This window comes from Aythya fuligula, chromosome 3, assembly GCF_009819795.1.
Source record: "Aythya fuligula isolate bAytFul2 chromosome 3, bAytFul2.pri, whole genome shotgun sequence".
NCBI lineage: Eukaryota > Metazoa > Chordata > Aves > Anseriformes > Anatidae > Aythya > Aythya fuligula.
In genome coordinates this window covers 79762448-79834536 of record NC_045561.1, presented here as the reverse complement: position 1 = coordinate 79834536, position 72089 = coordinate 79762448, and the positions used below count along the sequence as shown (strand labels likewise).

At 37.9% G+C, this 72089-nt stretch overlaps 1 protein-coding gene and 1 long non-coding RNA gene across 3 annotated transcripts; one reads left to right on the top strand and one right to left on the bottom strand.

The window, feature by feature from the left end:
* Positions 1-108: 108 nt before the first annotated feature.
* On the top strand, positions 109-27739 carry LOC116487484 (vesicular inhibitory amino acid transporter-like). Its single transcript, XM_032184477.1, has 2 exons — positions 109-333; positions 26588-27739. The coding sequence occupies exons 1-2, from the start codon at positions 109-111 to the stop codon at positions 27737-27739; spliced, it is 1377 nt and encodes a 458-aa protein (XP_032040368.1).
* Positions 27740-45381: 17642 nt separating this feature from the next.
* LOC116488195 lies at positions 45382-64793 on the bottom strand. 2 transcript variants are annotated; one of them, XR_004253138.1, is made up of 5 exons: positions 64635-64793; positions 63784-63888; positions 54039-54134; positions 47241-47397; positions 45382-45400 (listed from the first exon to the last, which is right to left on the bottom strand). It is a non-coding gene; the product is annotated as an uncharacterized LOC116488195 (long non-coding RNA). The 2 variants fall into 2 exon arrangements; XR_004253137.1 differs by lacking the exon at positions 45382-45400 and having other exon boundaries at positions 46981-47397.
* Between the last annotated feature and the right edge of the window lie 7296 nt (positions 64794-72089).

Below are 72089 nucleotides of genomic sequence, written 5' to 3'. Positions count from 1 at the left end.
ACAAGTAAAGAAAGATTTTAATATTTGGTATTCAAGATGGCTCACCTGAAGCAGACTTTTTCATCTCTTTTCAACTGCTTTAGGGAAAAAACATATTTCTTTTGGGGAATGGTAAGATGGGACAGTTGCCTAGAAACTGAAGAGAATGTGAATTTTGCCAGAAGAGATGAACTGAACATTGAAGAGAGAGAGGAATCAGATGGACCCCTGAACTTTGAGCTTGATGTTTGCCACCAGGATCCAGAATATGAGTCCCCAACTCCCCTGTCACATGCCCAGGTCAGACTGATCACCAGCTGGGAAGCAGCATGGAATGTAACAAATGCCATTCAGGTAACCTCTTACTACCCCACTCATTATAACCATCATTTAAAAAACTGGTCATCACTTAGCCTGCTTTCTTTTACTTAACCATACCATCACTCTGCAATATTCTAAAAGGTTTCTATGAATGTATTACTAAAATATTTCAACCTTTCTGCATAAGATTAACACTCTGTAAAAATACAGTTAGAAAGAAAAAAAAAAAAAAAGAGAGAGAGAGAGATGTCAACTAAAGTTTCAGAATTATTTAAACTAGGTGAAGATGAAAAGGTGGCAATTACAACTGTTTTAGAAGTGCTGAAATTATCTTCAATAAGTATGTTTTAATTAAGTGACAGGGACATTTGATAGAAATGTAAGGTAAACATCTACTAAAAAGGGGACAGTAAGAGTCAGACTGACGTCAGACTCATTTAATGATATATAAATTACTGATATGTAAGTTACTAGATATGAATTGGAGCATGAAGCACAGCAAGTGTAATAATACTTTTTAATGTTAAAGAAAATATTTGAGTTGAAAAGACTGAAAGGATTTTATCTTGGCATTTCCTGTGGAATATAACTATCTTTCTGAGTCCTTAAATTTAGCTTTAAATGTTTCAGATTCTTTTTCTCACTTTTCATGATTCATTTTCTTACATAATTCTATCATTACAACTAACTTTGTGTCTGATAAGGTAAGAAGAAATCAGTACCCACAGACACATCTAGTCCCGGTAGCTGTTACTTAAACACTTTTTATGGTATTCTAATTATAGAAAAATAATCCTTCCCATGACACACAAGTCTGTGCAAATGCTGATGAACATTTGTTTATGTATCCAGTTTATCCCTCAGCTCTGCAAAGAAAAAGGACATATTTCTAACCCTGATGTATTTTCAAACATGAGCACCACCATATGAGAGCCAATGTCATAACATCTAGGGCACAGTAGCGTATCATACTCAGAAAATCTTCAGCTGTGAATAAAAGTCCTAAACTATTCAAACTGTATTCTAGTAACAATTTTTAACTTCAGTGTCCCTCAGTAGCATCTAGTCAGGGCAGGAGTCTGGGATGAGAGCCCATTATTTTCTCTGTGAGTTTTGCCTTTGATTACACCGAAGCCAAGATTTCATTCTGGAAGTCAGTTTTGTCAATATTTACTGTATGACCTTTTGGAGAGTCACATTCTCTCTCACCTATTGTTTTCCCTTCTGAAAAACAAAATTAATAATGCCTCTGTAATACATCAAAGTGCCTAAAAATTCTTGAATGTCTTTATGTAGACAATTACTATTAATCATTAATATTGTAGCTTCCAGTTCAAAGATAGACTTATATGATAGAGAAGCCTATTTAAAAACAAGATAAATTTGAGGTAGGTTATTTGGTCAGATCAGTAACTATGATCCTAGTTAAAACTTCCAGCATTTTGAGCTTTGCATACTGCTATTCAATCTCAGTTGGTCAAATATTTTAGAAATTGCCATTGAACAGTTGCCTGCTGCTATACTGAGCTCTCCTTCTAAGGCAGACTGAGGATGGCAAAGCCTTGGAACTGCAGTTAACTTGAAAGCACTGTCAAAATGTTCTAATGACACATTGTGGAGCTGTGTGCATATGCAAGCACATATGTGCACATGCATGCATTTTTCCTGTTTCCCAATACCTTGGCATTTGGCTTAGGAAAGAGGGTAGAGAGCAGAGAAAGGAAAGGGGAAAGGCAGGAGAGAGGGAAAGAATATTGAATGGGTATCTGTCAGTAAAAAATAACAGAAGAAATTTCTGTGAATAGCTTTGAAGAGAATGTCAGAGTTATCTGAATGATTAAAACAATCCAAACATTCTTGACTGGTGAAGTAAATCTATGCTAAAGTGACAGTTGTTTTTGCTCTACCCAGAGGAAAGGGCAGAAGTGTTTCGCATGGCAATTAGAGGTAAATATTTAAGCAGAATTCTGAAGGTTTGAACAGTTATTTCAGTGAATGCAATTAGTCTACAAGTGAAATTATTTCCAGATTTGTTATAAGAACAATTAAGTCTTTGGTCTCCAAAATTAAATATAAGGGTTTTCTCAGAGTGCTTAAAATGCAAATATTTTCATACAAACAGGTAGAGATTTTTGTTTGTTTGTTTTTAACTTCAACTGAAAAAGTGTGCAGCTTTGATGACAATATTGTGTATGTAAATGATTGCTTCAGACATTTAAAGTTTCCAGGGAAACATGCTTCATATTCCAACGTCGCACAAGCAAATGAAAATCTGTATCCAGTTAATCTGGGTAAGGACAGAGACTATAAAGCTGAGTTAATTCAAAAAGGAAAATGAACAGCATCATCTGTCAGAGTGATGCAAGTGGTATTTGTTTCTATAGAGCAGTAAAAGGCTGAAAAAATGTGCTAACTTGTATGGTAGTGCTGGATATATAAGCAAAACAACAGTAGCAAGAAGAAGGCAGTTAAATTCTAATGGTACAACATTTCTCAGCAGAACCAAAGTTCATACCATCATGTCTGTAATTCACACCATCGTGAGTCTATCTCGCCTTATTAGGTCTCAGGAGCACAAACAAGATTAACAGAGCAAAAAACTCAGCCACTTTACGAGGCAGCTCCAGAGTACTTTCAGTATCATGATGCTTCTACAGTCTTTAAAATACAATGTAATGCAAGTATATATTTGTACCTGCAATACAAGTACACAATTCTCCCCTGGACATTCAATGAATTATGATGTTTTATCAAATCATACCGAATCTGTCATTTCATTCAATGAATCCAATACCTAATAGAGAGAATTAATTTTATATTTTATATCTGGTTTTAATGTGTTTCTGGATTGTCAGTCTCACTCCCCTGTACCTTTTGCTTAGATCCTCAGGATGAAGCAATCTTTTTTCTTTCCCATCACTTACGGGCAACATACCATAATTATTCAAAGAAATGGCTGTGCAAGTTGCCATGAACCACTAGGTACAAGGATACTGCATTATCTTCATTCAAAACCCATGTTAGAGCTCTTTTTCTCTCGTTATGTTGTTTTAAAAAACTTGTTAACAGCTGTTGGCAGGCTGAAATAATGGACTTGTAAGCTGTACATCTTTGTCTCTTTACTTCTTTTTCACAAGTTCTGTCTGTAGCCATCTCTTGCAGAAATAGATTACAGAAACATTGGAAATACCTATGACAGAGGCCATTTTCTTGTTCCATGATCAGAATTACATGGCTGGATTCTTGTCTACTGTGTGGGCTTCTAAAATAACAATAATGTAATTAATATTATTTATAGTTATTTAAAGTTGTGATAATAAATTAATGATTAGAGTAGTGATCATAAATATGCTCATTATATTTATATTCTGTGGACTGTACATTACTTTAGAAAAGACTCAGCACTTCAATATTCACTGTTTTCATAAACAAAAGTATATCTGTATTTCCATTAAGGTGTGCCATTATAGATACATTTCCAAATTGGGTTCTAATTTGGTTCATCTTTTTTTATGGGACTTTATACGATTCAGTAGAGAATATCAAATTGGTTGTATTTATTTTTCTATGATGATTCCTCCCAGTTACCTGACTTCATCTCCCTAATATAGACTCAATCTTCAGAGTGCTTACTGTCATCAACTCCCATACATTTAAGTGGAAAACACAGTGACATTGAGAAGCAGGATTAACAGACCTGTCCCCAAAGATACACAGGCAAACATCCTTTAAATGTGCCTAAACACACTTCCCATTAAGCTTTAATGAGTATGTTTAAGTATTTTATATATATAAATATAAATGTGTACATCTTTATGTATTTAGAAAGCTAAGTGTTTTCACCATCAGGTCATTAGATGTACCACAATACAAATCTTCTCATCCTCAACCTTAAATAATTTAGTCACATTTAACTAAATAACCACTTAGATCTTAACTACAGTATTTGATCTTAAGTATTTATTTTCTAGACTTGGGAACAAGGGTCAATCCTGTTTAGTGCCCAGAGCAGTAGCTTCCTTGAATTATACATTGAAGCTAAAGTTATACTCTGAACTAAATTATAGATGTCTGATGGAAACAAACTGCTGTATTTCATATCAAGGGATGGTTCCAAAAAATTAGAGAGATGCCTGATGCTCATATCTAATCCAGGAATGGCAAGTAATTCAAGTTTCTAAATGGAGCTAGTCAAAAAGTGACAGCACAAAGCAAAAATTCAAGACTGTATGCCTATGTGTAGTACATAAAAATGGCAGTTTGTACAGTTTTAGCTAAAATGCACCTGCAGTACTGGACAATCTTATTTGTTTGTTTGTTTGTTTGTTTGTTTGTTTTTAATGTATGTGCAACCACAAACTCACATAGCTGTAACTGGAGAACCAAAAAATCTTAGAACCTGGTGAGAGCCATCTAAACTCAAATGTGTTTTTCCTTTGATAGACTGTCACCACCATAGAATGCAGTTGCTATAAGATGTGTTTAGGGAAGAAGATTCTAACTAATGTCCATGCACTGGTTTCCTCTTTGGATCTTTTTTTTTTTTTTTTTTGGGGGGGGGGGGGGGGGCGGGAAAGGGGAGAAGGAAAGAAGGCAGAATAAGATTGTGGACATATGTCGCTACTTCATATAACCTTTTATATTCAACCTTTTTTTCATATAACTTATTATATTCAAATTCAGCTCAGACTCTAGTGTAATTCTTTAGTTTTTTACATACATTCAGATAGCACAGAGAAGACTGCATACTGTATATATATTCTCTGTATTCCCAAACCTACTTTTTTTCCACAAAAGCTTTTTATCAACAATATGTTATACTTCAGCAATGAAATTATATCTACCTCACAGAAGTCTCCTTAGATGACATATAAGCACTGTACAGTGGACTGATTTTGACTTAACTAACTGTCACTCAGATAAATTTCATTAGAGAATGCGCTGTATCAGCCTTCTTTTCCCTTGGTCAGCTGGAAACTGTTATGTTGGAAAATGTTATGAAGCCAGGACTCCTAAACATATAGAGGTGGCTAATCTAAAACTTTTCCTTGTTCCAGGAAGAAATACTTGTATTGTTCTTATGGGATTTAAGTTGTGGTTTTGTAGGCTTTGCATTTTATGTTGTTCATCACATCTGGGCCATGAACAGATGGAGGGAGTGTTGAATGGATTTACAACAGCATATTCTACTGTAACTATTATGGAAATGTTAGGGGTGGCAAGCCAGTTTTCCATAGCCCCTTTGTGTCAGATTTGCCATCAAGTAGGAGCTGTGGTATAACATAACTACTCTACAAATTATTCCCTGGACATACAATCCCCAACATATGGAGCTTTGTTTCAGAAAGCACCATACTAGCTCTTAAAGCATCGCAGAAACATGGCTTACAGAAGTAATGAATCAAAGTATTGCAAATCCTGCAGTCTTCTAGATGTCAAAAAGACATATTAAAAATCTTTACCAGTTAAAGCAGTCCTTAGATCATGCTTGCCTGTACCACAGGCCCCAAATTTCCTTTCCTAATAGATGAGTAGCAAGAGAGTTAAAGGAGGTCTCCTTCTGTCTCTCTTTCACCCTTCCTCTGCCCCATTCATAAAAGACTCTAATAGCCTCGGTAGTTTGGCTATAACTAATCTGCAGTGATCTATAATTTATGACTTATGTTTTAAGTAAATTGGCATATATTTTAGACGAAAGGGAGACATTCTAAAGTATAGTACTCAACATACACTTGAAATTTAACATGCAAACTCAGCCTTAAGTGTGAATATCCTGATTTCACTGGGTATAAAACAGATGTATTTAAAAATGTTTGCTTTTAGTTGATACCTTTAATATCATTAGCTGATTTTCACCCAAGTTTTAGTGATATAACCAACATTACAAGCTTTTGGTAACAGTAGCCAGAAGCACTGTCAGGCTTAAAGAATTCTGAATTATTCTGTTCAAAACTTCAAATTATATATAAACACAAAAGATATTTATTTGACACCTGATATTTAGCAATGTCAAATGTCTATCATTTCCAACAACATTAGATGAGGCTCTTCTTGGCTACTATTTATGAAATCTATATGTTTCAGTGTCTGAATTTCAGAGCCACAGTATTGCAGGTAATCATTCTTAGAAGTAGTAGCTAAGTTAATACAATGCATAGTATACTTATCCTGGGTTTTACGTTCAGCTTGTTACAGTCTAGTCAAGAAAATCTTATGGAATTGACAAATGCATGTTTCTAGTAAGCAGAGACTAGTTGATTGTTCACATTTCACCTAAGTTTGAAAATATTTTTGCCTGCAAAATCTACTAGTAGTGATCTTTTGGAACAGTTATGTTACAGGTGTGAGGCTATAATTCTCCTACATAAGGGAGCTGGTAAGAGTTAAAATTGTGTTCACATGAAAGGACAAATGACCTAGCAAGTAAGCATAAAGCAGCATGTGTTAGCCTTGGCTAACAGCAAAACTCCCACCCGGCTCCTTGCTCACCTCCTTTCTCCTCAGCTGGGCAGCAGAGAGAAAAGAGAGCAGGAGTGAGAAAGTTCATGTCTCAAGGTAAAACCAGGGAAATCACTCTCCAGATACCATTGTGGGCAAAACAGAATCAACGTGGGGAAAATTAACTTTAATACGAATTAATATATAGATGTTTCATTCTTGCATCTTATACTCAGAAACAAAAAGACAAACATTAAAGAAACACTCTTCCTCCTCCCTTTTCCATGCTCACCTTAACTTGTTCACTCCAGACTCCTCTACGAACCCTCCTTCTTCCTCTCTATGGCCCTTTCTAAAATACACTTTCCAGAGATGCCTCACGTGCAGCCAATGGGCTTGGCCGTGCCCCACTGTGGGGCTGCTGGAGCTGGCTGTGTTCAGCACTGTCCTCCCAACAGAGGCCACGTGCTACCTACACCTGGACACAGAAACCCAATACAAGTAGAAAAGCACATTGGTCTTGCTGGTGCATTGATCTGACTGCTGCACGTCCTTACAGACATGCTTTCCAGGCAACAATAACACAAGGTTTTAATTGGAATTTGCTACTTGCTTTGGCATGCTGCCAAATTTAGCCTTCCAGCAGACGCCTTTAGCAGGGACATCACTATTTCTACTATTTTATATCTCAGTCAGCTTAAGTACAGTTACATGAATGAAATAAAATTCCACCTGAGGACTGTAAACCTTGACAGTCTTCAAAGGCCAACTACTAGCAATGATGTTGCTAGAGCTCAGCAGACAGCCTGCCAAGTGTCAGAGGTGTGATTTACATATACATTTACATGCATTTGCAAAAAAGTTGTGTTGGTGTGTATTTCTCCCATGACATATGTAGAATAAATGGTATGTGTGAGAAGCACTTCAGAAACCTGAACACTGTCTTCCCCCAGACCTCTTTTTTTTTCCTTTCATCATTAGGAAATCTTTAAGCCACCCAGCTGATAGCCTGTTCTGGGAGTCTTAAAAAAGCCTAAAAAAGCTTTTGCTTTCAGTGATAGGGAGATAAGAAGAAAAACACACATGTTACATAAATCTATTTTTTTATAAGGAAAAGCATACTCCATGTATCAACTATCTCTTCACAGCTCTTTGCAAGCACATCTTCAAACATTGAATCAAACGTAAGCTTACACATCTTTTCTTTAACAATCTATTATTTAGCTTTCTGCATCTATTGACTGTGATTTCGGCTCTTCCAGTTAAAATTGCCATTGTCAATTTTTTAAATATTTAAACAAGCATTCCTATGAAGCTATATGAAGATATTTATTTGCACTCCTCGAAGCTGCATATAAATATCATTTTGCTGAAAACTTCACAGTTACAAGTTGTAGTGAAACTACCACTTATGGTCTTGACTCACAGCTTCTGGTATTGACTCATAGTTTCCTTGACTTCACTGTTTGTCTGCATTTGTTTCCTGTTATCTCACCCTTAGATTTTAAATTCTTTGGAGAAAAGACCATCTTTATGCAGTCTGTTTGCACAGTGTCTTGCACAGTGGGATTCTGATCAAGGACTTCCAGGTGTTCCAATAATGAAAAAATTTTCCAAAGTAAGTCCCAAAACATCTTCTATTTTATAGAGACTCTTCACAAAATAATAATTGTTTAAATGTGGCCTATGATAAATCAGTCTGGCATTTGATCCAATTTCCTATCCCCTACCCCTTTTTTTTTTAATAAATAGAATGGATTCTCCTTGCTGTTGAGGTCTATTGTAGGGACTGAATACAAAATAAATCAGCAGACTAATGTGATAAAATTAACTTTAAAATATCCTGCCTTTAAAATATGCGTTTGTAGTGGGTTTGCATGGCAATGTTTTGGTACCAGGGGGCTTTAGGGGTGGCTTCTGCGAGAAGAATCCAGAAGCTGCCCCTTGTTAAAAAAGGCCCCCGCTGCTGGACAGAGCTGAGCCAATACATGATGTCGTTTGCTCCTCTGTAAGAGCATATTTAAGAAAGGGAATAAAAAAATGATGGGCATTTTTTTTTATTTGGGCAGCTGGGAGAGAGAGGGGAGTGAGAACCAGCCCTACAGACACCAAGGTCAGTGCGGAAGGAGGTGGAGGAGGACTTTCTGCTCCAGGTACCAGAGCAGCAGTTCCTCTTCGGCCTGTGGAGAGGCCCCTGGTGGAGCAAGCCGTCCCCCTGCAGCCCATGGGTCCCACATGGAGCAGATCTCCACGCTGCAGCCCATGGAGGAGCCCCCGGTGGAGCAGGTGGATGTGGCCTGGAGGAGGCTGCGGCCCGTGGAGAGCCCCTGCAGGAGCAGGCCCCAGACCAGAGCTGCAGCCTGTGGAGAGGAGCCCACACAGGAGCAGGGGGTCTGGGGGAAGCTGCCACCCATGGGGGACCCATGCTGGAGCAGTTTGCTCCTGGGGGGAGGATGGACCCCATGGTATGGAGCCGTGTGGGAGCAGTTCCTGAAGAGCTGCTGCCTGTGGGCAGCCCCCACAGGTTCAGTTCAGGAAGGACGGCATCCATGGGAGGGACCCCATGTGGAGCAGGGGCAGTGCTTCTTTTTTTGTTTGTTTATTTCTCCTTTGTTTCTCACTTCTCTAGCTTGTCAGTAATAGGCAATACATCTTACTATCTCCCTACTGTGAGTCTGTTTTGCCCAGCATGAAAATTGTTGAGTGATCTCCCTGTCCTTATGACAGGAGCCCTTCGCATCATATTTTCTCCCTCTTCCCTTTGAGGAGAGGGTGTGAGAGAGTGGCTGTGGTTGAGCTCAGCAGCCCACCCAAGTAAAACCACCACAGTATTCCATCTTAAAAACGCAGATGGTCAAGCAAGAGAATGACAGAACCATGATATTATAGATAAATGAATATTAGTGTTATGAAAATTATTCCTTTTGAAATAGTAATTGTTACCAAACAAAATCAAGTAACTGTCAGCTGTTTGAAAGCAATGATCACTTTATTCCACAGAAGAACCCAGCACACCAAGATTTGTTTCAGAAGGATCTCTGTCTCCCTCAGGCGAAGGGAATAGCTGAGGTACTTTCTCTCTACCTTAAAATCAAATCAACCTACCATGCTTTTTGACCTTATCAATCCCTGAGTGTATTTTTTTACCATATGAAGGCAAACAGATGGCATAATATCTCCCTTTTTAATTCACACGCACTTGTGCCTTTTTACAGGCTCTAGCACATGTCATTGCCCACCTATCACTGATGGAAAATATTTTTCTTAAAGATCTTCTTACTATCTGACTTCTTGAACCTATGAGATGCGCAACCTCAGAATATTTATTTGCTTTAATGAAGAGCATTTACACGTAACTCCTCCCCAGATAGCGTTTCTCCTAAGACCGCAAGAATATTGTGATAGGTGGCAAAAGGTCAAATATTTTGCCAGATATAAGTCCTTTCCTGTTTTAGATAAACTTCCTTCATTTTGATTAGCAAATTTTCAGCAGATTGTTCATTTTTTTATATAAGGAAAGGGTGAGCTTTAGGGTTCATCAAAGTATAAAGGTTAAGACAATCTCAACATCTATAGTATATGAGAATTTAATGCTAAAATTAAAGGACATCTGAATTACTATGATATTATTTTAATGTACTAACAGAATCAGAAATAGTAATGCTATTATAGTTGACATTCCAAAATGCAAAGCGTCTTCCACACAATCCATAGATGGGTAATCTACAGTTTACCTCAGTGTGTATAATTCTTGACAGCAGGAGATTTGCTGAAATTGTACAAGCTCAGTCTGAATGAGCTAATGGAGCTATTTGAGAAAATAAAAAGCCCTAAATACTGATTACACATGGTACAAAAGATGATATATTGTACTCTAGTTTTAGCATTGTTAGCTGTATAAAACATTTTGCCCCTAAAGCTAAGTAAAAGATATTGACTTCCATTTACATCTATTCTCCCTGTTCTCCCCACACACACCATGTTTCTTGGATGGAAATGTTTCTCTGTATTCTTGGCCAGTGGCACTAGTTTTGCCATATGTAAAATACTGTCTTCACTAAATAGCTAACCAAAAAAATAAATAAATTAGTATTTACTTCTCAAAAATGTAAACATGTGAGTCAAAGTGAGGAAACATTCACTTCAGCTTATACACACATACTCTGCTATCTGTTTCATTTTCTCTCAGTCCATCTCTTGAATTGAGACAAATAACAGCACCAACAGATTATGTTTTGTAGGTCCCTAGAGCAAACATTTTTGGTTGCTTTATGATATCACTAGCAACAGTAGCTTCAGCTACTGTACATGGGTATTTCCATTCATGATAGTTATTTTTCATTGCTTAGCTTTCCCCTCAAGAAATGTATTGATTCAGGCTAGTTCCTCCCTCATAAACAGACATATTTTTGTTGTTGTTTTCAGTTTTAAAAATAATTCTAGCTTGATTATTTCAAAATAAACCCAGGTATTTCAGAAATAATGAATAGTCTCATGGAAGCTTAAAGAATTGCAGCTATGGGTACAAGAATTATACGATGCAAGAGTTTTATCTTTCATACATATATAATGACTGTTAGTTCCCTCATTTAGCTGTTTGTATCATATTTAGGAGTTGACACTGAGGTCTATTCTATCTCACCACATTTTAAAGCAGTTCTCTTGACTCTTTTTCTGCATCATGTCTTCAACTCCAAATGTCATATCCCCAGCCACCTTCCCTTAAGGGACTTAAAAATCTTCTGAGCTTTAATTGGGATCTGGAGTTTAAAATGAGTTCTCCACTTCTGTTCTTGTTGCTTTTGCTTGCCTGCTGACTTTTTTCACTTTTGCTGGGAAGCCAGCTGCTCTCAGTGCTTTTGCTTTTGTACTTTTCATTGTTGTCATCTCAAGTTAAAAATAAAATACCTGCACAAAACTGTAGGCTTCCCTCTGCTGCTTGGATTGGATTTCAGAGACTCTTTGCTATTTCCTAAATTGTGAGGAGCTGCCATTCTACCCCTGAAAGTTTCCTTTCCTAATCAGAATGGATAATTGTCTGCATAATTCATACTTTCCCTCTAGCCTTCTACTGATTCCTGTCTTACGCCTACAGCTACGTATTTCTCATATCCAGTCATTTTTTCCGCACAGCTTCTTGCCTATCATATTCTCTTACCCCTTGTGGCTACCTCGTGTGGTTCACGACCTTATATTGCAATATTCCTCAGGTTGCCTAAAGACAACTTTATCCCCCTGTTCCTGGCTCCCCTGGTGCAGTCATGTTCCCAGGCTATCCAGTTCTTCTTTTGCTCTTTCCAGGCACCTCAAAGTCTCATGGCCTTCACAGTGGAACCCATCTTACTCTATAGATGATGTTGAAAGATAGACACCTCTGGTGGTGCTTCAAATATCCTAAAATAAGTTTTAAGGATCCTACACTGTTGGAATAAATAGCTCTTTGGTGATGCTTATTTCTATCCATCCTCTCCAGAGCTAGCAGATTAGTTGTATTTTTTTCCTGTATTTATGTAGGTGAAGTTAGGAATCCCATTCCTAATTAAACATGCAACAAAAGAAGGTAGATTTGTCATGTATTTTTGTTTGTTTGTTTGTTTGTTTGTTTTTCTTTTTCTGTTACTGTGTGTATTCATTCATTGAATGTCTGTTTTAGACAGAAAAAGTTGGGTGAGATAAATCAGATTCATAGATGTTAAGAAACAACCGTTTCCTTTGGTAAAGACAGTAAAAAACAGTAGTCACTTTAGTAACTTCAGTCAGGCACCGAGTTTTCACCTAAAATCCATGAATCTCACCTTGAAAATAAATTGGTATTTTGTCTAAATATTTGCATACAAGAAAAGAAATTTAGTTAGGGGAAAAGAACAAAAATAAATTAACTTTTATACTGATTACTCAGAGGATGCCAGAAAAGTCAGTCACATTTCTGATTTTTAGTTTTTCTCTTTATTATAAACTGTACAAATTAGAAGATTTTTTTTTTTTTTTTAATCTACTCAAAATTCATCAAAATATCCACCTTTGTTGAATTTTAGGAATGATATGATCTTTCAAGCCATTACAGGATAGAGAAACCTCCACTATAGGAATTTATTTGCGGTATCAACTTTATCTGTTTCTGCTCATGATGAAACTTCAGCAGTAAAATCCATTGCTGTTTTTTTTATCCTAAAGACAGAAGCCTCAGGGTGCCACTGAAGTTAACTGAGGTTAAGAGAGGAAAAGCATCAGTGATTTGTTGTCTACACACAGCCCAGTTGTAAGGCAGTATCTTTTCTCATGTATTCAAAAAGAATATGCTACGGTTCTCCATATCAGTTTACTGCTTCACAGACACCAAAAATAATAGTATACCACTATTTGCGTTTTTCACCCAACTATTAACTGCATTCTCTCCAGGCAGTGACAAATTTCCTCTTTATATGCTGAGCTCTGGGAGTCATCATAGCTTGCGTAAAAGTCCACCTAAAATTGGTGGTTGGGTCTGTGCAGAAGAAAAAACAGGATAATGTTAGCCAGGGGAGGATACAGTCACCTTTTACTCTGCATGCAGTCACAGTAAATCCTATGCCACCTTTCAGAAGACATAAACTGCCTTCTTTTTCACCTCTCAGAGGTGCATAAGATTTTTCTCTGCATCCTTGCTTTTTAAAAGTAACAAGAACTGTTGCTTATCCCATACAGGCAGCATTCAAGAAAAACTCCTAACAAGCCAAATGCTTTCTCAGAGCCTGAGTTTGAACTTTATATGCACTCTAACTCTTCTTTTCATTATGTAAGTGCACACTCAAAGTTATTCGTCTCCCCACTGCTTTGCTTTGCTTCCAGTCTTCCACAATCCCATCTCTGCTTGCCCTCCAGCTCTTTCAACCACATATTCAAGGAGCTCCACTCTCATGTTGCTGTACTGGATGTTTGGAGTACCTGCCTTCCTTCAGATGGAAACCTGAGAGTCAGTGATGACTTATGATGGGAGAAATAGGTCAGCAGCCAGTGAGTCTGCACTGCTCACCACTACTAACTTTCAAAGTAGTTTGCCTTAGTTTTGACTACCTTAATTTTTTCATCTTTTTCCTCTCCTCTTGATAATACATAATAAAAGTCCTCATTCTTTTACCAAAGCCTGCTTTCTCCTTTGAGACCAAGGGAAATAATATATTTTCTTAAAAGGTAATTTGCTTGGGAGATTTACTTTGTGTGATTCAGTGCATTCTTGCAGACAGCTATGAATTTATGCAAAGTAACATTTTCCATCAAAACAGAATTAAGCATCAAGCATATTATTTCAGTTTTAGAACAAATATTTAAAGCAATAGCAAAGCCAATGGGATCAGCTGTCACACTCAATAGCATCAAATCTTTTATTTGTTGAGACGTTTATTTTCCTCTATTCCCTTTCCTAATCTTTAGGAGATTCTTAAGACTAATCTGGCCACTAACAGGAGAACAAAATCAGTGGTTTTTCTGTCAGTCAAATAGACAAAAACATTGCAACTTCCTTACCTGCATATCTTATCACAGCATCTCCTGAGCAGTTTATCTGTCTTAGCATCTGTTTATGGGACCTGAAGGATTGACAGACCAGCACTTCTGAAGTTTCTCTCAGTGTATAAGGTGATTGCAGGCATTAATCACAAAATAAACACCTTAGTCACTTTCCTCCCTGCAGCTAAAGCAGACTGGCATCAGCAGAGAGAAAGAATAAGAAAAATCAGGAAAAACAAGATTGCTAGGGTCTAATTCAACCATCCCTGAAGATAAAAGACGACTTTTCACTGATATTAAAGGAGATGGATCAGCTGCTAAGGTCATACAAGCCATGGACAATATTTGAAGTTTTCCACAGAACAACTCATAGCATTTTTGAATTCTAACTCAGCCAAGCTATGAACAAATGATGAAGTGACAGGGAAAGCAGATGAGTTATTTTCCTGGTGTCTGTAGACCCATGCCAGGAGTCTGGGTAAACAGCTAGAAACTGGAAATTCTTACCGGTGAGGAGAAATAGGATATAATTGATATTGCAAATACATTTATGTGACTGGAATTTTTAAATAATTAGATAAAATATGCTTACCAAAAAATGGTAAAAGAAGCAAGGGTGGCACTCTGCTTTAGAGAGATGATTATCTGTGTTACAGCTATTGTCTAAAAAGACAAATTGTATTGTTCTTAGTGTCTTCGGTTTTAAATGCCTGTGCTGGAGATTGTGTGTAGTATGTAGTAAAACATCATTAAAGTTTCTAAAAATGATAGATGATAATCATCTAACACAAAAGATATTGAACCTAACATAAGGTAATTCTATTTTGAGCCTCATTACCTTGAATATAGATGAACAGATCAGTGGATCTAATTACATTCATTATAGGAAAACAGAGGGCAATAATATATATATACTCGGTACTTCAAAGGAGTGAATTTTAAAAACCTGGAGAAAATTATGAGAGATAATTGATTAGAAAGAAAAAATACAGACAGTAAATTGCGAAAGTAATTTGAAAGTTGTTTAACAAGAATTTATGAGATGTCCAGAAGTCACATCTCACAATTAAGAAATAGCACGCCTATGCGTTTAAACCCCTCCTACTTCAGTTGTGAAGTGAATGTATCAATTGAAATTTAAAATATACACATATATAACAAAAGGGAGAAAAGAAAGGTGAGAGTAATCATTGTAAATTATAAATTATGAAGTATAGAAAAGAGATTCAGTAACCCAAAGGTGCTAGGGGGGAAAAAATGTATCCCCTAAGGAGCAGGTCAATAAGAAAATAATTCTTAGGAATTAAAAAAATATATAGGAAATACTTAGGAAAAAAAAAAAAAAAAAAAAAAAGATAGGTTTAGTATAAAAATTTGAAACATAAATACTAGTAGTGGTATGAATTAAGTATTAATAGAAGTGTGAATCTTTACGTGACTGTGTATGTTTGTGTAAAAACACCAGAAGAAAGAGCAGAACTTTGTTCTTGTGTTGGTATGTGTTATCTGCATAGTGCATCTTAACTTTAAGTGCAAAGTGATTTTAACTAAATGAAGAGAGAGAAAAACTGACCTATAGGTAAGTGTCAAGGGAATGAACAAGAAGGCAGTAGGTATAAACCATATTAGACTATATAAGTGCACACTCCGTTTCTAAAACTCTGACAGTCTTGCTGCCGTGACTACGTCTCTGGGAAGCCTGTTCCGGTGCATGACAACCTTCTCAGTGAAGAACCTCTTCCTGATATCCAGCCTGAACCTCCCCTGTTTCAGCTTGACACCATTCCCACATGTCCTATCACTGGTCACTAAAGAGAATAGATCAGCGCCTGCCCCTCCACTCCCCCTCGTGAGGAAGCTCTAGACCACGATGAGGTCTCCCTTCAGCCTCCTCTTTTCCAGGCTGAACAAGCCAAGTGACCTCAGCCACTCCTCATACATCTTCCCCTCTAGGTCCTTCACCATCTTAGCAGTCCTCCTCTGGAAACTCTCCAACAGTTTCACATCCTTCTTGTACTGTGATGCCCAGAACTGCACACAGTACTCAAGGTGATGTCGCACCAGTGCAGGGTAGAGTGGGACAATCACTTCTCTTGACCAACTAGCAATGCCGTGTTTGATGCACCCCAAGATGCAGTTGGCCCTAAAAGCCCTAAAGTCCCTTTTGATCACTCTTGGACTTCTCCTTGTTACTTCATCATTACCAGCCTGAAAAACCAGCAGACGGTAGTAGTCAGAGGTCTGTACAAGGTGAGTGACTTTCCTAGCAATGTCTCTTACCTGAGCCCCAGGGGGGCAGCAGAATTCCCTGTGGGTTGGGTCTGGACGGCATATTGGGCCCTCTGTCCCTGTCAGAAGGGAGTCCCCCATGACGTTAACTGTTCTTTCTTTCTTGACAGAAGATGTAGCAATGCATGGGGGTAGGTTGCCTTGCCTTAGCCAACCCCTCCAACTGGGACGGGCTTTCATCTACATCATTGTTTTGACTGTCATGTTCTGGAACCTCATACCTGTTATGCAGACATAGTCGGGTAGGTGAGGTGGGCAGGGAGAGGGCTCGCCTACCACCCCAAGCAGAAACCTGCTACCACTCCCTCGCTTGGCCTATGTCCCCTCCTACAGCCTGGCAGGGTGGAGGAACTTTAGTCTTCTGTGTAGCTGCTGCCTGGTGGGATAGAGGAACCTTTGTTACTTGTGTTGTGGCAGGCTCATGAGTCTGTCTCAAGGAGGGTAGAGTATGCTTCCACCAATTTCCCTCTCTGACCCCCTGATGCTCCTCAGCCTGCTCACCTCCTCCCAAAGCTCCACCACCAGGCTAAGTAATTTTTCAATCTGGGCACACCTACCGCTGCTGCTGTCGGACACCGACAGAAAACTCAGGCACACCCTGCAGCCCAAGACCTGGACGGCAGTGTGTTTCCCTGAGACCTCTGTCTGGGTAGCCATATCAGTAACTGTGGCTGGAGAGTCTGCAGGAGAGGCAGAGGCCATGGTTTTCTGCCTGGTGGATACCATGCTCGGGCTCTTCACGAGCAGGTTACAAGCAGCGTGGTTACAAGCAGGTTACAAAGACAGTTGGTGTAGAGCAGTGAGGGACCCTCCCCACTTGCCCTGCCTGTGTGCACTGCCACTCCCCACCTGGACTGAGGCACCCTGATTGAGGCGCCCAGCCCTATTTGCCCACCTTGTACGGCCAGGGAGGGGGCGCTGCTGGCTTCTCCCGCGTCTTGTCAGCCTCCCTCGTGAGGGCTGCTGGGCCCTGGCAGCAGCATTGGCTGCCTCGAATGGCCTCGATGCTGAAAAAAAGCCCTGCCTGCCATAATCTCGCAGACGTGTCTGCCCCAGAGCCAATTGCCTCGGTGATATATCATTTCTTATAATATCTATATAATATCTAATTTGTAATATAACAAATCTTTATCCATGAAGAACTGGTTGGTGACCTGCTACGGCACTTAGATGTGCACAAGTCGATGGGGCCAGATGGGATCCACCCAAGGGTACTGAGAGAACTGGCAGAGGAGCTGGCCAAGCCACTGTCCATCATTTATCAACAGTCCTGGCGATCGGGGGAGGTCCCAGTTGACTGGCGGCTAGCAAATGTGACGCCCAACTACAAGAAGGGCCGGAGGGCAGACCCGGGAAACTACAGGCCTGTCAGTTTGACCTCAGTGCCAGGGAAGCTCATGGAGCAGATCCTCCTGAGAGTCATCACGCGGCACTTGCAGGGCAAGCAGGCGATCAGGCCCAGTCAGCATGGGTTTATGAAAGGCAGATCCTGCTTGACGAACCTGATCTCCTTCTATGACAAAGTGACGCGCTGGGTGGATGAGGGAAAGGCTGTGGATGCGGTCTACCTTGACTTCAGCAAGGCTTTTGACACCGTCTCCCACAGCATTCTCCTCAAGAAACTGGCTGCTCTTGGCTTGGACTGGCGCACGCTTCGTTGGGTTAGAAACTGGCTGGATAGCCGGGCCCAGAGTCGTGGTAAATGGAGTCAAGTCCAGTTGGAGGCCAGTCACTAGTGGCGTCCCCCAGGGCTCGGTGCTGGGGCCGATCCTCTTTAATATCTTCATCGATGATCTGGACGAGGGCATCGAGTACATCCTCAGTAAGTTTGCAGATGACACCAAGTTAGGTGCGTGTGTCGATCTGCTTGAGGGTAGGAAAGCTCTGCAGGAGGATCTGGATAGGCTGCACCGATGGGCTGAGGTCAACTGCCTGAAGTTCAACAAGGCCAAGTGCCGGGTCCTGCACCTGGGGTGCAATAACCCCAAGCAGAGCTACAGGCTGGGAGAGGAATGGTTGGAGAGCTGCCAGGCAGAGAAGGACCTGGGAGTGATGGTGGATAGTCGGCTGAATATGAGCCAGCAGTGTGCTCAGGTGGCCAAGAAGGCCAACGGCATCCTGGCTTGTATCAGAAACAGTGTGGCCAGCAGGGCTAGGGAGGTGATCGTCCCCCTGTACTCAGCTCTGGTGAGGCCGCACCTCGAGTACTGTGTTCAGTTTTGGGCCCCTCGCTACAAGAAGGACATGGAGGTGCTTGAGCGGGTGCAGAGAAGGGCGACAAAGCTGGTGAGGGGTCTGGAGAACAAGTCCTACGAGGAGCAGCTGAGGGAGCTGGGCTTGTTCAGCCTGGAGAAGAGGAGGCTCAGGGGCGACCTTATCGCTCTCTATAGGTACCTCAAGGGAGGTTGTAGCGAGGTGGGGGTTGGCCTATTCTCCCACGTGCCTGGTGACAGGACGAGGGGGAATGGGCTAAAGTTGCGCCAGGGGAGTTTTAGGTTAGATGTTAGGAAGAACTTCTTTACTGAAAGGGTTGTTAGGCATTGGAACAGGCTGCCCAGGGAAGTGGTGGAGTCACCATCCCTGGAAGTCTTCAAAAGACGTTTAGATGTAGAGCTTAGGGATATGGTTTAGTGGGGACTGCTAGCGTTAGGTCAGAGGTTGGACTCGATGATCTTGAGGTCTCTTCCAACCTAGAAATTCCGTGATTCTGTGATTATAATTTGGTATTATAAGATCACCTTTCTCTTCCTCACTGATCTCACACTAAATTCTGCTACACCAAATTTCTATATCCTAGATATGATTTTCTTTTTTCTATGTTCCTAAATATGCAGAGGGAAAACCTAATTTCTGCGAGTTCTGAGTTCAGAACTCTCAAAAAAATGCAACTGGCCCTAGTCTCTATTTGGAGGGAATCAGGAGGGTGTACTCATAGCACAGGATAATAGTGGGCCATTTTGAAAATTTTCAGGATGGGCATCATGCTATTCCACATGAGACATTCAGAAGTTAACTCGGAGTTTCTAAGCTATTTGTCCACAGTCCATTTGTTGCCCAGCAGGAGAAATAGGCATCTCAGGCAGGAAATTAATTTCATCTTTGCTAACCATCTATCTTAAGATAGATGAGTTATAAGTTGAGGTGCCTATTTTTTTGTACGATTTATAGAGGAAGCTTTGATGACCAGCTTAGACAGGGACAACTAACTACTAGAAAACTATGGCTAGTATTTAAAATGGATGTTAAAATGTCATCTTATTAATATTTTGAAAGCAGAATGCCCAGTAAGTTTGTGTTTGGGAGACTTAGCTAAAGATTCATCTGGTCTGATAATATGTAATTGTTATTATATTTGGAATTCTCAGAAGACAATGGAAATCATAATACTATTTTAAAAGCCAGAGAAATTTTACCTAGTTAAACCTATCAACAATTCTGAGCAAAATAATGTAGTTGTTAATGCAGGTTTTAATTGATACAGAATAAAAAGCTAGGAATATAGTTGGTGTCAATCACTATGGGTTTGAAGAAAAAGTCTTTACAGTCTTTATTAAGTACACTTCATATAATTTTTGTTGTAACATAGGCAGTGAAATATAAATAATATATTTAGACTTTCAAAAGGAATTTTGACACATTAATACACAACATTCTGATTTAACAATTAGTGCAGCTATAAAATACATCTTAAATAGATTAACAACAGCCTAAGTGACAGATCCTAAAAAAAGTAACTGTCAATGTAGATTTATTGTCTGGCACATGTTGCCCAGAGAGATTGTGGAGTCTCCTACCTTGGAGATACTCAAAAGCTGCCTGAACATGGTGCTGGGAAACCTGTTGTAGGTGCCCCTGCTTGAGCACAGGGTTGGAACGGGTTACCTCCAGGGGTCCCTTCCAACCTCAACCGTTCTGCACCTTGGTTCTTCATGAATTTCCAGTAGGGTTAGAAGGTTGTCTAGTAGAATCTAATTGGTATGTGGTCCAGAATTAGTCAATGTAGTCAACAGTGATCTGGAATTAAATACAAAATCACCATTGATCACAGTGGTGGCTCAGACAGAAAAAAGACCATGGACATCTGCAAGCAAGTAACTCTATTATCATAACATGAGATTAAGGGATTTGCTATTTTTGAATTTAGAGTTATTAAAGTTTTATGTTCATATAAAGACCACAGCAACACAGGTTTGGATCAGTTCTGGAAAATAATTTATTTTAGATGAAAATGAATGCTTCCTGAATTTATCTCTTTGCTCTTCCAAGAAGATATGCGAAGGAGGATTTCCTGTGTAGTTTCTGTGCCAAATTCATGCAGGGAATCAAATACATAGTTGAGAATATAGTTAGGCTTAAATGAACTGTTCCAGTGGAGTAACTGCAGATGGTGAGAAAGGCAATCAGAGCTAATTCAGCAGTCTGGCATATTAGCATGTGTTCTGCATATAGCAGAGCTGTACTAACTGAATTGTTTTCAGTTAAATTTGTCTTCATTTCTTAATTTATTTTTTTCCATCTGATTAAATCTTAAGGTGAAATCTTTTTCTCTCTTTCTTTGTAGCATCACTTTTTATTCCATTTTATTCAATTGTCTTTTGGCATGTCTTAACTCTGGCCACAATTCAATCTTCATTACTTTTTAATTACCTTTCAATCTGCCTTTTTTTTTAAAAAAAAAAAAAAAAAAAAAAAGTGTCGTATTTCTGGTCAGAACAGCCTTTAAAATGAAGCTTTCACTTGAGATTAAAAATGTCTTAAAATTGAACATCAAAAAATGTTGATATTTTTTCAGGTTTCTTAACTGTGCTCATTTATACATTTTTCTAAACACGTATTATTCTCTGGGGAGGTGCTTGCCCTGAGATGAACTAGTGTTGAAAGGTCAGAATGGTAAATGACCCACTTTTTGCATTCTATGCAAATCCATATCTGGGCTTTTTAAATGAGCAGCCAGTCTTTGTGGTGGGGAAAACACTACCATGTAGTTCAAATATTGCAATCAACCTATCAACAAATGCAGAAATATTTTAATGTGCAGATGTAATTTGGAAATCCTGACATGCTTGTTTTTTTATTGTTGGTGGATCAATAATTTCTGGTGCTTCCTCTTGGGGATATTCTTACAAGGCTAATAGCTTCTAGCCACGTCTGACCTTTCCTTGCATGCCCTTTCCACTCCTGTCCTTGCCATTTCTTCAAAGGCTGATCATCAGTTCATCCCCCAGTCCTTTCTTCTTTCTAGACTGAGATACCTATGGCTAAGTCTACTCTGGATGTTTGGTGGGGACCTCCATCCAGGCACACGTGTTCACTAATTGGCAATGCACACCACTAGCCACTCCACTTCCATGCTCAGTTTAGGGTGAAAATATCAAAGTCTTATAAATGCCTTAGAAGACAAGGGCCAAGGAAGGCTCACCCCACTGGGTAAGCTTGTGCCCTCTACTCCACTCTAACTATATGAACAACTTTTTTTCTGAGCTATTCTATTTTATAAACATATCATCTTAAAAGAGCATAATTAGAGTTAACGTATTTGGCTTTGTACTAGAATTTACTCTTGTACTAGAATTTATTTTTGAAAATAAAACCACTCAAGGAGGTACACTTCCCATACAAAACACTAAAACTAAGCTCTGAGAGGCAATTTAAGAAAATGTTCCCTTTGCTGCTCATTTTTAATTGAGGCCTCACAGCTAAGGCTCTCTGTGCCATAATTTGGACACAAGAAGATGGGATTGGAAGAGTCAATATGAACAAGTGCTGGGAACAGACTGGACCAAACAAGGACTGGCAGATGGCTTAGGAATTACCTGTGTAATTCCAGTGGCAGAGAATCAGTGAAATGCTGACACACTCTGTCCCCATTCTCTGTACAATCACTCTTCGTGAGAGGTGCAGAAAAGCCACCTTCAGCAACACTACACCATGAAAGAATTTCTCTATGGAGGAGGAATTTTCGACAGATAAGTCACTTCAGGCAATACTTGAAGGCTGCCAAACAACTTTAAATCAGAGAACGTAGCCCAGTGCCTGTGCTGTTTTATTACAGTGACAGCAAAATATGTGCTCATTAAAGGTATCTTTTTCTTTGAAACTATTTACACTTGTTGACATGCAGGAAATGGCCCTAACAGAAAGTATTGCTTTTGGAAAAGTAAGAACAGAAGATCAAATCCAAAATGGGTTTGGAAGTCTGAAAAAAAAGTCTTTCATTCTTTCAGCTCTCATTGCCACCACTAACATTTTCTGGCTATACTGCAGAAATATAACAATGTGCTAATACAATAAACTTTACCCTTTTGTTGTTGTTGTTGTTGTTACTTTTTTTTTTTAACCTTTTTTAACTTTTTTTTTTTTTTTTTTAATTGAAAAAATATTACTGACAAGACATGGTAAGCAATGTGTCATTTCACCTCATACATACTTAGTATATTGGCATGTTCAGAGTTCTCACATTTCTCTCTACTAACCAGGCTCTGCATCCAAAAAAACAGCAAAACCAGTTATGTCCACAATGTTTGCTTTCCTTTATTAACTGAAAGCTGAAGGACACAGAAATAGTAAGTCCCTTATACAGATCTCACCAGCAATTGATTCTGTGAAATTCATGTTGAAGACATGATTTTCCTGGAAGGAAAATTTAGTTTCTGTAAAAACGTTCAGTGTAGAAATTCTAAGCTCATTGTATGTGACTTGAAATTGGCAATCACTGTTATGTAATTTTAAGAAGAATGTATATAGCACAAGACTGGATTTGTTTAATAAGATCTGAATTCAAAAGTTGAAAAAAAAAAAAAAACAAAAACAAAAAAACAAAAAACTTTTTCATCCTGTGGTGTGTGTTAGGTACCAAATGAAAATTTGATATAAACAAACGGCAAAGCGATGTTAAGAGGTTAGAATTATGTTATACTCTGATTAAACTAACAATTAAACTAGGCAAAGCAGACACCTGTGGGGAGGACTGTAAATGCTGTCAAATGTGATAAAGTCTCTAAAAGACTTATGCTTTGGTTTAGTTTGAGGCTAGTCATATAAACGTTAATGGACTAAATTCAGCAGGGGAAAAGTCTTTGTGTGGGTAAAGCCTGTGCTGACACTTACCTGCATTTTAATTATACAGTCACCCTTCAGGTCAGCAGATACTCTTTGAACTCCCAAATGCCGGTGAAGGGGCAAAATAATGATGCTGTGAGTGTGGAACAAATGAGATAAGCTTGCTACAAGTTGCAAGAAACTGAGAAAACATCATTGTTCTTATGTTAATATGGAAGATGACTGTGGCTTTTATCTTCCTGACTTTTTCACAGACTTGGTTTATTTATGATTCTTGTAAACTCAATCTGTTTTGTAAATTTCTTTTCCACAGATAGTTTTCATAGGAAAGGAAACACGTTCTGTACTTTAGGCAACGATCTAACTTGACAGTCAGTGAAAGCCATGATTAAAAATGGCATGGTAACAAAAGTTACTGTTACACATGTGCTACCTGCAGTCCAGATACAGACAGATATCTAGTCTTTTTAAGAAAGTAGATTATTAGATGGCAGAGTAGATTATTAGATGGTAAAATTTTGAATATTTCAGTGAAGTTCATATACAAAAGATGGCACCTGTGACTTATGCAAAAGACACTGATATATATGAAGTCTTAAAAAAGACCAAAAAAAGATATCTAGTCAATAACTGTATTGTTATATCAGTAATAACTGAAGTACCTGTGTTACAGTGCACAAAGGCGTAGACCTTTTAATCGAGATGTACTGATGTGCTTTTAATATGATACTTCTAGATCTAATTCAGGTGAATGCTGAAGATATTTGTATCTAGAGTGAAGCCTGGTGAGATTGGCAATGCCTCTGGTTCATATGATGGACACTTAAGGACTTAATAGAAAAAGTAATTCTCTGATTCAATTTTTCCTCTCTGGCTGATGATACAGGCTCACAGTAGGGCTGAAAAGGAGTGCTATCTCATAGCTGGAAGAAAAGGAGAATACACTTTGATGATTATTCAGTGTTTGAAAAATTGTCCCTCTTTAGAGTCTTCTGTATAGGAACGGGCCTGCGAATGCTTGTACCATGTAGAAGTGGGGTGCAAAGTATAAACCTTGTGAAGCTGAGGCAGGCATCCACCTTCTTGACATATTGCATAAAAGCTGGGTTCCTAGGTTGCCTTCACAGGCAGTAACATGCTGGCTACAGAGTCTGAGTCAGTTGATAGAAAACACCAAAGACAGAAACATGCCTGAAACACTTGTCTCCACGTGGTCTCGTGTCAAAGATTGTGGCTGAAAAAGTCAGAAATCAACATTTAGACAGTTAAACTCACCTTTTCTGCCTTGACTTCTGAAAGCAATCAGTGACACTATTCGCTCGGGTAGTGAGAGAGGAGAAATGTGTCAATCCCCTCAAGGAGAATGAGAGTCCACCATTTTTCATGGGGATCAAAATGCAAGTCTCTGAGCCAGTGTAACTGTACAGTGTAACTGTACGCAACAGACCTCCTCCTCTTCCTAGAGGTATATGTCCAAAGGACAGGATTTGTCCCATCAATGAGATTGATGCATGTCACCCTCCTTTGGAGGGATTCCAATTCACTATGAAAAGAGCCATGACTGGCAGTTTAGAACAGTAACCCAGTAACAAGTGACATTCAGAAAGCCACTGGTGGTTAGTACATGGTAGCAAGGATTTCATTTAAAACAGAGGGTAGCAATGAATTCCACTGGGTAATACTGAAATGAAATTTAGCACGCCAAGAAGATCCGACTGGTTTGTGAGCCACCAAGTGGCCATTTTGATGGCTTACAGGATGTACAAAGGAGGCCTCTTTCTGTTGGGGGTTCACAGGTTTAGCAGGGCAGAATGGAGTTGCTCAGGTTTGCTCAGAAATAAAATTAAATGGGTTGGTCCAAATCAAGTCCTATCAGGCTAAAGTGGTGGTCATGAATGAGAATGAATGCTCTTATTTCATCGTATAATCATTGCTGTAAGAAACACTGAAGTAAAAATTTCTGTAGAACTAGTTAACTATACTTCGTTTCCTTCCTACCTTTCTTCAGTCATCAAGAACAAAAAAACCTCCTAACCACTATGACTAATGTGCATTGCTTAGTTTCAGCTTTGAAAAAAAAAAAAAAAGAGAAATGCCACAAAAGCTTCTTTTGTAAACTAGATCTTTTTATGAATAGCTATAGTTCAAGGGTTTTGTTGGGTCTGTGCTGTTAGAAATTAAACCACATAAAAGTGCAATTTGTCCTTAAATACAGAGAAAGAAGAGACAAAATATAGATAAAAAAGACAAAGAAATACACACACTGTTCTCTGAAAGTAAAGTGCCACATTTTTACTAGATAAAATAATATAATTCTGTTCCTTTCAGAAACTGTTTAACGCATGTCTACATGTTTCACACATTTTAAACAGCTAAATAAGTTTGCATGTTCTAAAATCTCAGCTTTGAGAATTGCTTTAGTAGTGGACTTAACTAGAGCATGGGCTGCATGAGGCATACAGAAGCCACAAAGGAAACACAAGCAAACTCTGATGTCACTTTAATGCTTTTTTTTTTTTTTTTCCAGAGGTGTGTTAACAATTTTTACACTGAAGAGAATTGTCCTTACTGGATCTATCTACAGCGTTATTTTTATTTTAAATGAAAGTTGTGGAAATGATGATGGTATAGCTGCTTAATTTTACTGTTATTGAACCTATTTCATTATATGCATGTTGACTGAGTAAGTGCCCCTGAACCTTCTAAAATGTGCTTCTAATCACATCAGCATTACTTATTAACTAAGGACGTGACTCTGTCATTCACCCACTCTTTTTCCTAGCTTATCATTACATGTGTGTCAGTAAGAACAGTTATTTTTGCTAATAATTTAATTTATCATAAATGAACACATTTCCCATGATGGTTGCTTACTTAGCTGAATGTAGCAGTACTTCCACCTTGCAGTTCAGTGAAAGCAAAACTCAATGGAGGGCAGGCTTGGGAGTGTGAATTCTAGTAAACATTTTGCCTCAGGGATGTTGTGTTATCTTTTCTTTCTCTTTTTCCTCTTCAGGGAATTTTCGTCCTAGGATTGCCGTATGCTATTCTCCACAGTGGATACAGTGGCCTGTTTCTTATTGTCTTGGCTGCAGCGTTATGCTGTTATACAGGCAAAATTCTAATCACTTGCCTGTATGAAGAAAATGAAGACGGGCAGCTCATAAGAGTGAGGGACACATATGAAGACATTGCAAATGCGTGCTGTAGAAAGCTATCTCCAAACTTAGGTGGTATAGTTGTCAATGTGATCCAAGTTATGGAACTGATCATGACATGTATTTTGTATCTGGTTGTTAGTGGGAACTTGCTGTTACACAGTTTTCCATATGTACCAATGACTGAGAAAACTTGGTCTGTAATTGCATTTATTACATTGCTGCCTTGTGTATTTATCAAGACTCTCAAAATTGTTTCCAAACTCAGCCAGCTTTGCTCTTTGGTTCATTTCATTATTCTCTTTGTAGTGATGACTTACTGTCTCACACAAATACATCAGTGGTCCTGGGCAAAATTCAAACTCTCAATTGAGTTTGAGGACTTCTTGATTTCTATAGGGGTGATCATTTTCAGTTACACTTCACAAATATTTCTTCCCACACTTGAAGGTAACATGAAAAAACCAGGGGAATTTAGGTGCATGCTGAATTGGACTCATTTTTTTGCTTGTGTCTTGAAAACAACCTTTGCCCTGACTGCATTCTTAACCTGGGGTGAGGAGACAAAGGAAGTTATTACTGACAACCTGCCATCATTTCTTCAAACCCTAGTGAATTTGTGTCTTTTAACCAAGGCTCTTCTTTCTTACCCTTTGCCCTTTTTTGCAGCCACAGAAATTGTGTATGCTTGTATTTCTAGAGGCAACTATTCCAATTACAGTTCTCCACTGTTTGCTCTGGGTCTAAGAGGCTCATTTCTCCTGTTAACTCTGCTGATGTCCATGTTCATACCACATTTTGCCCTGCTGATGGGTTTAACAGGCAGTATAACAGGTGCTGCTATGACTTTTCTTCTTCCTTCTCTCTTCCACTTAAAACTTAAATGGAAAAAACTATCCTTCTCTGAGAAATGCGCAGATATCTCTGTTTTTATTTTGGGTTTCCTTTGCAGCCTTGCAGGCGTAGTTTGCTCAATAAGAGGGCTACTTAAAGTATTTGGAGAAGGGTAAAAAGATTTTCAGAAGGCCAAATAAGGCCCTAATCTTACAAACACTTTTACCCTGTTAGTCAGTATATAACAGATTTTATCAATAAGTAAAATTAAGCATATGCTTAAATGTTTGTAGGATCAAGGCTTTAATTTGTAAAAGTATGTGGTTCTAACCAAACTGAAAAATAATCTTTATAGCCCAAATGTACAAAATGACCCACATTTAAAATGTTGGGAGGAAGGAAGTTGTTTGAGATGGTTCAGCATCAAAATAATATTAAAATAATACTATGTATTTTTGTTAATACAAGACATGTACATCCTAAAAAGGTTACTGCAAGGGATACCAACCTCACCAGAATGTCTCACAGGGTTAGATACTGCTCATTCTCAAAACTATGAAATCTAGCTTAAAGGATATGATAGAGTTTGAGAGAACTGTCATTGCAAATTGATGAAATGTAATTTCACAGCATTGGCAGAATGTAATCCAACATGTGAACAGAACAAATCAGTGAATTCCATATTTGATATAAGACAAGCTCTACTACTTGTTCTTCAAGCGAGTAGGTAAAAAGAGAACTCAGTTTATAACAGCTTTGAAAGCCTGTTTTTATCATGAGTTCAGATGGGAATTGTCAAAGTAAAAGGGACATTCTAACAACTCACAGTCATGGAAAAGGGAATTTGTTCTAAAAGAAGCTGTAGCTGATGACTGCAGCTTTTCTACAAGTATAATTCCTAAGATTCATGCCCCCGCAATGCAGTTATTCTATTGGTTGGGTTACAACAAGTCTCATTGGTAGCCAGAATAAGTTAATATGCAGTTCACTTTCCCTCTTAGGCAGGAAATTTCTTTGATCTTTTTATTTTATCTGATGATACTAAAAGCTCGATGAAGTAAATCAAGTTCAATAAACAGACACTCAGTTAACTTTCTATACAACTTACTGGATCTTTAGCTTTAAAAGATATCTTCTTAATAAAAAGATAAGCATCACAATGTATTTCACTTTTGGGATAAAACATTATGACAAGAAGCAATCTAATCAGAGTACTTTAATGAATACATATCATCTTATTGTACTAAACTTATGTTATGTTAGGTAATTAAAGTAATGGTTTGAAAAAGAAAGTCTGCTTTTTCTTTACAAACAATTTCACACAACCTTTTTACTCTGTTATATAAAAAACCTTTGCAAGTCAATATAAGACTGGATCACAGAGTAAAAAGCCCACTAGTAACTGCTTAACTAAACTATTTTTCTATGTAGCATCTTAGCATGAATGTTTCTGTCCTGCATGAGCAACAGTGACCTCTCAAGGCTTATGTGCTGAATGATAAATAACATGCAATTAAATTTAAGAGTCCTAATAAGCTTTGTATGTCACCCTGGTCCTTTCTTTGTCTCTTAATGTACACTTGTCATGCGTGGAATAGTGATGAAATCATTATTAGAATTAACGTATTATATAATTACAAATATATTAAGAAAACTGATGAATTAACTAGTTTTTTAGAACTTGCATTATTTCTTTGTTACAATGGGTCAAATTCTGCACTTATCTTAAATCCACAACAGTTTAATTCATTGATACTGAGATTTGTACTGGAATAAATAGAAAGTATACATTTTTTAAGAAGTCTTTTTATTTTTGTGTAGAATGACAAAGACTCAGTGAAGTAGCTGAAAGCCTGTTATTACCCCTATGACACGGTCAGAATGATATTATTACTTGGATGATGTCAATGAAAGGATGTCATTACTTATTGTGTGGAGAAGTTTCACAGATAAACAAATATACAGGAATAGTCTTTGTTGTAGTTATTCTAGGTAAATCTCTGAGGACAAAGAGTGATAGTCCAAAGAGCTCTATAAGAATTCTTTCAGCTAGTTTACTTAACAACTCTCCACAAATTATTAACTTTTTTTTTTTTTTTTTTTTTTTTTTTTTTTTTCCCCTCTCATTTCCTATTCTTATTTAATGTCTTTTTTACTCTGACTCTTTAGAAATTCTTGAAATTGCTACCCAGGAAGGCTTGGAAATGGGATAAGTAGCTTTTTATATGGCAATTTTAGGAATTCCGTGGCTTATCAATGTGATTTAAAGCTGTCTTTAGTTGGATTTTTTTCTCTTAGCCTTTTCAGGAAGCCAATGCCTATTCCTTTTAAGCCAAAGATGGTCATTTCCCCCACAAACATGTGTCACTTATGTACATTTTTTCCTACCAAGGGAGATGATTCGTGTTTTGTAAGATGAGTACTTATTGCCCTTATTTAATCATTTAATCACTTAACATTAAGGAACTGCAGGGACTATTATTAATCTATTATTTGACCACTCCTGAATTATTCATTGTAATATTTTATGGTGCTTTATCAAGTAAATATAACTGTAAATGCACAAAATTGAAAGGAATGTCATCCAAGTGGAAGGCCTTGAGAAGTCACTTAGCAGACACCACTAGAATAAGAGAGGAAGTGTAGTTCAAGATTCCTTTTTTGTGACCAGCACTCAGCAATTTTGAAGTGTGCCATTGTTGTAGGACACAAAAGCTGTATGAGCTTCCCATTAAAACCGTGGCTAGGCATCTTCAGGAGAAACGGTCTTCAGGGGTCAACAAGATTAAATGAACCTTCAAACTCAGAAAGGCAAAGATACACATACAGCTGAAGCCTGAATATACTCAGCACATGTTAAAGACAAAAGTAAATACACATCATATAAGGCTGACTCATTGAAAATTCATTTCCTAAAATACACAAATGTGTAATTTTATTTATAAACTTATTTCTGAATTCTTTCCAAAGGCAAAATTCTATTAAAATGTACATAAAATATTTCAAGAAATCATAGAATCACAGAATATTTGGGGTTGGAAGGGACTTAAAGACCATTCAGTTCCAACCCCTCTACTATGGGTAGGGGCACCTCCACTAGAACAAGGTTTCCCAAAGCCCCATCCAGCCTGGCCTTGAACACCTCCTGGGATGGGGCATCCACAGATTCTCAGGGCAACCTGTGCCAGTCCCTCACCATTCTTATACTAAACAATTTCTTCCTTATATCTCATCTAAATCCACCCTCTTTTAGTTTAAAGCCATTACACCTTGTCCTATCATTACACTCCCTGACAAAGAGTCCCTCCCCAGCTTTAGCTTAAATTTGCAACTGTCCATAGTAGACATTAAGTTCCATCTATATAAATGTCTAGAGAATCTAGGAGAGATGGAATTACTAGGAATTACAAACCAGAAGGCAATGCATTTATCTGTATAATGACTATTGGGTGTTTTTGTCACTAAATTTATACTACCAATCATTAGAACCACTGAAGCTAGAAAAGTAAAAGACTGACTAAACATTATTAATCTATTATTTGGTCTCTCCTGGATTATTCATTGTAATATTTTATTGTGTTTTACCAACGTTAATTCCAAAAGGGAAAAAAAAAAAAAAAAAAAGCAGTAGTAAACGTGAGAAAAACATGCTAAGGAACAAATTATATACTGAAATAAAGCATTTACAAACAGTCTTGCCTCATTTATTGTGCCAGCAAAAGTATGAGTAAAGGATCGTGTTTTCATTCAGCAAGAATATCACAAGCGTTGTTCAAAACGCTTCTCCCATTTTATAGGGATTGCAGTGACAACACCACCAGACTCCAGATTTGTAGTTCTGGAAGTAGTTATGCAGATTCAAGTCAATCAGATAACTCTACAATTAAATTGTAGGATCAACTAACATATCTCCTGCAGGTAAGCTGAAGAGCTTCAAGTGTTTATTTAAGAAAACTTGCAAAAGTTTAAATCTAAAGTTAGGGTGAAAACCTGTCTCCAACTGGCTCAGTGGAACTATAATCACTGTCTTCAGTGAACCAAGTCTCTAATGTTTATAGTCCATTACCAATGTTTAATTCACTTTTACACCAAAGCTTGACTGTCACTTTACTTTATAACTGGAGGTTATTTTCCACATTATCACATCTTTTATCTTTTTCCAGTAGTGAGATAAATGTTTTCGCTCTTGATGCTACTGATATGTTAGAGATACATCAAAAAAGCCATTGAAAGAAATTCTTGAGGCTAACACTACTTCGTTAACTCTTCATCTTTGATTATTCACTTCATTTTTATTGTAAAGTGAATTCTGAACTGTGTGTAAGAAATACACTATTTCTTACATTAACTGGCTACTCTAAAAATACGGTTGTACAAAAATGAAACAAATCTGGTATCCTGCCTATTTCATTATATCAAGTTTCAATTTTCAGTGTTTCTTTTCAGAACTACAGATTTTTAAAAACTGATAGCTGATTTCTACTGCTAAACATTTGTTCAGTTCTTCTGCATTATTAGTAATAACCTGGAAGATATATTGGTCTTAGAAAATGTTTATCTTCCAGAATTGAGTAGGAAAGGAGATGTATCTCGAATACTATTTTACTAGTATGTTCAGATTTACTTGTCCCTAGTGTTCACATGGGAAATAAATTGTTGGAAAAATTATTGTGTTGTCTAGTAGTTGGTAATGAATTTGAGAATACACAGTTTAGAAAGCACTTAAGCATTTTCATCCACTGCTTAAATATTTGTCAAGCTGTTGCCACTTTGCAGTTAACTATTTTTTATCCTTATGTGGTGCCATTGTTTTTCTTTACACGATAACCTCTCAAACTTCTAATACATTCGTATTCACACAAATATATTTCCTGCCTCTTTGAAGGAGGGAAATACCAAAATCTCCATTTTACAGTTGCAAGACCAATACTCAGAATGTGGAAGGACACAAAATGGAGCGCCAACAGAATTTAGGAAGCCAGCACTCTTAATACTCTTCGCTATACCACATCATTGTGATCCTCATAGTCATCACTTTTTTTTTTTTTTTTTTTTTTTTTAAGATAGAACTATAAAGAGGTTAGAGGAAATGAAACAGATATGTAATTATAGGGAAGAAGCAAGTTATGAGAAAGGATGAAGGCACATAGGAGAGAAATTAAAAATTGAGCAAATGCAACAAAAAGGCAAAAGGGCAGCGGAAGGGGAAAGGGACTTGGGGTACTGGAACAGGAAAACAGGGAACTAGCAAAAAGTGAGGAGAGAAAATTTAAGAAATTATGAGCAAGCAACAAGGGAAAGAAAAATCATAAAAAGGAAAAAACTCTGAAGGATAAAAGAGGAAGGAAAAGGAGGGAAAACTGTCTGATGTAAGAATAACATTGCCTGTAAACATTCCAATAATTTCACACAAGCAGTAGTTCAAGCTTCTCTGGCTGATGCAAGTTGATATATTCTGTGTGAACAATTTTCATTCTTTTACTTCCTGATATCTCTGTTGAATTCAAAACATTTAAAATAAAAATATTTTATCTGGAACTATTGCTGTGATATTTAATGTTTTCCGTTTTCCAAATGAATTAGAAAAATGCTGAATAAATAGTATTATAAGCAAATTCTATTTCTCTGCATCCTTATTTATTCCACTTCCTGGCCTCTCCTATAGTATTGAGGCAGAGTTACACACTAGCCATAAAATGTTGCTGCCTTGTAGCCTCAAGGACAAAGCAAAAAGATCTTAAATTGGGAAAAATCCTCTTCCAAAGAAAACCACAGAGGGTCTTTTGCACTTTAGGCCAGAACCAAAGCTAGCATCTATGCAGTATTTCCAGTTTGGGAATGGTTTACATCTGCTTAGGTACCTGCTAGCAAACTCCAGCCAGGCTGGAGCTGGGAAAAAGTGACACTGTGCTTTACTTCTGTTGCTCCTCAGGTGCCACAAGATGTAAGTACCCCTGTGAGCTTCTTCAAATGGTAATGGGCACCTAATTAGCCTATCTGTTCCCTCAGAATCTTGCTCCAGAGGACTGGAGCAAGAGCCGGTTCCCTCCAGAGAGTATGTAATACATGATCAGGAGATCAGGCAACCATTGGATGTAACTTGAGTACTAATCCAAATTTTGCATGGATGCCTAAGGGAAAAAGATTTGCTCTAAGATCAAGAGAAGTCATAGAGTACACTTCTGGAGCTAGCACTGAAGCACTAATGATGGCACACAGAATAACAAGATAAAAAGAATTTATTAATAGCTAATCAAATAAATTAATGGGATGGGAAGGAGTAAGGGACAAGGATCATGAGGAACGATTTAGAAGTGACTAGAGAAAGAAAAAGCAAATGAAGATAAAAGGAACACAAAGAGTGCTGTAGAAGAGAGAGTGAAAAGTGTAAGGACAACCCTAATTTCTCTTTGTGCAAAACTGAACAGAATTTAAATAATAGATCAAATGTAAGTATTTTATTAAGCTTATCTTTTATATTTGTCTTCTGACTTCAGTGATAGATTCAAAAGGGACTGACTTTAACAGTTAAAATTTGTGTCATGTATTACTGTTTAAAACGCTATTTATACTTCCTACACAAGGAGACAGATGCCCATAGTTAAATATGAACATAAAATTGTTCCTACTCAAATTGGAAAGCAAAGCAAAACAAAACAAAACAAACAAACAAACAGAAAGGACAAGAGAATAATAAGTGATGAATGCGAAGTGTAGTCTACCTTAAGACAGGAACCCAGAGACCACAGGGCTAGGGGCAATGTCAACAGGTTACCAAATTATTAGTACTTTAGCAACGCTCATTTGTTATAATAATGTAATAAGCAAAGATAAGGTGAAGGCAGAAGGATTAAAGGAGAGCACTCAACACACATAAGCCATGCTACATCTACCAAATTCCCAGCGCAGCTGCTTCAGGGATACTAAGCCTTATGCAGACAGCTGCATCCCCTTGTTGCCATCTGTGGCTTGCATCTCTGGTGCTACCACTCACGATGATCTGCACAGTTGCAAAGGCATAACCCCCTATCAACAGAAAATATCTGCTCCCACACCTGCTTGCAGGGGGCATGGCTAGCACCCAGTCCACAAGATACAAGAGCTTTCCTGAGATTTAATCAGCTGGTAACTAATCCAAGGAGTAATGGCTACAGAGTGGAATGTCTTGCCAGCTGAGGCATCAAATGGGAACACAGAGCAGGCATTAAGTTATCAGTTTTATTAGACAACACTAATCTCATCCATTCAGACTTGCTAATTACACTTCAGGAGAAAGTTTTATTAAGTGTGGTATGTTGGGAACCTGAACTGGGTCAAATTTTGAAGGTAGGTCAATCTTTTTTGTGTGTGTTCCTAGAACACCTTGAGCACTGATTTCCAAAAGCTGTCTTATTAGAGCACAGGAACTCAGATGAACATACACACTTACGCAGAACAGAAACAGAAGATTTATAAGAAAATTTCTCCTCTGGCCCAGATATCATAATAGGAGCAACCCCTTCCTTCAGTCTTATCCTCAGTTCTGCAAATCAGAGACTTTCTGGTTTGCAACAAATTCTACTATCTCCACTTGCTCCCTAGAAGAAGACTGCTTTCCATCACTGTTAAGTCCCAGTCTGCTCCCTCGTTTTCTTGGATGTCCCCTCATTCTCCACTTTGTACTGTTGAGTACAAAGTACAAAGCAGTTGAGCCTCTCTCTCTCACTTGCACATCACAAGCAACTCACCCCTTTGTATTTTCAACAGCTTTCAGGAAAGAAACAAATTTACCAAGACTCCACAAGCTGCTCTTAACCTAATGCAGCAGCCAGTGCAAGGGAAACATAAGTGGGCAGCATCCTAGTTCAGTGGTGCTACTGCAGTGTGTTGCTTTTACATGATAAACTGCAAACAAGCAAATAAACTCACAGATTGGCTACCACAGATGGTCAGCTGAATAAAAAATAGCAGAAAAGTGAATGTTCCCACCATTTTTCTAACCATATTAATCACATGCCTTGCTGTTGTGGGCTCAACCCTCATCTTTTAGGAACAGAAGTCATGCAAATCAAAACAAATTACTACCAAATAAAATATAGCTGCTTGAGTTATTACAGGTAAACCCAACCTGATCTTGATAGTTTATATTTCACACTTATGTCTTACATGTTTCAAGCAGATGAAACCATGAAACCTCTAAAATACTAATCAAAATCATTTAAACATCATACTTTCTTCTTCTCACAAAAAAAAAAAAAAAAAAAAAAAAATCAACATCATAAATGTCTAATTATCAATCTTCCCATAACATGTCCAAAGAGAGAGCTCTAGTCCAGTGTCTCGTGCATCACTGGAGTCAAGAGTACAACAGTACTATTTTCAGAGTCCTGAAGTACCACCACGCAAGACAACAGACAATCTGCAGGAGTTTTGAGAGTTGTTGAGGCCACAGACCTCAGCGAGTGAAGGACTTGGATCAGAATTCCTGAAGAATTCCTGTAGAATGCCTGTCCTCTTAGGATGGACATTATGATCAGCTCTGAAGGACACTTCTATGCTTACTGCAGAGCATCATCCCAATATTTTGTTAATTCAGGCCCATATTGCAGATCCAAACCATCTTACATGATTCAAGGCTACTAAGAATTACTTGCAGGCCTAACTTGTTTGCCCACCGAGAAACACAAAAGACTGACCTTGATTTTCAATAGCACTTCATCTATTTTATCTCCACAAGTTGGAAATACGGTGATTTGACAAGACCATTGGCTGACACAAATGGAACATCTTCCCAAGCTCTTCTGTCAATGAAGCATTACAGCTTAAGGTCTGATTAGGATTCTTTTAGGGTGATTGGACTGGTAAGCTTCTGGAATAGTGCTAAGCCAGTACAATTGGAAGAGGCTTTAAGGAGATGAAGCCTCTTAATAACATATGGTTAAAAGTTTGCTTTGAACACCCATAAGTCTTTCTGCCTTCATTTTTCAGGTCTGCAGATTTCTTCTTGGCTGAATCTGGGGATGTTTCTCTGACACTTCCTTCCTAGGGTAGAATAAGGAAAGCAAAGCCAAGGGATACTGATTTTTTTAATGGCAGAAATAGTGTCTTGGAGAGGTGAACTTAGCTTGGGACTACTGCGTTTTACTGCTTGATGTTACTAAAACTACTGATAAAAAGATTGCTTCATTTCAATGATTAATTTCTGGTACATGATATATAATATATTACGTATAAGAAACATAATTTCATTCACCATTGAACTGAAACAGTATATAATATCACATATAAAAATATATAAAATAAAGTACACAATGGAATTGGATGAGACAAGATAGGTAAGAAAAAACAATTTTGTATCTTTCTGATAATATATACAATTGATAATTCAGGCACAGACAATTGTAAGACAAAAAATATTACTAATATTGAACACATTAAAAATATGACTGAATCACAATATGATCAGTATCTTGCTGTTATGCAAGAATGGATACGTACAGTATCATCTATTCAGAAATTATAGACCTAAATCACATTTATTTTGCAGAAGATCAGCCCCCCCTCCACAATTTCAATAACAGGAGCAGGGAACTCTGTAGGAAGGTACAACAAATCTGTAAACCAAAGTAGAGGCCTTTGAGGTCTTTGAATATAGAAATTTCTTGCTTCCAGAGTGTAAATCATACTCTTTGAAAATCTTACCTTTATGGACAAATATTATTTCAGTTAATATAAGAAGCCTATAATATATTCTAGTTTAAAGCTCTTGTAAAAAGCAGGTGGCAAGATTATCCAGAGTTGTTATATGATATGCCTACTGTGTGAAAGGCAAAACAGAGAGCAATCTGCTGGTTTAATTACAAGCTCAGAGCAAATGCAATATCTGCAGCTTTAATAAACATTGACCCTTTAACTGAATGTGCCCTACAAACACATTAATGCCCATCTGGGAAATAATCCAATGAAATAATCCAATCATACCAACAAAGAATGACTGTTAGATTGGCAAGTGAGGTCTCATATACTTTAGGCTGTAGCAGGCTGTTCCCTATTAGCTCATTGCTATAACTGTGCACATTTCATAGAATTTTCCATCTTTTAAAAATAACTTAAAAAGCCAGTTGTGATGAAATGAATCAAACTAACATCACCATGGAATTAAACACTCTGGGGTTAGATCTAGAAATACTTTTCTTGTTATACAGCTAGCAGGAAAAAAAGAAAAAAGAAAAGAAAAAAAAAAAAAGTAAACTGAGTTTCTCTTTGCTATCTTTCTTCACCCCTTGTTTCACAGAGCTATTTTTCCATTAAAAAAAAAAAAAAAAAAAAAAAAAAAAGATATTGTGGTTGTTTGCCTTTTGCTTTACTGAAGAAAGCCTGTTCAACAGGAGCTACAGCTGGAGAGAAAAAAAAAATCATTTGAGGAGACTCCTCAGAAATTTGACTGAATTCAGAATATTTCCCAACCCAACTGGATGGAAGAACCCAGCCCAGTATCAGAGGAGTATCCTACCCAGTATCCTACCTGCTTAACACATATGAGATGTAAAACACATGGATTTCAGCAAATAAATGAAATTGTTCTCCTCATTACTACGCTGGTGTGTAGTAATACTGGCTATAGTTAAACTTCAAGGAAAGATTCAAAACTTTACAATTTTGACATTACAATGGGTTACAAAGTGGTTAACAGTTAGTGTCTAGTGGCTAAGTGAAGTCAAATCTCCCTGAATAAGTGAGGTCCAACCAATTGATTACTGTATTAATTTAGAGCCACTGTATCTGGGTAGCTATCAGGAATTATTGCAGTGCAAAGGACATGCATTGCTGGCATTATACTTCTGCTGGCACAAATATAAAGCTAGAAAAAAGAAAGAACGAAAGAACTAACAAAAGAATCAACAGGTTCAGAAGGAAGGAAGGAAGGAAGGAAGGAAGGAAGGAAGGAAGGAAGGAAGGAAGGAAGGAAGGAAGGAAGGAAAGGAGGGAAGGAAAGGAGGGAGGGAGGAAGGAAGGAAAGGAGGGAGGGAGGGAGGAAGGAAGGGAGGGAGGAAAGGAGGAAGGAAGGGAGGAAAGGAGGGAGGGAGGGAGGGAGGGAGGGAAGGAGGAAAGTAGAGCTAAGTGACTTGCTGACTTGCCTAAGGTTGGAGACAGAAATGTCGTTCTATTTCCTACACCAAAATTCTACTCATTCTTCCTATAATGGAGTACAGTTTAAATTGCATGAATAGGTCCCTACCTACCAGTCCATGCAATTTTATTTTATAGTTATTGTCTCCATGGAGAAAAAATGAGGTCAGACTCCAGTCATTTGATCCACAGGAATTGTGGGCTGCTAGCAAAATTGCCAGTCAATGCAGGGGTGATTTTTTTTGTTTGAATGTTGTTTCTGGAAACCAAAAAGGGTGGAATTAATTCCTGTAAGGTCTTGAGCAACAAGCAGAAGGTAATAGTTTACATCCATTTTTACCTTTACAAAGCAAGGGTTGTCATAAAAGTCAAATGCTCATCAGCAGTTAAAGCTCAAACTGTCAAGGAATGTTCTTTTTTTCCTACCACCATCATCAGGAACTGTGTGGAAAATGGCCACATGAGGACCTCTTTCTAAAAAAAAAAAAAAAAAAAAAAAATCACTAATTTGGCAACAGAGTTGTACTGATAAATCCCTTTCCTGATGGAATTTTGGAATTAATTACTGTGTAATATTTAGTTACTAAGCCTGAGAGGAGATCTAATTTTGTTGTACATTGAAAAAAATCCTGCTACAGAAAAAAATATAATTTTTCACTCCTTTTTATTTTTGCCCTCACTCTAAGGATTCATGGGCACAGGTTTTCCTTATGTAATGTTTTATTTTTGCTTTTTCTTCTCAGTAAGATTATCACACAGAATTTCACACACTTCCTTACAGGTACAATGTTGCGTGCAATCAATACAAAACAATAATTTACTATTTCAGACCAACACTGTTTATTTTTTTATTTTTATTTGTATTTTTATTTGCATTTGCATTTATTCAAGATCTGATGAAGCATCTTGCATTCTTGAGAGGCCCAATCTTGACAGTAGCCATGCCATTCCCTGCATACCTTAGAGAAACAGAACATAGGTAGTGACTTAAACTCTGTCCACACACCAAGTGCAAAAGGGACTTCAGAAATTAACTTAGATATCCCTTGTAACATATAGGGTATCCCTATATGAAAATGAGGGACTATAGCAATAGCTTACTGCATAAGATCAAAACTCCATCCAGAAACGTAACATCTCTTTCACAGTGACAAATAGGAGGTGTGTTGGTAATGGTTTAAAAAACAAACCAGAATATGCCATTACTTCCCCACAATACTTTTTCAATCTCCAGCAAGTAGTGGTTCATCAAAGTCCTGAATGAGAAGTATTATATTTATGCTTATAATATCTAGTGGATTTTTCCTCTCTTAATTTGTCCAGAAGCTTTTGAACACTTCTAATATCAAAATATCTTGTGGGAAAGTTCTACAGTATAACTAATTTTGTTTATTTTCAACCTACCTCTCAAAATTATCATTTGATCTCTGACTAGCTTTTGTAGGTGAACAAGATATGGACTGTTCACCTTCTCCAAGACATGATAACTATACAAAATTAAGTTGTATTTCCCTAGCTGAAGAGTCCTAAACAATTTAGTTGGTACTCTTACAGACTTTATTTCATTGCTTTGATGACTGCTATTGTTCTCTGAACCTTTTCCAATTCTGTCCCTTCTGAGGATGAGAGATGAGGGTGGGGGGATGGGGGAGGACCAGAAATGCAACAATTTTAAAGAAGGGTCATAGCTTGACACACTGTTGTGTTTTCAAGTCCTGCAGTAACAATTTCCTGATCTTTTATTGGTAGCATTGTTCTTGCTGTGTTGGTCTAAAGACATACCGATACAAGTGGCTTGGTAATAAAGGTAATATGCTTATCAGAACAATTGAAAAAAATAGAATAATGTTTGGTGTGTGTTTTAAGAAGGGGCTCATATGCCAAATAAGTGTAATACCCCAAAATTCTATCATATTTTGTACTTGCCTCCTTGACTGTTACTGAACATAAAACTGTCTTTTTCATAGAGTTATGTGTTAAATTTCCAAGACTTTTTTTTTTTTTTTTTTTTTTTTTTTAATTAGTGGTGGTATTTAGTAAAGAGTTTCTCACACTGCATGTAAAGTTAGGATTATTTTTTCCACATTGTGTCATACTTCTCAGATCACTGGTCTGTAATACCAGAATTCCTAAATGAGATGCTTTTTAAAAGTTACTGTCACAATCACCACCTTCCACATCTTCCGCGGTACAGAGGCAGTTTTCAGAAAGAGACTGCATACCACAGATAGTAATTCAGCTATTTCATCCTCAGTTTCCTTTAGATCTCCTGGGTAAATACCATATGGTCCTGGTAGTTTGCTACTGTTCATTTTGTAAATTTGTTCTATAACCTCCTCCACAGACATTTCAGTTTAAAACAGATCTCCTGATTTGTCCTTGTATAGAAGACTTCTGGAGTATGAATTTCCTAAGACTTCCAGCTTGAAGAAACATGCAAAATACCATTATTTTTTGTTTGTTTGTTTTGTTTTGTTTTTCCTGCTGTGTCTCATCCTCTCCTTTATATGTCAATTGGCCTTAATGACTCCAAGAGAGACTCCCCCACAGCTTTGAGGAAGAGTTTGCTGCTATTTTTTATGGGTTTAGCAAGTATTCCTTAAAACATTTGTTGATGGTCTGTGATTTGTGTTATTATGCTTAATTTGCCACTTTCACATTTTCTTCTTTTCTGTTTGCTTGGACATGGCTTGAGTTTTTTTGAAATAAACTTTCTTATCTACTAAGCAGATGTTGTGAGTGTGGTACTGCCTTGGAAAAATGATTTAAGCGGAGAAAGAACTCTAGCTGTGCTCCTCATTCTGATATCCATATTGCTGCTAAAAAAGAAAAGTGATACTTATTGAGAACTGTGTATCTCAGACAGAAGATCTCTCAAAGACATCCTTGATCTGTCCAGGTATTTCAGTTACATCATTTCAATTACATGTTAGGTGTTCAAATACGTACAATTTCAATGCAGCTCTAGTAAAGGAAGGAAGGAGGGAGGGAGGGAGGGAGGGAGGGAGGGAGGGAAGGAAGGAAGGAAGGAAGGAAGGAAGGAAGGAAGGAAGGAAGGAAGGAAGGAAGGAAGGAAGGAAGGAAGGAAGGAAGGAAGGAAGGGAGAGAAGGAGGGAGGGAGGGAGGAAGGGAGGGAGGGAGGGAGGGAGGGAGGGAGGGAGGGAGGATTTATTCTAGAGTTAGGAAAATCAAGTCAAAATATTATTTGTCAAAATTTTCTTTATAATTCAGTGCTAGTGTGGTGCTTCAGCCCCAAAGCGAGGCTATTACTCATAAATCATCTCTCCAGATTAATAAGAAAGTGGTGACCAAGAGCTTGAAATGATGAGAAAATACCTCCTCCTTTCTGTCACTGAACAGTAAGGCTAGTTCCTAAAAAAAAAAAAAAAAAAAAAGTAAAAAGTGGAGATGTGCTTCTTACCTTTGATGGTAATGAACAAATGAAAATATGGTGAAAGGGAGAGCTTTTTTTACATTTACTTTCTAACCACAGCTTATTTCAGCAGTGCTTTCATTGTCATATTCTCAGAATATTAATGTATCTTTACCTCAGGACTAAGGAACTTTTATATGTGTATATATGTACAAAATAATTGTTAACAAGTATGGAATTGCTAAAGTGAAGAGCTATTGCTTGTGGAACACCCTATTAGAATTTACTTTAAGAAACCTTTTGAGGAGAAAGAGTGTTTTCAGAGAACTACAGAATGGTTGAGGTGAGAAGGAACCTCTGGAGGTCATCTGGTCCCACCGCACTACCCAAGCAGGGACACCTTGTCCAGGACTGTCTTATTTATTTCCAATGTTTGTTGCTTCATTTTCCCAAGGTGATTTTTTTTTTTTTTTTGTCTGTTTCCTTTCTATCTTGTTTTTCAGTCACCTAATACTAAGAGCCTGACCTTTATTATAAGCAACCACACTTTGATTTGTACACTGTGTTGAAGTGTAGACAAATGAGCAACTATTGTAAGCAAAAATGTAGACCACTAATCTAAATAAAGTAGATTACACTGGTGATAAAATGCTAACAGCCATTCAAGTCATGCTTTCCCCTTAAAATCATTACAAAGCATAATTTCCATTTAATTACTTATACAGTCAGTTTGTCCTAGATTCTTAATTGTTTTTGGCAATAAAATATGATGAATGTGTTTCCTTTTATATGTCTAGCTGGTTTAATTTCCACTTAACAGCTTTTCTAGTGTTGTAACATAAAAAGGATATGTTAATCATTCATGATATTTCTTCAGGAGATTTTTCAGCATTTTCTAGGATTGCTTTCTGTCCAAATCAAGTTTGTAAAATGACATGTTTAGGGGAAAAATGGACAAAACTTTTTATGAATCACTGTTAAAAATTCTATTATCTTTTCAAACTGTTTCATTTTGTCTCTCTTTTGTTCAGTACTTTTTCTTTATTTTCTTCACCACTTATGTACAATTTCAATTCATCTCTAGTGAAAAAAAAAGTTTTTTTTTTTTTTTTTTTTTCCTTCCTTATCCTAGAGTTAGGAAAATCAAGTCAAAATTTTCTTTGTCAAACTTTTTGGTGTAGATCAGTGCTAGCATGGTGACTGATCTATTCACTGTTTTTCTTTTTGTCATGTTTTTAACTCACATTCAGCTTTATTGTTCTGTTGATGATTTCCTATTCCCTGAATTCTTCCTGGTTGTAATTTGGTATACATTGTTTCATTTCTTTACTTTCTTATTTTTTTCTGTTGGCTGGAAAGCATGAGACCAATTTTTTAGGTTCACCTATGTCACATAGTGACTCTAAATTTAAAAAAATGTAAGTGTGACTTCTGATGCACTTATGCATCAGAAGAATGTATGATATAAACAATTTTTTTTTTCTGAGCTGATCTAGAGAGTTAATGTATATGCTGTGATCTACACACATAAATAAAAATCTATAGCTAGCAATGGAAATAAAATATCTTGGGGATAAGTTCTTTAAGTTCTGCTGAGAGCATTTTCTTGGGGGAGTGCAAATATTTCAGACACAAACAAAAGCCATTGATTGTGAGCTGACAAAGAACAAGTATGAGAAGTTCTTTATAGGAGGCTTATTCTGTCCTGTATCCTGAGCACCCTACAGATAAGCATCAGATAAGTTTGATGTTTTTCTTCAATTGGCTTAGCCACACAGAAAAATTGCTGTCCTAAGAAAACATATGAAATGTCCAGCCTAAGATGACTCACCTACTTGGAAGAGAAGACCTATAGATCTTACCTTTATCAGAGCCACAGAAAACAAATTTTCAGAGGATGAAGTGTCTTAGATGACTGATGTAATGAATTACCTAATCAATTTTCAGCTGAGGGACAAGGCAATTTCCTGTCTAGACTGTATTGTAGAAGTGCTTGATACTAATTTTCAGCAAGTGAAAGAAAAGCTTTCACAGAGGTGACTATTTTCTGTTTGTACAAAGGCTGCAGAAGACCCTGCAAGTTTTTAAAGGTAATACTAAGCTGACTAAAAAGCAGGATACACAATCAAATTTAACATCCTGCTCTCCTCAGTGTTTCTGTTCAGAACAGTGTTTATCTCCAACTTACCAATAGAAAAAAGAATGTGACACTAAAGCTAATTTGCCACAGGTCTTCATGTACAATCTTCAAGGCTGCATGACGTAACTGCAATACTCTCATATTGCTATACAAAATTAATGGAACCATTTGGAATAAAAGGCTTTTTAAAAGTAATAGTATCACAGTTTGACTGATAGGTTGCTTTGCCTGCTCAGATATTTTTGTCACTATTATTAAACTATAATCCAGAGGACAAACTGAATCATTTCTTCTTGTTTCTGAACTGGATTTGGCTCATTAAATACACTTTTACTTTGCAAACTGTTTGATTTCTTTGATTATTCATCATGTACATATTATCATTATATATATTTTTACTACATACTTGCTGTATCTCTGGTATAGGAGAATCACCTCTTTAATGTTAGTCTTAGCAGCTACTTGGAACTATTAATTCATAAATTGTAGAATTTCAGTATAGTTTTATTGATCACATATCCATCTAAAGGCATAAGAGAAAAATGTTTGTAAAATTGCATAGGTGACAAGAACACTGATCTTAAGGACATGCATAATCCATTTTATTCATAAATCAGGAGCTAATTTCCATATATCAATACATTAAGAAGATTTTCAGAGGAAAAAAAAAAAAAACGCCATTAAATCAACAATGAAGAAGAGTATTGTAGAAATGTTTCGTAATTTATTCTATATGTTGATAATACCCAATAAATGTAAATAGTTTCTACATGAAAAAATCTGCTCATGCTTTTCAGATGAATTACACTGTATGGAAGTTATTTCACAAAAACATTGTCATCAAATGGTTTAGGTTAGGAGGGGCCTGTGAAGGTCATCTTGTCCGATGTGCTGCCCAAAGCAGAAGTCAAATCCGCAGTGGATCTGGATCAGTCTTTTGTGTGTCATGAGGAAGAAAAGACTCAGTTTTTCATTGTCTCCACCTTTCCTGGAAGGGCCTGTCTCCAACCTCCCAGCTCTGTCCCCAGGAAGGCAGAGCCTGAGGGGGTGAAGCACTGAGATCACTAATGGAAACAGGGCAGGTACAAGGCAGGGTGGCAGATCCTGGCACCTTCTGCAGTCCTGAGCACCACAGCCTTTGTCTCAGGAGCCAAGGAAACCTGCCCTGGGGCTGCACCTGCTCCTGTGCTGGAGTAGTTGCTTGTATTTTCTTGTCTTTGTGATAATTTAAGTTCACAATTAGAAAAGGGAAATCCCACACAAGGATTTGATGTAGAACCAGGAAAAAAAAAAAAAAAAAAAAAAAAAAAAGGAAAAGAAGTTAATTAGTTAATTTGTCCACAGATATTTTGAAATCCCATCCTGAAGTTATGTTTATTTTTACAGTCCTAGAGAAAAACTGAAAAAGTCTTTCATCAAAAAAAAAAATAATTACTTGAGCTAGTTTGTAGGCACTAGACTTTATAAAGCATTTTAAATGCCTGAGATGGAAACAATTACCTACTGACAATACTGAACAAACAAGTGGCACTAAACAAATACAGGTCTAATTCCTGACATATTTAACTAGTTCTGTTTGAAAAAAAAAAAAATCTTCTTCACAGAAAACTGTGCTGGAATAAAAAATGTGTACAGGTACAGACTTCAGGGTCTAACTTTATAGTAACAGAGAAATAAAATGTCCAGCACGGAGCCATTCATACAATAAAGCAGCTATAAGGCCAGTAGCTCTCTACTGTCACAGCACAAGAAAGGAATGTGTATTTCTGACTGCAAAAGTATTTGCAGCAGCTCTAAAGATCAAGTAAAAAGAATACTTGAGGTTTTCTAAACTTAATTATCTGATTTTATTATGACAGAGAGAGTAGCATAGGCTGACAGCATACATCTTGAAATTAAATCTGTGTGCTATGTAAAATAATACCCTCCCACTTCCATGGCACTACTGTTGACTTCCTGAAACAAGATACAACAGGAACAGCACAGTTAATCACATTCTGATGTCAGAATTTCTCAGAAGAGTTGATTTTAAGAAACAAAATTTCAACACCACATACCTTGAGAAAATCCTTTTGTAAGTAAGAATCTTCCTTTTAAAAAGAGTCATATCACCCTAAAGAAGGACCTACCCACATCTCAGCCTTGGATCACAGGTGCAGGAAAGGTGGCTGCTGAGTACCAGACCAAGCATGCCTGTAGAGCTGTGGAGCTAAGGCTGAACTGCAGTTTGACTAGTACAGATCAGTTTTTTACCCATCTTCAGGCCAAATCTACACAAGGCATACTAATTTTAGGGTTTGTCTGCTCACAGGTTTTTCAGATATTATCTTGAGCTGCCTACATGCTAATGCAGAGCTGATACAGCCCTTTAAAAACGTGTGCCAGAACACAATTCACATACTGAATGGTGGCAGAGGTGTTAGAAATATGGTCCTGTGTATACACTGACAGCAAGTTGTGTTTAGTGCTGCTGCTGAGAGGAAGTAGGCAAGTCAGTACCAAAGAAAAGTCTTAAGCTTTGCTTTTAGCACATCAAGACCTTGCCTGGGCTTGGAGGGATTGCTGCAGCAGCCCCAGTGTTCTGCCTGCAGTGGTGTCTTTTGCGGCTTATGATCACAAGAGAAAGTTCAATTCTCCCTGGTCTTGTGTCTCAAGAAGTTGCCTGAAGAAGCCACCACCCCTTCTTTCCCAGGGCACCTGCTGCCCACCTGAAAGGTGGCACAAGTATTTCCACAACTGTTCACTGATCCAGCACAAGGATCTGATCCAGCTAAAAAAATAGGTTTGGTGTTTAGTTGTTGTTGTTCATAAAAATAATTTTAAAAAAGGTTAATTCCCTGCTCTTTTCCGATGCAGAGCCATGCAGATGCCGGTGTTAGTACAAAAGCAAAGGCAGCAGCACTGCTGATATCTGCCAGATCACAGCCGGAGGGGCAGTGTCTTGTTCCAGCAAAAGGTGTGTCCAACAGACAAATAATTACAGAAAAACCTGCCAAAACTGGAATTACAGATGACATTTCCCATAACAGCAAGGAAAATTACTGGAATCTCTCACCTCAGGCAATATTCCTGCGGCTGGTACCATCACACTCCACATCTCCAGACCTGTGTCCCTGCAGGCTAGCATCATTGAACTTACTTCCATGGGTAGAAGACTTTTACCTTTTACTTTTCCCTAGGAGATCAGGCACAGGCACACATGCACACGCTTTCTGTAAGAGGAAAACGTCATCCAAAATCCATCTGAGAGCTGTGAGGCTCTGTAACACTCTTGACAAAGGGTTGTAAAATAAACCTCGGCCTGTTGTCCACATTATCCTTTTCTTTCTAACTGACTGCTTGCAAATTTTTGAATTGCTGAAGTGCCCCCTTTTTTATACAAGCATAAAAAGAAGGAAAAGATTAACACTTTGTTAACAAAAACAATGCAGTAGTCATACCTAGCCACTATTTCCCTGACTGTATAACATATTTTATCTATTTTACATGAAACAGTAGCAGTATATTACTACAACACCTGCAATCAGTAGCAGGGAATATGCTACTAGTAGCAGGGAAAACATCTTTTAAATAAATAGAAAGAGCAACTGGAAGTAATCAGCAAATTGTCGTGTACACAGAACTTCTCAGCTGTTAGTACACATTTTATTCTGTAATATTTATTCTTCTTTTCTATGTTAGCATAGTTCTGAGTATTTGTCAGATACAAAGCCATATACAGACATGTGCATTTGGTCCTGAAGCCAGTAAAGATGATACTAGATGATACTAGTGTAGATAGCAGTAGATGATATCTCTGGACCAGATCAGAAGCTGGAGGAAATTGGCTTCAATGTATCTCTGACAGTTTATAGCAGCTGAGAATCAAGATTGCTATCTCTATGTGAAATGGAGTTTCGAAGACACATCAGAGTGCTTTTATAAAATGGTTTCAGTTTCTTCAGCAAAGATTTATCTTTATATGCCCCAACTCTCCAGTAGGTGGTTTCCTAATTTTTCTTCCCCTTATTCTAACAGTTTTGTTGATCATTTTCTCTTCAGTTTCTGTGACACAAAGTTGAATTTAACTTGTTGTGAATTTAACTTGACCTGGGAGTGATGGTGGATAGTTGGCTGAATATGAGCCAGCAGTGTGCTCAGGTGGCCAAGAAGGCCAACAGCATCCTGGCTTGTATCAGAAACAGTGTGGCCAGCAGGGCTAGGGAGGTGATCGTCCCCCTGTACTCGGCTCTGGTGAGGCCGCACCTCGAGTACTGTGTTCAGTTTTGGGCCCCTCGCTACAAGAAGGACATGGAGGTGCTTGAGCGGGTCCAGAGAAGGGCGATGAAGCTGGTGAGGGGCCTGGAGAACAAGTCCTACGAGGAGCGGCTGAGGGAGCTGGGCTTGTTCAGCCTGGAGAAGAGGAGGCTCAGGGCGACCTTATCGCTCTCTATAGGTACCTTAAAGGAGGCTGTAGCGAGGTGGGGGTTGGCCTATTCTCCCACGTGCCTGGTGACAGGACGAGGGGGAATGGGCTAAAGCTGCGCCAGGGGAGTTTTAGGTTAGATGTTAGGAAGAACTTCTTCACTGAAAGGGTTGTTAGACATTGGAACAGGCTGCCCAGGGAAGTGGTGGAGTCACCATCCCTGGAAGTCTTCAAAAGACGTTTAGATGTAGAGCTTAGGGATATGGTTTAGTGGGGACTGTTAGCGTTAGGTCAGAGGTTGGACTCGATGACCTTGAGGTCTCTTCCAACCTAGAAATTCTGTGATTCTGTGATTCTGTGATTGTTACTTCAAACACTTAGAAATAGCCATAAAAACAGATTTAGGCATCTACAAGTAACAAACATGCACCCAGAACTGTGCTCCCAGTAGTGCATGTAGGGTGGTTATACACCCCAAATGTTATCAGAAAATGTCATATGGTGAACATGGAATTGCCTATTCACCAACTACCACTGATACCCAAGGAGTATCCAAAACTCCCATTTTTCTAATGTCCTCTAACCAGGACTCACAGTCTCTAATCCTCCACAGAACAAAGCATTCACTTGTCTCTAAATAGGTTATCAAGCTTCTCTCCAGTGGGAGTTGATGTTGCTTGTGCCCACGTGCCAACAACACTGGCTTAGCAGTTGCTTCATGCTCACAAGAATTGGATGTATTTGGTTCAATACCACATCACTTAGAGATTTCAGACTGACAACTCCCACCATTCACAAAGTGCTCTGGTCAGGCTGGAGAGCAAGACAGCTTCATGTCCCCTCCACTACTGTGGAAACGGGGCACTATGTGATGGAACATGGTCCCTAGAAGGCTAGAGGAACATGGATATGCATGGAAGGAGAGACAAGGAACACAACTGCAGGAGAGGGTCTGGGGGAATTTCCTCCTTCTGAATCCAGTAATCCTGCCTTTTTTGAGGGAATCACAGGCTGTCAGGGCATATCCATACAACAGGGTACTTCACGGTAGCCTCTGTCCTGTATTCTGCCTTATTCTGCACAGCACAGAGCTGGGATGCTCCAAAGTAGAAGTACAGGACTCCACTAAATTTTCAAGTCTGACAGGTCTGACAGAAAGACAGGAAGGCCCAGTATACTATACATATATCCTTCAGGATTAGGAGGCAGTCATCGGCACAGAAATTTTTTTGGAACAAGATTTTCATCTTGAACTCTCTGATGTGAGCCTTACTACTTCTCACAGATATCTCCATTCCTTATCCAGATACCTTCATGTAAGAGGGGAAAGAAAGGCTTGGTTTGTGGACTAGATTAAAGATTAGTCCTGGTAACACATTTTTTATTTAAAAAAATCATTTTATTTTTTTTTCTTGACCTGTATTTGTTACATTAAAAAGTCATTTCTCAAATTCTATTAATTACTTGCCCGAACCCTTCTCATTTCTGGATTTCCATCAAAATTTTTAAAATTCTTCAAAGTAATAAAGTTCATCAAAATACTTGAGCACATATTGAACCTTAAGAATGCTCTCAAGGCAGTCTCTCTTCAGAGGTGATCTTAAGCAACAAGGTTTAAGTACATGTTAACAACTGGGTTGCTGAAAAGAGGATATACTGCATCAGATCCCATCCTGATCTAGTTGAAGCCTCTATAAAAGGATATCATCAAAAGCAGTGACTATTGGATTAGGCTGTTAACCTCACTGCTTTGAGACTAATCTGGGAAAAAGACTAATGTGTTTAATTGTACAGTAAGTTCTTAGAAACTCACAGAATTTATTCTTTGCATGTGAAGATACAAGGTATCTTGTACTATGAAAAATACGCTTGTACTAACAATTTCTTTAATGCAATTTCATTATTAAAAAAAAAAAAAAACAAAAACAAAAAACCACAGAACACCAACAACAATCTACAAGGAAGCTTCTTGCACTTATGAAGCCTAAGGACTCTTAAAATAATTAATAATATTAATTTATGTCATCTTTATCAAACATATATATGCTGTGACTTGTTTGGAACAGAATGATTAATCCCAGGCGCACTGTCTGAGATCATCAACACAAGCTGCACTGACAGTACAGCACCATTTATGGCTTGAGAATACTTAACAGCTTCTGATAAATAAATGGGGTGTTAGATTAATTAGTATTTGTGAAGTGCTCTGACTTCCTAAGATAAAATGTGCCAAAAGTGCACGCTTATTTCTTATTGTGTTGCATTTTATAATGAAAAGCAAAGAAATTTCCAGAATTGCAAACAAGTGCTCATTAAGCAGAAGCTTTAATTAATGCAGAATAATGGGAATGTTTTGCACTACATTTGGAAATACCTGCTAGTGCACATGTAACATTTTGCTTCTTATGCTCAGCTGTTGATCTCTGACTAGTGCTTGACAGGCAAAGGGCTAGAGGAAAGCTCAGAGGGACACCTAGTGAGGAGGGTGCTGTCCTTGTACATGATGCTGAGCTTGGGTTCTGCATCATGTACTCTGATGCTACCAGAGGGGGCATGGGTTTCTTAGCCCAACTCTCCCCAGCTAGATCCTAGTTTTCAGAGGGGGTACAAGAGGCTCCAAGTCTTCCAGAATTAAAGAGACTGACCTTCATATCTGAATATGCAGCTTTCAAGATGAAGGTGAAGACGGCTATAAAGCAGGCTGCCTGTGAACCTGCAGTCCATCTCAGAATTAATAGTTTGTACACCTGTGTTCTGAGACAAATGCTTCTTCCTCATTCTATAAATAAGCTCTAGACTATATCACACTAAAAATCTAGAACTAGAGTCTCTCTTTGAGCAACACCAAGCATGCTGTGGCAACCTCTCCTGGATAAGTCATCACTGATGTTGTCTTTGTTTCTTTACCATGATGTGTGTGGGATGCAATGGAGAAAGTGACCACTGATTAAAAGTAGACCTTGCCTTTGTCCACTGTTACTTCATATGGTCTTCCAACAACTGTGCAGATTGTTATGCTTAGTTTAAATTCTAGAAGATATTTTTTCTAGAACTTCTGAAGGTCATGGTTGCCTGATAAACTCTACTAGACAATAGACAGTTTTCTTACTGTGGACACAGTCTACCTCCTAACTTCAGCAATCTGGAGATCAAAATAAAGATGGGAAATTCCTAACATTCACTGTAGAGGGAGAAAAAGGTCTACCACTGTGTTTCTCAAAATACCACAGTTACCTTTTTATCTCAGTTAGAAATAAGGAAGAATTTGGCAAGCTAGTGTACAATGGCCTGGAAAGCATTTACTGCCTGTACAAAAATTTCCCACAGGGAAAGTTCAGGCTTTCAAAAAGAAATCCTGCAGGAAATAGCTCCTTATCCAGCCATAAGCACCACTCACAAAGTGAAGCTCTGTTGCCCCTCATGACCAAAGGGATGTAATAGTAGAAAGAAATTTCACTTTTAACTAGATTTTCTTTCCTCTTTCTGTTTTTTTTTTTTTTTTTTTTTTTTTTTTTTTTCAGATCTGTGTAACTTTTGGTGTATCTGTGGGTTAAAGGAATCTTGGCACTTGCTGTATCAATGACAAAACTTTCAAGCTGAAGCTCTGTTATCTAAACCATTTTCTAACTGCAACCTAGCTATTTATATATATATATTGTCCTATATGGGAAGAAAAATGGCCAGTGTAGTTTTAAATGGCATTAAGTGCTCCTTCCTTTGATAGATTACTCAACAGAATAATGGATTGCTTTGTCAGATCTTTTAAATATATATATATTTATTTTTATATATTTTTTTTCTTTTTTCCTGTGGGCTATTTGCTCAGTTTTGTTCAATATTTCTAGAATTGTTACTGCTGCATCCAATGTATGGGCTGTGATACCTCACTAGCAGAGAACGTATCACATGAGTATGTGTTCACAAAGATTGTCTGTTTTATCTACTGTTGTAAATAAGATTTAATAATAAGCATGGAACACCGTTTCCTTTGCAGCTGTGTGCAACACAGACTTTTAATCCTGAAATATTTGGAAAGGTGAAGTCAACAGAAGATTTAACCTTTTGAAGTTAGGAATCTTGATTCTGTAAACTTATTGTTTATAAAATTTGCTTGAAACTTGTAGGATTGAATGCTGAATTATTCACAATTTGATTGTTGAGATTATATGAGATATTGGTAAGCAAAAGATTTGGCCCCAAAAATCTCAAATTCTTTTAGAAACCTCTAGCTTTAGTAAGACATGCTAAGGTTAGTGGCATTCAATAATTTTATTGGAAGAAGGTTCTCTCTTGCATGCCTTATCAAAATAATTTACACCCAGAAATAGGCTCACTTGCAGAACTCCATTGCCACCTTGTTCATGCATTATCTTTTCAGTCCTTGCTTTAGCTCGCACCGCTGTAAATCACTGTTTGTTTGTTTTTTTCCAACAATCTGAGTATTCATGAAGTAAGGTACACTTTAGAATATGAATGGTAAATTAACTAATTAGGGATATTTTCTTCAAAAAAAATGCTTTTTAATGTTTTTTTTTTTTTTTTTTTTTTTTTTTTTTTTTTTATGCCCATATTTTAGACCTTCACCTCTTGTAATCTAGCAGTGAAGTTATGACTTGAAGGTGTCACCTCAATTCAACAAGCAACAAGAAAAAAAGAAAAAAGCCTAAAACTCTCATGCTATCCACTTAAAGTCTTTGGGTCTTTGGCAAAATTCTGTGTTCCATGAAACTTAGTAAAATTTGAAAATTAGGTGTTCCTTGCTGCTTATTATGGCTTTTACAAGGCCTGATTGCGTTGTTTTTCTGGAATCATGTCTAATGCAAGCAAAAGGCAAAGAAGGGAAGGGAGCAATCCCTCTCATTACACCATTAGAGCTGTTAGAGCGTTCACCTGGAACAGAGGCACATGCCTGGATTCAATCTTGATCTGCCCAGGGAACTGGCAGCGATGCCTGCACTTGGCAATACAGGAATATGGACCACACCCCTGGCACTGACAGGAGAAGCTGTGTCCCACTAATAACTCAGTGAACCGATGTGTGCACAGAAAATGCTCAGTCTTACTTGACTGATGGTCTCTTAATTTAACAATAAGCATATTTTCACTAGTCAGCAGATGTTTCTGAAGTTGGTCTCTCCTGCTGCTTTCCTTGAAGTTTCATTCTTGTGCACAGATGTGGAAATGTGTTGGGTCAGAGGGAATCAATGGCACACCAGCAGGCAGAGCACCTGTGGGGCAGACCTCCAAGTCCAGGAAACTCCTGGATGCATCCTAGATCGCAATGCAGCCTGTGGTTATCACATTTATTCAAGAAACTGAAACAATCTTCAAATTCCTGCCTCATCTCAGGCAAAGGATGGACTTGTGCCCTTTATGTGACTCCAAGTGACTACTTTTAACGTTGTATCATTGGCTATGGGAAACAGTGAAGAGGGAAATGTCACTTACCTGCTGTGACTTAGAAAGGGAAGGGCTTGGTTCTTAGGCCCTTACCATTGAGAAGGAATCACAGCTGGGACAAGGAGCTGGGAAAAATGCTCATCTCTGTGAAAGGATGAAAGAATAAATGTTATTTCTCTCCTTTTATTTTTACTTCTGTCTAAGTTTGTGACTGTACAGAGAGACAAGACATCTTAGAGCTGCTGCTTTCCCTAGGTTACAGGCACGTAACCTTTATTGCTACTGTCCCCTGGCACCGCTCAGTCCTGTACTCCTCAGGTCCGGGTGTGAACAGGGCTCATGATCTGTTCAATTTTCCATTATGCTAGAATTCACTGAAAATTACTGACTTCAAATTTCTTCAGGAAGTTATGAAATGTTTTGGATGTCATGTTGCTCATCATAAGTAAAACCTTTGGGACCTAAACCAGACTAGCAATAAAAAAGATGTTTTATGTTCCACGTTCTCTAATAAAAAAGAGGCAATATCTGCTATGGAAGGAAGGATTCAGAGGAGTAACCTGAGATGCCTCAGGGAAGAAATACAGATAGAGATGTGCTTCTCTTTGGTGAGGTCCAATTTAAGCCTCAAGAACAGTGCCACCACTGCAACAGTTCCCAACGTGAACAAGCTTCCTAACAGAGGATGGGCCAGGCTGCAAGCATAACCCACTGCTGATTCTCCACAAACCCAGCTGGTTACAAACCTGTTTGGGAGCCCTGGAGTCCATGAAGGCCTGCTGCACTCCTCCTGACCTGGGGAAAACCTCAGCGGGATATATTTCAGTCACGACTGGCCTACATTTCTCTCTGAATCTTTCACTGCATGATTTTGACTCAGATTTGACTAATGGGAAAATGGCATGTACCTTCCTCCCTTCTGCCTATCTGAGATAAAATCCAGGCCTAATTCCTTCAGCAAATAACTTTACAGGGTGAGCTCAGCTTTCCTGTTTTCCAGGTTAACTTGGGTTAATTAATAATGAATTCTTAGTCATTAAGCAAAAGATAATTCCTTAGGGAAAAATTCCCTGCTGTCATCTCATTTTTTATCATTGTCCAAAGAGAATTTTAATTTCATAAAAAAATATATAAAATATTTTTATTCCAATTTAAAAAAGAAAATCTTACCATACAGTTTCCCATACATTTGCAATTCTTGCAAAACTCTACAGTTAATAGAAAACACTCCCAAAGCAGCCCTGACCCCAACAAATGGAAAATGAAATTTGCCCATTTCACCCCCTTTTTCTCTCTTTCTGCCATATGAGGACTACTTGTATTTAGTATGCTGGCACAGCCTGTGAGCTAAGCTCTCAGCAGTTTGAATCTAGACTTTGTCATCAGAGGCAACCAGTTATGGGAGCAAGGACACTGGTTTCAAAACATATGTTTTCCCCTGCAGCCTTTTTTGGAGGGCTACAGTCAGGGAGTACTTGTGGAGTAATGCACTCCCAGAGAGTAGAGGTGCCCTAGGTTGATTATTTATTATTTCAGTTCAATAGATTTAGCGACATTTTGGCAGTGACTAACAGTCTAAGTATTTAACCTGTCTAGATGTAACACGGACAAGGTCATATTAATCAGAAAGGTAAGCAGCAAATTTGATGTACCAGAGGGGCTGGCAAGATGATATTGACTAAAAGATGCCAGCGGTCATTTATTAAAGTTACTCCAGTTCCAGGAATCTTGAAAAACAGGGATTTGAATGTACATAGTAGTAAGCCTGATATGGCTGTGATGTAACTGTATCTGCGCATTATTGTTATTATACTCTGTTTTCTATTGCAGTATATGATAGTGTTTAGGAACGTACAAAACAGAGCCCTGTTCCTTATTGCTCTATCAAAAATAAAATAAAATAAAATAAAATAAAAATCAATCACTTTTAGTTGATTGCTTGCTCTGGACACCAAAGCTCCCTCTAAAAAGATACAATTAAAGCTTTCAATTTCTGTGTTTCCTGTCAACACACTGAGGGAGGAGGTGAGTGAGGTTTGGGACTGCAAATATTTTCAACTGTCTCAGAGCTTGTTACATCGGAAGTGAGGCAATTCACAGGGCAGAATACTTTGTACCTCCTGGCAGCTGTAGCTTTCCTTGTTTAAAACTGCCTTGTTTGCAGAAGGGCTACGCATGGGTGTACATGAAAGCAACTAAAGCTGTTATTCACAAGGTTCCTGAAATACATTAACCTTGTCTTGGAATGGGGCAGGGATTTAGTTTAATGGTTACAGCAGGGGCAATGAGATTCTTCAATTGAACTCCAGCTTACATCAATATTTAACTTTGAGGAAGGCTAGAATTCAGAGAGCTGTTGCTTTTTACCCTTGTTTTAATTAGTACCCTTCTCCTTTCCCAAGATATTTGAAGGTTGTAACGAGAAATATTTAGATCCCTCTTTCCATATTCATTGAATATACTGATATTATATTTTATTAAAGAGTCTCAAATAGCTTACATCCTACTCTTAATAACCCTATGCATTACAAGCTTCTGTTTCCTCAAGCTACAGACAAATCCTATTACAGGGAGTAGATTAAACTGGGCCTTGACAGATCTTTGCAATTCCCTGACAAAAAAGGACAAGTTGTCTTACTAATAAGACGACATCATGATCACATTAATACTATGCATCTCAGTGCTCTCAGATACTACTTTTATGCACACCCCCTCTAGCAGGCACATTACCCAAATAAAAATGAAGCAGTTTTCTTGTAACAATAAACTAAACTATCTAGCAGAAAGAATTACTTTGGATTCACGTTGTGTGAATGAGCCATCAGTCAACAACAACTGCATGCTTGATCATGCCCTCTGGCTCCTCATCCACAAGGGACCCAGCTCATCCAGATTTGCCTCTGCCACTATGAATGATGTGTACGCCTCTGTGTACAAACATGAGCCTGGAACAGAGGGCAGAGCCAGAGCTGGCAGAGGAGAGCACAAAGCAGCATTATATTCAACTTTCTCTTGGGCTCCAAGAGCCCAAGTGTAGTGGAGGACAGACGTTAGGTTATGAATGCAAGGGAATGGCATTACAGTGCAGAGAAAAATATCCCTTTAAAATGCTCTGATCTCTCTAATAACCCCTAATATACAGTCTGTTATTCAGTCTGTCTTTTTTTTTTTTTTTTTTAATCAACAGAAACTAGCCTGAGTGGTCAGTTGCTTGTAATCGGATTTTAAAAGGGGCCATGTGAATTCTTCACATTATTTTGATATATACAAGGATAAAGAGAATTGGTGACACCAGCAGTAGCAGACCAGCATGGAGAGCAGAAATCTGGGAAGAGTATGCCTTCCAGAAGCTGTCCTGCTGTTAGGATTTCCCACTACTAGAGAATACCCAGGAAGATAAGTGATAGAGAACAGAAAGCATGGCAAAATCCTCAGTTCCTTGGATATTGCTGCAATGAAGTTAATAAAACCATAAATAGCATATACAAAGCCAGGAGACTGGAATTCTTACATTTTTCTCCAAAGACAGACTTATAAAGAAATAGCAGCAAATGATTATTGCTCTCTTTCTCAGTAAAGGTACCTGAAAACAAAACTTGCAGATCATTTTTGCCGTTTCTCAATGAAAGTAGCTTACAACAAAACCTTAAATGTTATGCTGTCCGAGAGAAAGGCAACAGTGACAGAACAGATCAATCATGAGCGGTTGCTCGGAAGAGGGAATATAAAATCATGCCCAGGCTTGTTTAAATGCAGTCTTAAGATGGATGTTCTTGAGAGAGGAACAACGTGACCACACGGCTAGCCACGGTTAGACACAGCTGTGCAGTCTTCATGGGGAAGAAAGGGTCTTAGAGAGCAAACGTGGAAATAATTCACAGGTATCTTGAATGATTAATGTAGGTTACTTCAGCATTGCACTAGATAAAAATGGCACTGACCTTTTAGTTCAGATAGAAAGCCATTCATAGAGGAAATGTGAACAGATAAGCACAGTTCTGGATATTATTTATTATTTATGTACTTAGACTACCATATACTTGTCAAAATAGACCTGTGATGACACCAAAGTAACTCAAACCCCAGAAGCAATTGCAAATGACCTGAACTCTTCATGGATATGGATACATTCCAGGTTTTTTGGTATGGATATTGAATGTCTGCATGCTCTCTCAGATGCTACCTTGGTGCTAATAAACTGTTATCTAGAAAGATGTTATAGTGCATCTCTGAGCTTTGCAAATACAATACAAATTTGCCAGTAACTTCTATGCCTAGCTAACTTTTTGTATCCTTTTATATTAAAGATTGTGCTTATCTCCCCCTGAAAATGTTCTTTGGTTACGCCACCATATGATAAAGCACAGAAGTAATAAAGCACTAGTTTTCTGTTACCTGTCAAAAACAACCATATAGAGGTCAACTAGTACACTTCGAATAGTTTGTAGAATAGTTTATTCACTATAAATAGCTATTCACTGTGCTTCAGAAACTCTTAGAAACCAGCCAAAGCATTGTAGACACAGCAAGGCCACTGCGTGTTTGTCCACTGTTCGTAAATAACACCTCCTGAGGTAACGCATCAGACTTTCTTCCCACTGCTCTCAACTGTATCAGACATAAAATGCACACAGATAGAGTCATGTCAGGCAGGGAATGGGACTGGATGGAAAGCAAAGGTACAGCAATGAACCTTCACCATCGGTAAGATTGTTGAGATTAGTGACAAGTTAAAAATCTCCTGTACTTTTTCCCTGCAGCCCACAGGACAGTAGTGAAACCTCCATTTTCCAGGGAGTCTGAGTGGGCAGCTGCAAGAAGAGTGTCCTCCTTAGCAGGTGATAATGACTGTAAGCACAATTTGTTCAAAGGTGTCTATTGACATAATGCTGAATCTATATGTTTCTAGAGTTGCAAAATGAGGCAGTGGTCAAAGCACTCTCCTTCTTTACAGGCTACGGTATAGGCTGTGTAATAAAGGCAAATAGAATAGAACTGCCTTAAGATAAATATGCTTTGAGACAGAAGAAAAAGATTTTTTGATATTTTTTTCTTTTTTTAAATCAACAGATACAGAAAAATAACCTTTTGCTATCTTCAGCAGCTAAGGCTGAATCTTCATGTAGGAGTATAGATCCATTTCTTCTGTTCCTTTTGACAGTTATTTGTTTTTCCATCACAACAGAGTGGCAGACAAATGAACATGCTCAGGTGCTAGTTCAATAAAATTTGGGGCAGGTATATGAAATCTGAAGCATATATATATATATATATATTTAAAAAAATAGTAGTTTGGGATCCTGTTACCAGATCCATTTAGTTGTATTAAAACTCATCATGTTTTGCCAATCATAATTTTGTTTGCTATTTAAGACTGACATTATTTTAGGTTTGTTATTCTCTTCCTGATGCTAGTTATACCAGTGTACCAGTGACTGGAGTTCTGACCGATATTTTTGTTCATGATCTTTCTGTACACTTTTTTTTTTTTTAATAAAACATAACAGGGGAAAAAAAAAAAAAAAAAAAAAAAGAATGCATAAAAAGTCTCAAATTCAAAGTTATGGTTTCCATGGCAACTTTAAGTCCCTCATGTTGTATTGTACATGCACTAAAAATAAACATGTAATGAAGCACCATATTTCCTATGTCAAGGAGAGCAAGTGACTGCAACTTCAGTTTTAGTGTTTACAGCCCCAGTATAACAGGAATGTATTTTTACAGTGAAACAGACACACAATGCACAGTGCCTTTTTGATGAGTACATCTGGACTGCTCGATGGGCTGTGCTGACTTGCACTGGTTGGAGCTGGGCCATCTATGCACGTACTTCTGGAAGTGTGCTGCATGGAGGCACCGCGTGCACTCTGGGGAGAGGTGGGGTAACATGTTCCTATACAGTGCAGGGGCTTACAGGAGGGCTCCCTTATAGCTTCAGCAGTGCCAGAAGAAGGGGATGGGGCACCACTGACCACGTGCAGCCTGTCGTTGGCATCTAGTCACAAACACCAGCAGGAGCAATAATAATACAATCTAAGAGTATATGAAAACAAACAAACAAAACAAAACAAAAAAAAATATTTGAAATTCTAAGCAAATCAAGAACTAAAGCATTTGAAAGAGCACAATAAGGAACAGCAGCATAATCAAGGAACTCCCTTTCTCCCTTTCACATTAGGAAGGGAGAAGTTTTGTAAATATTTCTGGTCTTCAAATGAATTTAAATGCAGTCAAGAACTTATATGCACAGATAAATCTGTTTCTAAGCTATTTTTCCTCTTCAGAGATTGGTAAAACCAGAACTCTAAGTACATAAGCAGTTCCAATAATTCTTTTGTATGAAGGTATCCTTAAAACTAGCTGGGACACAGGTAGTCAGTCATACAGAAGTTATTTCCTTTTAATGTCAGGCCTATGCACACCTGTTCAGTCTTTTGTCATAAACTATTGCACCTTTGAACAAGGGGGTCAAAGCACTCTGTGGCTTCACCTCGTGACAAGATTTGGAGATGCTATAATGCTAGTAACATATCCCATAAGCCACACTAATACAATTTTGTTTGACCTGCAGTTACTAAATAAATAATATCCTTTGCACAACTCCATTTGCAATAAATGAGTATCTGAAGGGTGACTGTGGCATTAGGTGAGTTTAGTTTACAAACAAAAAATAACAACAACCAAAATGGTAGCATACAAACTAAGACATGGCAACTTGCATGGTATATATGTTCACAGTGAGGACCACAGACAATAAGCAAAAGAAACAGATATATTTGTTTCTGGAACAGGATAATGAGGCAATATCTCTCTTTCTGAACCTTTTCCTGTGTCTTGGAAAGAGGAAACCCAGATGTACCCCTGACTTTCCTAATACTTACAGTTTATGAAATCAGTTTAATTTAATGAGTGTATCTTAAAAATATTATTCCAGTCCTATAGGGTAAAACGCTTCCTGAACACTTGTATGTGAATGGTGTGGTGTTGGGACTTTGTACATTTTTACTAAGAAAACACTTACAAGTCCATTTGCTATAATATTTACACAGGACAAGGGATCTCTCCTAAAAACTCAGTGTCGATGTTAATGAGAAGTACATGTGAAAACCTCAGAAACAAGAATTGAATGTAGACCCATGACAGGTGCTTGTTCTAATGGTCATCTGCAGATGTGAGAGCCTCTCTCAGAATGTTTTGTTGAAATGGCACACTTGTGAAACAGCACATTTCAACATAATAATAATAATAATAGTAATAATAATAATAATAACAAAATGCTGTGACCAGCTCAGCTGCAGAACTGTGATACACACTTCTATGGTAATTCTAAAACTACTCCATATAACACAGTAATTCTCAGCATAAAAACCTAAGTTCTGGGAAGTTCACACCTTTTCACAATCATCTTTACTACTTGATTTGCTTATTTCTCTCTCTCGTGAACCACAGAATTCACTGAACAATTTCTTGCAACAGTAAATGTTCTGTGAAGATAACAATGTCAGGGGCATATATCTATTGCTTCCAAACCCAAGGGTTTAAAATTTAAGTTTGAATCACAGACAATACACACAGAATATTTAATACGGTGACATTCTCTAGAAATAGATTTATTGACTCATCTGAAGTCTTACTGATGATTGGTATTAGTTTTCAGAAAAAGTAATGCTAGAACTGGTCCCTCTAGAGCACGTACCTCAAGTGAACTCAGGTGTAGAAGCATATTTTCCTTTTTCCAAAGAGAAAACTGTGATGGCAGCTGTATAGCAGATCTGTTTCACACAGATGTTATTGAAGGCAGGGTCTGCATCCTAGCTGCAGATCAACATATGGTACACTAGCTGAAATTTTATTTTTCTATCTTTACGGCTCCTGACTTATTTATTACTGACTATTGCAAGACTGAAAGAGAAGCAAAACAGAAAATACTCCAGCATTGCAACCACCGTGTAAGACATAGTTAAAGATCCACTTTCAAAATTATTATGTATTTTAAGACACTTCCTGGATGCACTCCACCTAGCTGGAGGTACGCATCGTGGGGACATGCCACACCTGCTTCCCTGCAACCTTGGCCTCCTCCAGGTGACTGTAGGATAAGGTGACCTGGACCTACTCAGAGACTTTGTACTGTGGTGAGTTAGAGAACATGCAGTTATCTTTTGCCAGGGCTCAGTGACAAGCACTGAGAAGTGGTGATATCTTTCTGCTGCAGTTAGCTATGTCCTGACAGGTCTATGCAAACGGCCTCTTGAAGAGAATAAAGAACAAAAAGCAGGAGAATGTTTTCTGTTTATCTTTTCTTTAACTGTATAACCTCTATCAGGCTAAGTGCAGGTGTAAAAGCAGTGTAATTAGATGCATCTTAACACTTCTCACCTGCTGCTTTTATCTCCTCTAGACTGAGGATATCACTAGTTCAAGAGAAAACAAACACAAAACCCATGCAGTCAGAATGTTTCTGCTTGGTAAGGCAGTGCCAACACTTGACACATGGAACCAGGTTTCTGACAGAATTAATCAATGAGAACTTGGCTTGCCTTGGTTAACCGCAAACAAAAAACATCTTAGCAAGATCTCTTCACATCATACTTAGAAGGGCAGTTCTCTGTCCAGTGCTCCCACTGCTCATCTCACACCTCAGGGCATATAGTGTGCTGTCCCTGTGTCCTATTCCACTCCACAAAAGTATTTTATCTTAGCAGGCCTTTTCAATCTTTGGCCTTCCTGTGTATCCAGAAAAAAATCTCCTGCCCTCTCCCTTGGGAGTTGTCTCTTTCCTCTGTTCTTTACTCCCAGGCCCTCAGCCCTACTTACATCCTTCAGAAGACTCTTGCAAACATCTTGATCTCTCACCCCCAAACTCTTTACAATTCCTAGTAAGAAAGACTGTGTATGAGAGCATGTACTCATTAATTCACTGATGCTTGTGCACTGTTTGTTCTTCTTTATACTTAACTCTTTCTTTCTGTATATCTATTTTTCCCCCCTCTGTAATTCTTGGGGAATAGTTCATTTTTATGAGATCTGTACCAAGAACTACATATTGTATTTTGGATCAACTGTTTGTTACTAATTATTTAAGGGGTAAGTGATCATGTAAGAAACACCTGAAAAGAAATACAGATGAATTGCCAGAGCCCAAATGAATATTTGACAATATTATAATTGAACAATATAAATTTGTGACACATCAATTCTAGTAATTATGTGTCAAAGTTAGATCCATCTACATTAAAAAGGCTATTACAAATGTTATACTTTTTTCATTTTAAAATAGTTGAGAAAATACATTTTCCTTGGACCACATAAAAAGAATGAGAAATCTCCAAGGTAGAGGTAAGTTGCAGAAACAAAATTCCTGTGTAAAGGATTACCTGATATTACAGAGATTCAGACTAGAGTAATAAGACCATCAATTCTATTTTTCTTTAGTTTCTATGCTTTGTGGTTTTGTGCTTTTATACATATGTACACAGTACCTAAGTGGCTGCTTCTATAAAACAGTTTAATATTAATAATGAATATCTACAGTGAGGCTGACAGAGGGAGGAAAAAAATATGAACAACTGATGCAGATAATATGTTGACTATTAATTACCATGAGTGATTCATTCAGTTCTATACCTAGACATAAAGTCAAACTGAAAGATGAAAGGACAATTTAGAAAAAGACTATGACTTGCATAGTTATCAGCTGCAGTATCTGAGACCTCAAAAACTGGTCTAATTACAGCTCATCTGAAAGATACCAGGGCCTTATCCTCCAGAGGAAGTATTAATGGAAGATTACCTGCTTTTCGAAGCCAGTAAACCCATCTGTAGGTTCCATATCAGCTCCCACCAGACATACGTCTTTTTACACATGGGTGGTCTGTCACATGATGATTGACGCAATCTTGACAAGAAAAGGGGTAGAAAAATTATCACTTTGTGCAGATATGACCACTTCTGACTTTGGCAGGTGAGGCAGGCTGGATTGCCTAACATGGACCTAATTGCAGAAGATATTTTTTTCTTCAATGCTTCCATTTTCACAAGCACCAGGCAACATATTTGTCCTTTCTGTGCAGATCAGTCCCCTCTCAGATTATGACTTCTGCCCTATTTCTTTCACTGAGACCAGCTACACAGGCAGTGCTTTTATTCTGTAGTGCTGGATGCTACTGAGAGTTACTTTGCGAAGTAGTGCTGACTAGTACTTTGCTACATGAACGCAGCTACTTGTAGCTAGGGTAGTTCTCACTGTAATCAAGAACATCACATTTCTGCCCTTTTACAAACATTACATGCATGAACAAAGACAAAAGAAAAATTGTCCTGCCAGGATACTGGCAGGATTATAAATAGAAACTTTGGTGTTCAGGTGGCTTGAATGTCAAGAGGGAAGGGAAGGGAAGGGAAGGGAAGGGAAGGGAAGGGAAGGGAAGGGAAGGGAAGGGAAGGGAAGGGAAGGGAAGGGAAGGGAAGGGAAGGGAAGGGAAGGGAAGGGAAGGGAAGGGAAGGGAAGGGAAGGGAAGGGAAGGGAAGGGAAGGGAAGGGAAGGGATTGCCCAGGATTCAGATGCTGACAAAGTTATCTCATATGGTAGTCCCTGGGTCCATGCGATTTAAATTTCCTCAAATAATAAGTTTGATGACATACTTCCTCCCTTCTCGAAAGCTGAATCAGCCTATGGTCCATTTGACTGAGGCATCCATTACAGCCATGTGGCCTGTGATGATTTCACACAGATTATTTCTAAACTTGCTTAGTCTTGATTCCCTCACAAAGGAAGAAGTCTTGCTTTGTGAACATGAAATCCATCTGAAACAAAAAGCAAGATGTGCTTTGTTCTCTTGCTATGTCAAATAGAGCCAATGCTCACTCAAATGTATTTACTAACAAAACAAATGCTTTCTAAAAATAAGGAAGGAGAAAGAATATAAACAACTAGTTACCAGATTGATCTCTAGGCTATGATTTAAAATACCTTTCAGTGCACCTGAATGTCGCTGAAGTCAGAAAAAAAAAAAAAATCAGCCACCACAGACTCACTTGAATAGTAAAGGACTGGCAGATGTGGAACCTGAATATTCAATAACTACTGAGCAGAAACAGTAGGTCTCACAGTGTGGGACTTTTTTTTTGTTTGTGTTAATTATACTAATTAGAATTAGAACTTCCACCACTCAAATTTCCTGCAGCTGCGTGGTGCTAGCTGCTATTGTTAGCACTCATGGAAAATACTCCAACAGAGGGCACCAAGAAAATTACTTACAATCTGAACACCCACACAAGCCTGTCACGTTGGAAAGACTGCAGACAGCATAACTAATAAAGTTATTGTGCTATTTTGAAAGAATAATAGCATGTTTGAAGAGACCATATTAACCCTGTTGTAAAGTATTGATTGCACTCTGTAGTAAAGGAAATGAAACAACAAAGACATAGTGTTTTAATTCTTTTCCTGTTTGCTCTTGCTAGTTTTACTCTGTTTCAATTTACACCTATATTTGAGAACACAGAAAATGTATCACCTGTGGTTCACAAAGACAGTTTTATTTTCATAGACACTCTTTCAGCAACTTGATGCTTTTAAGATCTGTACTTCAATTCAAGCAAATGGTAGTGAATATGAAAGAAATCCCTGTCTGAAACTGTTTGGATCCTGTTTGTCGTTTTTACTTCTGTTTAAAAAAAGAGTAAGTCAACACAAATGTCAAAAGATACCAGTCGATTGGTTCCGGACATGTTAATTTAGATGTGTTACCAAAAAAAAAAGGTATAATTATCATTTTAGTCTCTAAGGAAATGTTTAACTCCATTCCAGTGCTTTACAAATAAGCAAAACAAAAAGTGTGTCTTTTGTAACAATTTGCTGTTGTTTTGCAAGCACATCTGCATGCATACATCTAACAATACAATAGCATTGTATAAAACTGTTCTAGATATGGCTGAGGCAAATACTTAGGATGATTTTAAGATTTAACATTTTCACAGTATTTAAAGCCCTGATCCTACCACTAAAATAACCAGATGCAGTGTGTTATAGCAGTTTTGTTTACACTTGATAAAGGCTGTTTTCTTATCCTGTGCTAAACCGTAAGTTTAAAGGTAAGAGGACAGTTGAATTAGCAGAGAATGATGAACATTTCAAATGTCATCTTTTATGTAAACCAATATATAAAAATAGTTATGATTCTGTTCTTTTGTAAATGGAAATCATTTGTAATCATTCTCGAGGGTGGTCTAGTATATGTAAAGTCACATTTCTTTCTTTCTTTCTTTCTTTCTTTCTTTCTTTCTTTCTTTCTTTCTTTCTTTCTTTCTTTCTTTCTCTCTCTCTCTCTCTCTCTCTCTCTCTCTCTCTTTCTCTCTTTCTCTCTTTCTCTCTTTCTTCCTCTCTTTCTTCCTCTCTCTCTTCCTCTCTTTCTCTCTCTCTTTCTCTCTCTCTCTCACTCTTTCTTTCAAATAGTGCTTTTAAAGAGCTTGATTCCTGTAATTGCATTTCCTTCCTTTTCTATGAGAGTATCTGTAAAGACATTTGGCATCTCATCAGCAAAAAGAGCAGATGGAGAAAGGCTTTCCTATGTGCTCTGTCAAGGGAATTGCAAGTTTAGGTAGGGTTTTAATAGACATCAAGGATTTAGTGACATACCAAAGATTGCATGCCCGCACTGTACCTATTATTTGTGCCTTTTTCTTTTAATAGAAATGAAAACAATTACCGTGCAGAAAAGATTTAGTTTCTCTTTGAGAGTATCATACCATATGGTATGGGGGATGTATAGATGACAAAATGAATGTAAAAAAGTCCATACACTTCAGATGATGCTAGTTGAACTAAATTTATGTTTCAAATTTTAACTGAACTGATAGCAAAGTTTACAAATATATATATATATATATATATATATATATTATATATAAACCTTCATATGCTAATAGAAATTCAAATAAGACATAAAAATACTTGTTACTGAGCCTGGTTTATAGAAAATGGCCTTGGGGACCAAAGAACATTTCAACAAAGGCAACTAAGTAAGCACTGTAATTATAAGAATGAAAATTGTCAGAGTTTTTTCAAATAACAGGCTTGTTATCACATGATAGCACATGAAATTGCAAACAGAGAAAGTATTTTTTCTCAGTTACTGAGAAAAGAGATATTCCTGATAGGGCATGATGTTCAGAGATGAGAAATGAAGATGTTTGTACTGGCTATTCACAGACAAAACAAAATTTGGTGGGAGAGCAAACATGTAACCTCTATCTTGCATATTGTTCAGGCAGTTATAAAAAAATGAAACAACAACAACAAAAAAAAACGTAGCTGAAGAGCTAGACCCTCAGCACACTTAAAACAAACAAACAACCAAATGAAAACAAACAAACAAGTAAACAAGAATAACCACAAAACAAACCACCAAAACCAAAACAGCTCTACTGAGCATGCATTTTTGTGAGTAATTAAATGGACTCCCAGAAAGCTCCCAGTGTGTCCAGGTTTGTGCAGATTCTAGAGCTGGATGGACAGATTTTGAAAAGGAACTTCAGTGTCCCAAACTTTTTGCCTTTCATGGCATTAGTTCCCTCCTTGTCTTGGAGGACAGAAGGAATTGCTGTCATGGTCTAGAACTAAGTATGAAATACAGAAGCAACAGAGCTTACAGAGTCAGGTAGATCTTCATCTGCACAGAGGGAGTATTCACATCTCTGTAGGAAATGATATTTGTAGAAAAAAAAAAAAAAAAAAGTAAAATAAGATTTGGGGACTTTGGGACTAGAATAACATTGAAATTATCAGCTATTGTGTTAAAAAGCACAGTGGAGTTGTATCAAGAACACTACAGCTGCAGCAAGATCTCTTGAATCAGGTTTAAGATAGCTCAGTATCTGGGTGCATAGGGGAGAAACACGAGATATTAACTGCAATATTAATCATATACTGCCACTGTAGTAGTGCAAGGTAGTACTTCACAGCATGTTTGCAAAGACCAAATGCCCTTTTAGTAATTTCTTATAGCGCTGAATTCCTTGTACCAGGCCTCTACACAGCCTTGTTTTCAGAAAGAAAAAGAGTATATTTCACTTCATCTGCCTGAGGAGATCCATGACCAAAATTTACCATGGTCATACAATCTGAAAGTCACATTCTGTGTATTGCAGTATGACTAAAGTTATTGCAGTATGACTAAAGTTATTGCAATATGACTAAAGTTATCCAAGCATAGGATATGAAGAAGGATCTTGAGGAGCTTCTTTGATCATCTTCCCCCTGCATGTTTTTCCAGCCTTCTCTTTGATCACAAGAGCATTCCTGCCTTGATCTCATCGTCTCCCACATCAGTGTTTGCTGTCCTGAGACAGCCCTATATCCAGCCATTGTGTAACCCCATCACAGAATGCCAGCTTAATTTTGACTACATTGAAACAGGAATGTGCCAAGACATGGGCCAATAACAATATCTCTTCATCTACCTTTCCAATGGAACACTTCCCAAAATGGTACTAAAACATTTTATGATCTATAATCTTCCTAATTTGCATCCATGAAAACCTTTTGTAATAATCATTGTGCAAAGAAACACTCACTCACTATGTTAGTCCTTGTGATGTGTTCAGTCTACTCCCACTTACCTGTCCTCTGAACTCACTGAATTTTACCACCATGCAAGAAGACTTGAAAATAAATAAATAAAAGCAAATCCCCATCACTTTCAGAGAGGCACCAAAGTGTTGAAATGAATGTAATCAGCCCCATGTATCATCAGGTAAGATCCCTTCCCCTAGTCCAACAAATGTAAAACATAGCCTCTATTTTCCTTTCAAATAAGGGACACTGAGAGTAGCTGGAAGGTTTGGGTGACTGGAAACAAGACATTAAGGCATTCATCTATAAAATGTCATTCAAATTCAGACCAGATCATTCTTAAATGAAAGTCACTACCATGTGATGACTGTTCAATGAAGGCTCATATTCTCAGACATCCACATCACAGAAACTGCCGTCGCAGTGGTAGGTAGCTTCTGCAAAGACAAAGGACTGCATAGCCTGGATAACTACAATAACCCCTAGTGTTCTGAATGTTTCCCTGGCTGTGTAAATCAGGGCTGAAATACACTAGCAGAGTAGTTTGTGGAAAGTTGCATTTTTGCTTGTTGTGTTGTATCCGTACTGGGGATAAACACAGGGCTTTCAGTCTCACAGGGCTGTCAATCTGTCATCTTCCACACACTCTGAGAACAGGTTTTGCCTTTTAAAAGAAAGAACACTGTGAACAGAAACTCACCATTAATCAAGTCTTATTTCTCCACGTGGAGGAAAAAAAAAAAAAAAAAAAGTCAAGTCACCATCTCCACAATTGGAACTCTATTCCACTTCACAAGTTGAGGGTAAAGAATATAAAGTAAAATCAGAAAGTTTGTCCTTAGAGGGAAGATAGAGAAGCGCTCAGTTCTCTGTGTGGGATATGATGGTCTGTGGAAGTTGAATAAACTGGTACAATACACAATGCTATGACTCACAGTGCTGGATGGAAAAGCACTGTATGCTATCCATCAAAAATTCGCTTCAAGACAATCCTTAAAACTTTGAACACAGCAGGATTAGAAGATCACAAACCTCTCTGGAATCTGTGCATGCTGCTAGGCACTCTACCTGCCTTATAGCAACTGTAGCTATAAAAAACTCTTCGTGTGTTAACATGATGTAAATTAATGAGATTACTTATAATTTATGACTGGATAGGTAAACTTCCACTTTGTGATCCAAAAGACATGCTGAATTACGATAGTATAAGCCAATAGAATAACCCATCTTCTTCAGGCATCAGAAATGCATATTTCATTGTAAATCCTGCATGACTCAAACCCCTGACAGTTTATGATTAAAAAATTACAGTAAAAATAATTTTAAGTGCTTGCTAACAATATATTTTTAATCATTTATTACTGACAACCCCCTCAGAGATCTATACTACATACATAAAACAATAATTAGTGTAGGCAAAAGCAAAGACTAATTTAGAGAGGTATTGTCAAGAATAACTTTTGGAACTTAAAGCTTGACACATTTTTAAAATTAAGTTGACTAGTCATTGAAATCCTTTATGAGGCAAAGTGTTGGTTAAAGACAGATTCTACCAAAATAAAGATTGAATGCCTTTTTAGGCTTTGGAACTTGGTGACTTAATATATGACATTCTTGCATGACACTGTTTGGTCTGTGTTACACAGAAACCCCAGAAATGATCCCTCTTAGTGGACCTAAAAACTAAATCTTGAAAAATTGTCAAATTTAAGGGCAATTTGTATTTTTACCAGTATGTGTGTTCTATTTTTTTTTTTCTCTTACAAATGCTTTCTAAAATGTCCTCAGAAAATGCTGGGGGGGGGGGGGGATTTATGAGATATGGCCCAATTTGGCAAGCCATTATCATCAGGCATGATGAATGAGGCCCTAATTTCAGTGGGACTATTCACAATACCACGTGGAGAGCCAGTGTTGCTCTACAGAACTCTCATTGATTACATAAAGAAAACAATAAAATGACTAGACCTGAAGTGCTATAAAATGCATCATGTGAGAGCATTGAAAACTAGGGGGATTCTCTAATCTTTCTGGTACAGTAATTTGTAGATGTTACTTGTAACATCAAATGTAAAAATGTATGTAGAAGTGAGATTTTAAGCAGGATATACTCTTTATTAAGTGAAATATTTAGCAATATGGAATTAACAATTCTAATCATAAATGCCAGGCAACCTCTTTTGATCTGCTACCGTAGCTAATTACTCCAGTGGGAAAGGAAACAGGGAAAGGGCATTTCAGCTGTGCAAGGACAGGTTTTCTCTGAATCTATATTTTGCCCAAATAAAACCTGTAGTTAGAGTTCATGAGACTCTTAACCCTTCATCTGTAGGAATTGGAGAGTTTCTGATAATTGTTACCTTTTTCTTGCTGCAGAATAGAACAGTGATTTCCTCCAAGACTAACATCATTTATATTTATAGTTTTCTTCTTTTGTTCTATCACTGTCTATAATCTCTTCTGGGAAAATTATTTAATGATATTGTTGTTTTAGTGGTGCTATCTCTCTAGTGCTGTCATTATTGTGGTACCATGTAGTCAAGAGTCATTAAGTGCTGGAACTCAGGTGGGCACTGTAAAAGATATAAACCTCTCACTGGGATGCCAAAAGCAACACTAACCTTCCAAATTCTTGTGAAAATGACCTAAAAAATAGTTTGGAATTTCTTGGAGACCAAAATCTTGCTGACTATGAAAGCCTCAAGATCACTGGAAGTTACTATGATACACTTTTTGGGTCAGATTCATCCTTAACCACCTCTTGGAGTGTGTTTTAGGTGGAGCCTAGAAGAGAATTCTGCCTTTCTTCTCTGGAGGATGAATGGACAAGAGGGGAGAGGAGTAGACTGGAATGTTGAGAAAGACAGGCTGCAGTCCTACAGACTGTCCTAGTTCTGGAATGTTTTTGATTCACAAAGCTAATAAGCTGATAAGCTACACGGTCCCAAGCTCAAGGTAAAAAATGGCCAACCCTTAGATGGGAAGACCTCTTTGCAAACTATATCAACACTATTGCTGCTATCAGCTCTACAAAAATGCGGGGCTCCTGTTTGAATCCAAAATGCCTCTACCCAGAGGAGATGGCATTCCAGGAACAGGATAGGATAATGCACAGTACAACAATAAGATGTATAGATCCAGTCATTGAACGTGGAGAAACTACCCTCTTGTAGACGAAAGGAAGCTCCATAATCACATTTCAGTCCACAAGCAAATATTGCTGAGAATCTGAGAACCATGATTTGTCTGAGGGAAGTGGCAACTGCAAGAAGGTAGGCAAAACAAAGGATGTGTGAAGGCTTATTTACAGCACATAAAAGGATAATAATGTAGCATGATATATTTTTCATAGGTGGTGAAGGTTTGCATTGGATTTTCCATAAGTATTTCTGAACTGTTCTCCTGTCCCATAGTCTGTCGTTGTTGAGATAAAATGGACAGTAATATAGATCAGTTGAGTGAGCGATAAGCATGATAATAGAAAGTCACCCTTGTAAAAAAACACAGCCAAACTCATTATAAAA

Excerpts from the sequence above, each read along its gene's own strand:
- LOC116487484 (XM_032184477.1), top strand. The coding sequence starts at position 109 with ATGGTAAGATGGGACAGTTGCCTAGAAACTGAAGAGAATGTGAATTTT. Across the intron at positions 334-26,587 it reads ATGTAACAAATGCCATTCAG|GGAATTTTCGTCCTAGGATT; the intron begins GTAACCTCTTAC and ends TTTCCTCTTCAG.